The 70970-nt window shown below is 46.5% G+C and overlaps 3 protein-coding genes and 3 long non-coding RNA genes across 7 annotated transcripts; all 6 read right to left on the reverse strand.

Moving 5' to 3' along the window:
• Positions 1-1011: 1011 nt before the first annotated feature.
• On the reverse strand, positions 1012-7576 carry LOC144152373 (uncharacterized). The gene is made up of 3 exons (XR_013319153.1): positions 7506-7576; positions 3928-4037; positions 1012-1140 (listed from the first exon to the last, which is right to left on the reverse strand). It is a non-coding gene; the product is annotated as an uncharacterized LOC144152373 (long non-coding RNA).
• A 3488-nt stretch (positions 7577-11064) lies between these two features.
• Positions 11065-15540, reverse strand: LOC144152227 (uncharacterized). Its single transcript, XR_013319110.1, has 4 exons — positions 15385-15540; positions 12894-12964; positions 11465-11546; positions 11065-11165 (listed from the first exon to the last, which is right to left on the reverse strand). It is a non-coding gene; the product is annotated as an uncharacterized LOC144152227 (long non-coding RNA).
• Positions 15541-21343: 5803 nt separating this feature from the next.
• LOC144153981 (uncharacterized) lies at positions 21344-24868 on the reverse strand. 2 transcript variants are annotated; one of them, XM_077685784.1, is made up of 4 exons: positions 24649-24868; positions 23712-23782; positions 22582-22663; positions 21344-21609 (listed from the first exon to the last, which is right to left on the reverse strand). In XM_077685784.1, the coding sequence occupies exons 1-4, from the start codon at positions 24716-24718 to the stop codon at positions 21443-21445; spliced, it is 390 nt and encodes a 129-aa protein (XP_077541910.1). In that variant the 5' UTR covers positions 24719-24868; the 3' UTR covers positions 21344-21442. The 2 variants fall into 2 exon arrangements, with proteins under 2 accessions (XP_077541910.1, XP_077541911.1); XM_077685785.1 differs by lacking the exon at positions 21344-21609 and adding an exon at positions 22184-22282 and having other exon boundaries at positions 24649-24803.
• A 4040-nt stretch (positions 24869-28908) lies between these two features.
• LOC144153202 (uncharacterized) lies at positions 28909-40718 on the reverse strand. Its single transcript, XM_077684856.1, has 5 exons — positions 40304-40718; positions 36254-36489; positions 30833-30917; positions 29415-29520; positions 28909-28914 (listed from the first exon to the last, which is right to left on the reverse strand). Exons 1-5 carry the CDS (start codon positions 40567-40569, stop codon positions 28909-28911), a joined length of 699 nt encoding a protein of 232 aa, XP_077540982.1. The 5' UTR covers positions 40570-40718.
• A 6481-nt stretch (positions 40719-47199) lies between these two features.
• On the reverse strand, positions 47200-48498 carry LOC144152374 (chitinase-3-like protein 2). Its single transcript, XM_077683642.1, has one exon. The coding sequence runs from the start codon at positions 48496-48498 to the stop codon at positions 47200-47202; it is 1299 nt and encodes a 432-aa protein (XP_077539768.1).
• Positions 48499-60091: 11593 nt separating this feature from the next.
• On the reverse strand, positions 60092-67466 carry LOC144153751 (uncharacterized). The gene is made up of 4 exons (XR_013319366.1): positions 67339-67466; positions 66713-66783; positions 64597-64672; positions 60092-60276 (listed from the first exon to the last, which is right to left on the reverse strand). It is a non-coding gene; the product is annotated as an uncharacterized LOC144153751 (long non-coding RNA).
• Between the last annotated feature and the right edge of the window lie 3504 nt (positions 67467-70970).

Raw genomic sequence — 70970 nt, forward strand, 5'->3', positions numbered from 1 at the left:
GACCTCTATACTGACCGAATTTAGAAAAAGTAAACAGCGAAGAAAGAAATTGCTGCAAATGAGGTCGTCGAGTCACGCGTAAAATCTTGCGGGCGTTGACAGAACTGAGGGAGTGGCCCTCCTACACGCCATCGCCTAAAGTATTTAAGGATCAGTGGAGCATAAAATGATGATGATTATGATGGTTATGAGGTTTAATGCGCTGCACTGGCGATGAGGCGCGCATTAGTGGAGGGCTCCGAATTAATTTTGACCACCTGGGGATCTTTCACGCGAGAATGAATTTAAAGGCTATACTCGGATTTATTTATATTATATTATATTTTCTGCGCACCGTTATGTGTTAGACGAACGTCTAATATTTACATTTTATAAACTTGGAGTAACCCGAAACTGTTGTCAAAAGTGGCTGTTCTCCGGATTCTCCATGACCGCAACCATGTAGCAAGACACCATCTATTCGTTAACTGTAAACAACAAGCAGCCCGAAAAAGACTGAAATAGGCCAAGGTGTTGTTTCCGGCTACAAAACGTGGTCTCTGACTCAACAGACGCTTACTTCTTCGTGAACTTGTGCTGCTGTTGTAACTATTGCGCGCAACTTCACTCTTGCGCTTGAGGGTTCCGTTTCCAAGAAGTAATTCATCTTTGGATATACGGCTAACACACACATTCTGCAAACTATCATGAGGCTACCTGTATTGTGTGTTAATAAGTCTACCGGGTTAACCTCTGCGTTAGTTCCAAGAGCACGCTTCAAAGTGTACTGCCTAGGGCGGGGCATTAACTTGAATTGTTGCTGGAAGGGAAGCAAACGGTGTCTTCGTCTCAATTTTCTCAAAACGTCTAATTCTTGGGTTTATTTTGTTTTATGAATGAAAAAGAGCAGATTTATTGTTACATAGCCTCCCTTTACGCACATGACCGGCTCCGTAATCATGATGCAGAATCTCGCTCCTACATTGCCTAGGGCTGAGTATTTATGGGACTGCACATTTTTTTTTCTTTTGTAGGTGGACACAAGAAAGAGACTTCGTTGGGCCGGAGTGTATACTCACACGAAGGAATTGGCGGGCAGGGAGGTCTGAAACATTGCACGATTTCTTGAACGCAGCGCTGCCCTGGACGACAGTAAACATTCTGCGAAAGCGAATAAAGAGCACAGCACAGCAATAAATGGCCTCATTACAAGTTAAAGTATCATTGAGAACTGCGTGCGCACATTTGGCCCAAGAAAGACTTGACACTTTTGTCGTCAAAGGAAATGGATGGCTTGCTCAGCCTGGTGGAAAGGACGTTCCCATTTCTCAAGCGTGTGCGTGCAATTCTCCTCAATTGTAACGTACGAAATGCGAACTTGGACGTCCAAAATTCTTATTGAGACGTACCATTTGTAGCATACGAGGTGTACTTTCAACCAGCCGTAAATAACGCAGGAAATTAGAAAAGTAGTGCAACACAGATACATTAGCTTCTCTGGTGATATGGCGTTCACCCCCACCCAATACAAAGGGAAGGCATTCTCAATCTGTGAAAGCGTGCGTAGAGTCTCAACGAGATACATGAGGTCTTACGGGGGTGTTTAGTGAAACGCCCGGTGCTCTTCCGAATTTGATTTAAAGCTGTTAATGTTGCCCCCCCCCCCCCCCTTCTAAATGCCACGGCCCTCATGCGGCCAGCCATTTGTGTGCGCCGGCAATAGTTACATCGGGCTCCGCGAGATGGCGGCACTCATCCGTGCAAAGCACACGACGTCTGTTTGACTTTTCAAACTGTCCCCCACCGAACGCGAAGTAATGCATCGACTCCAATGTGAGTGCGATTAATAGCATATCTGTTGACACCATCGTTGAGAATCGGTTTGAAACGGGGCAGACGACGCATGCCGGTGTTTTCTTTTTTGCTTTCGGCGAGGCGCGGGCGCAGCGGCACAAGCCGCGCCATGACTGTGCCGAAGAGGCATGGACATGGCGGTTTCTAGCATTGCCAGGCGAAGAAATTGACAGCTATACTCGAGCACAGCTTGAAAAAGGCAGCAGAAGTGGCCTCTGTGCATTATCACCGCAGCCGGATGTTACTCCGCGCGGCGCAAGTTGGGCGTTACTGGGAATATTTTTAACATGGCGCAAACCGTTTCGGTGATTTTTTGAGCTTAATACGCTTATAAACTACTGCATCGACTACAAAAGAGCTATATAAGAAAAGGAAGGACGATGTCACGCATTCGTAGCAATCTCCTCAAGCTAATTGACAAACGATCTCCATATGAGACCTCTCCGATCGATTAATGTACCTCAGCTAGGAAGAAATTCTCTCGACATCACAGCTTCCATTAGCTAGGCACAACAATGTCAGTACAGCATTTGCCAGCCTAGCGTAGCGAGTGGCAGAGCTATGCGAATGTACTCAATGAGTTCGAAAGCTGTGTTTGTGGGGCTTGCTTCCAGCAAGAACTGGTCGACAACGACGGACAGTCAGCGCAAGATTGTGCAGATCGCTTCTTTGAAAAGGTCCATTCAGGGAGAAATCGGGTTTATTCCTGTTCTCCTGAAATATGTTCTGGGTGAACAAATCGGCTAAAATGAGATGTTACCTGAAAATGAACAACCCTAATTAAGATTATGCCTACAAAACTGAAAGCGCAAAACCAATCATTTTGTATAGCTGCATGTGCTTAGCATTCGCGTCATGAGTTTCAATAATTGTTTGGAGGGCGCCCGGGCTCGACGACACGTGTTTGCATCGTACGGCAACATTCCCCGAATAATGTCTGAGGCTTCATGGTAAGTCTGGCAAGTGCCGTTATGTGTCAAAGCAGAGCACTCTTGTCCGAAAGATAAAATTGTAATTAAAACGGCGAGTGCATATGCCTTTCTCTGAGCTTGTGGCCGAAACACGGCGGGCAGAGAACACATCTTTAAACCTACTAAAGTTAAACCTGGATGTAACAAACTTCTGTGCAAATAATTCGTGGATTTAAGGGTTCCTCAATTCCTCTTTGCCAGACCCATTAACACCCATGTTTTTGCGGCTTCTATGTAACCAAGCTGTCGCTACGGTTAACCTTGATGTAACAAATTTGCTAAGCTAATGAGCCATTTTTCTGCACTTTTTCTGAAAAATCGACGGGAAAAATGCACTAATTTAGCGAATTTTGCCCGCACGGCAAACTACCATCCGTTTGCACGTGTGAGTGCGGTGTCAGTTAGGTGCTTGGCCTGTCTGTCGGCATGTCGTCGGGCGTCTCCACTGCTATCTGTGGCGGAGCCTCATCGGTGATGATTTCTGCTTCCAGAAAACGCGAAGTTTTGTCTTTCCAAGACAAGCTCGCAATTTTATATGCCCTCTCCGCCGACGACAAAGAATAACGTCGCCGCCCGGTACAGTGTCCTATCTAGTACCCTCTCACCAGTTTTGAGGGCGGAAAAGAGCATCAAGATCGCGAAAGGGCGTCCTTTTAGCATTTGGTCCTCGAAACGAATTAAGGCAGCTAAAAATCTCAAAAGGAAAAGGGATACTTAGTTACATTCGTGAATACGGGAGTAAGTTACCTTGGGTCTTTGGAGTGCCGTGTAGTGACTACGTCCGTGGGGAAGAAGCAGTTGGAAAATGCGCAGTTTTTCGCTGTCAAATAAATTCTTGAAGGGTGAGCTCACCGTCACTGATGTCTAGCATTTTGGTTTCGTTTCGGCTTCATGCACGCGAGCCTTAACTCGAAACCCTCACGTACCAAAAAACCTCCACTCAGCGAAAAATAGCGAATTTTTGTAAACTTCATTATATCCAGGTTTAACTGTAGACATACAGCTCGAAAGAAGGTGGAGTCTTTTATACTCAAACCGCTCTGATATGTTAGCGCTCACAAAGTAAATGACGTTAGGCTGACATATTTCCTTCTCCTGTTACCGAAGAGTAATTCATACTCACTCCACAACGTCGCCCACGTCCGGGACGTTGACCGCCGGGACGTCGACCTCCTTGGTTACCTCCACCTGGGTATCCACTTCCAGGAAACCTCTGCGCATCCGCCAGCAGCACTGTGAGAAATTTCGTTTTACCACAGTTTTCTGACAAAACGGGTAAAGCGCGATATTTTGTAGCGTTATCCGAGCCGAGGTATCATTACCGGAACCAGTTAAGTCAAAACAGCGAGGTTTCCGCCATCATTCGGCTCGAAACATATTGTAAAAAAGCTCTGGACGCATCTACACGTGGGCGAGTTGTTAGGCCTTCATTCCAAAAGTACAGCCCCAGGAACGTCGAAGTCTGAAGAGGAGGACACGGCCAGTGTTCATTACCTCTGTGGAGAGAGAGCAATACTTTTATCAATCATTTCTATGGATGAGAGGGGGTAATTCGCAGTTCAGAAGTCCAACCAGCTTTTCCGCGTGTTGTGTCCTCTCCGTCAGCATGACCTGGTCGGCGTTCGCTTCTCCAGATGCGGCATAAGTCGATTGGCAAAGTGCGAGGTACGCAGGCCTTTTTTCTTTCTGTGGCGCCTGTTTGCTTGATATCGCCGACACGGGGTATGCGGGAAAAAAAGCACGGCCTTGAAGCTGTCCTGTGGTCACACACTAGAGAGGTTTGCAGCAAACTTCTAACATCGACGTAAGACGAGAAAAGGCCGGTACAACTAAAAATTGGCGAAGCTTGCACCAAGTATAGCAAGGCTTGAACCACAGCGAAGCTGGAGGAATTCTATGCAAGCACCGAGGGACACACCACCATGCATTGCATTAAGTTTGAAGCAGTTTATTTACATGTTCCGTCGTCGCTTTTCAATGCGTTAGTAGTAGTCATCGTCATATCTATCTATGTAGTCGTCTTACTCGTGCATGAACGGCGGGCACGGGTCGTTTTGTCCGCAAGCTTTCACATTTCTCCCAAAGTTGAACGTGTCAGTCCGCCTTAGAACCGGTGGCAACCGGCTTTGCGAACTGGACGTCTGTAGCGCGAGCTGTCTTGTGCTCCCCCCTTGAGGTGCAGACGCACGTGAACTCTTTTCTTGGTAGGTTTTTGCGAGTGCCACACGCAAGCCTGAACAATTCCGGGCGCTCCTCGTAAAACACGTGCTAACAGGCACGGTAAACTGGGAGAGTAACTAAGACCCGGGGCTTTCTGATGACGCTGCACACATTACGGCCAGCAACAACATCTTCGCTGTTAAAACAGTGAATATGTTCGGTTTTCTGCCTTTCAGGGCAGAATTTCAATCCGCTTTGAGCCACGTCTGGGGTGCCATTAACTTCTCCGCCTTTTAATGGCACCTGACACGCAACTGTCCAACCCCCCTGACTGGGCCTGTGTGCCTTGTAGAGGGGCCAAAGTGACACAGCAAGCTTCACTGTACAATGAATGTCTAGGCTGTAAAAATTTATACGCAGTGTCTAGAGTGCTGTCCGACGGCACTCTAGCTGATCGTTGCAGGCATGGCTAGAGTGCCGTCCGACGACATTCGAATATTTAACACTAGGCTAGCACCGCCCGAAGAGTCGGTCGTTGTAGTGTGGAGTATCCGTCTTAGCTTATTGATTCCTGAGTCGGTGGTTCGACGCCGGCTCTTGCCTCGCTTTTTTTTTTCATTATTTATTTGAAGTGTAATTTTTGCGCCTTAGGTTAGTTTTGGTGTTTTAAATTATTTCTTTGTGTTCGTTACGTTAGCTTATGTTATGTTTAGGTTAGGCTGCCTAGCTTTATGTTATCTAGAGCGATGTACTGGCAAACGCGGCAATTTTGTCATAAAACGCCGGTGGACGTCGATATAGCGGAGTGCTTATAAAACCGTCGAACGGCACTCTAGACACAGCCAAAATTATATCTACAACGTCATCGGAGGCCGAGACTGAGTTGTACACAGGGTGCCAAAAAATGGGGTAAACAACTTATAGCCTTGAAACCTAATACTTTCGCGCTCACGCCGCGGCCATAAAGAAGCACAAGGGTTGCAAGCTGGGCTTGTTGGAGAGACATATTATTGGATGAAACCAGCGCGAACTTGAACAAACACAAAGGAAGTGGTACGCAAAACACAGAAAAGAGCCCGATGCAACTGCAACAAGGACAGCGGCTGTCTTTGTGTTTTACTTCCTATGTCCTTGTTTAGGTTTGCGCTGGTTTTATCCAAGAACAGAAATGAGCTGTTAGCGAAAAGCGTGGATGGAAAGCGTCGCCGAATTTCTTCCGGGCGGGAGATTCAAAATTGCTTGTATGGCTTTCGTATTTTGACAAAAGACCGCTTTTAATACCCGTAAAAATGCATTCCCGTCAAAGCCTTTGCGTCAAACAGTGAAGCCTACCTTAACAAAAACAGCAGCCTTTGTACAACTGCATTTTCCACATTTTGCTGCGAAGGAGCCTGCTTGTTTAAAAAATTGAGTCCTTGCGCGTTCAGCAATACCATGCACTCAGCGACTCTAAAATTTGAAAGCAGCAGCCCAAAACAGAGTCAAACTAAGCTCAGTGACATAGTTGAGCTGAAAATGAAATTGTGTACACAGATTATCATATCATTTTCTAAATACTTCGGCGCACCAAAGTTTTTGTTTTGTTCTGTTTGTTTTTCTTTACAAATATTTTTTGTCTATTTGCTGCTTATTCGCTTCAACCGCAGGTCCGTGGTACATATTTTGTTAGTACTGAATGCTCATACAGCTGCAGCCGTCGTTAGATTATAGGGGGCATGGTTGCCGTAATTTAGCACTTTTGCTGACTACCAGTCACGACACAGGTGCTTTTTTAATTAACATCCATAATCCTGCCATAAAAAGGGCACGTGAGACATGTAATAAATAGTTACACTTGTGTTGAAGCCCGTTTCTTGACGTAGAAGCGCATAATGTTCAAAGATGGCAGGTTCGATATCAAAATGCATGCACAATTTTTTTCCAGCGGAGAGCATCAGCCTAAAAAATATTGTTTCATTTAATTTTTCCAAGCGACAATTATACCACGAATGCAATCGGAGACGACGACAGTTAAGAAGCTTACTTCGTCTCGCCAGCATGTGTTGCTGTCTTATGAAAAACGCTTCGAGATCAAACCGGGCCTGTTTGTTGGTAGCCACCTTGACCCCTGTCAGAATTGCCATGTACCCACCTTACAGGGTGGTGTGGAGAACTAAGCTTGCAGGTACAAACCACAAATCTATGTCGCAAAACTGTATGCAAAGAGTGAACTTGGAGGACAACGACGTCACGAGTTCTGGCCTGTACCTTCCGCAGGTTTGTGCGAACAATTCCAACTTAGATACGTTTGATTTACTACACGAACTTGCAAGAATGTTACTTGATTTAGAGGCCGAGTGTACTGCTTTGAGCAGAGTTAGATTTCCAAATGAAGCCGATGAGTAAGTGCCTCCTTTGAAAGCCGTAATGCTTCTTTGCTACTCCCTGCACCTTACAGATTCATTAAACCACGGAACAAAGCACGGCAAATGTCGTTATCAGAAAACACCAACTGCGAGTCCAGTGGGAGCCGTACCCTAAACGTATCCGCGCAGAACTCACCTGCTGACAGCAGCGCTACCACGAGTATCAAGGCAAACTTCCGCATGGTCGTGCCGTCTGTTCGAAACGACTGGCTAGACGCTACCTTACGAAAGGAGCTTTTACTAAGAGGGCGGGACGATCGGGTGACCCTTTCGCCATCCGGACCACCTCCTTGCCAGGCCAGTCTTTGATAGGCTCGAGAGGAAATGCAAATTTTGAACCGCTGGAAAGTCTGAACTGCTTTGCCCCGAGATAAGGTTCGCCCACGTGGAGGGAGATGCCATGGCGTCGAGCCGGTCGTACGAACGAAAGTTCACAATTTTTTACGGTTCTTCACGTCAGCAAGCACCAAGGTATCATGCACTATGGACACCTCTCACTGCAGGACACTCGAAGATCACGCTGCCTGTTTTAATAAAGTTTATGCAATAGATCGATAGATAAGCTATTTATTTCTCTCTGTACAGTACAAAATACAATACGAGAGGGGAAGGAAGGAAAAAAGCTGCCCTTTGCAGCTTGAGCACCCCTTGCGCCCTACATAAGACAACAGAAGTGATCAGAGACGAAACGACCACATTAATTCAACATTTTAACAGAACAGTAACGGTATACTATAAAAAGAAACAGCTATAGAAAGAGAAAACCTATACAAAGCAAAACTGGTAAACCAAGAAACCGGTACCAAAAGTGCATGTGAATTCTGAATAATGAATAAGCCCGATTACAACAAAGGCTCAAGCATGTACATCACATTCGTTAACGTTTTCTTTGAGATTCTCGTTATGGAAACATTATTTTCCTCCAGTGTGTTTAAAAGTTCTACTAAGGTGTACTATACAGATTGGTAACAATGATTAGTGGGGGCCGAATGCCAATGACCACAAGGCACAATGGCGTACACAGTAAGCTGGTTCATGACGAACAAGCTGAGACATAAACAACATGGTCCTGTTATTGGCGACTACAGCAGCTTTGTGCATTGAAGGTAGTCTGAACACGTAGTGTGAAGTCACCTCAAGAAAATTAAACTCGGCAAAGTATTGCTCTGTATTCGCATTCCATTCTACATTAGCAATACGTCTTATTGCTCGTTTTTGCGCTACACGAAGTTTCAATTTACTTTGCTTAGTTGCTGTTCCGCAATGTGCATGGCAGTACTAATAACTGGCAACATAAATCCATTGTAAATTTATAAATTGATGCGTCTGGGAATGGTGTACGGTGTCGACATATCACGCCATTCATCATATTCATTCTTGTACGTACGCTGTCAATTTGATTGATTGATTGATTGATTGATTGATTGATTGATTGATTGATTGATTGATTGATTGATTGATTGATTGATTGATTGATTGATTGATTGATTGATTGATTGATTGATTGATTGATTGATTGATTGTAGGGTTTAACGCGCCGACGCAGCGCAGGCATTTGAGGCGCGCCGTAGTGGAGGGCTCCGGATTTATTTTGACCACCTCGGGATCTTTAACGTGCGCCGAAATCTCGTACGCACGGGCGTTTTTTAATTTCGCCTCCATCAGAAAAGCGGTCGCCGCGGCCGGGAGTCGAACCCGCGACCTCATGCTCAGCAGCGCAACGCCTTAGCCACTGAGCCACCGCGGCGGGTCGCTGTCAATTTGCATGTCTGGAGTTAGTGTCTCTGAGAATATAATACCCCTACATTTTACACTACGCACGATCTCAATCATGCGCTAACGAGCACAAGTAAAATATTTTCACTCTGAATTTTATTTTATGTTCGAAATGTCACAGCCTTCGTCTTCTTGTTGTTAATCTTGAGACGTTTTTTATTGCACCACTGGCTCAGATATTCTAAAAATGTATTGCCGTATATCGATAATTCAGCTGCTGTAACTCCTGTTACTGGCATTGTAATGTCATCAGCGTAAGTAATCAGATGAACTGAAATAGAGTTATTAAATATATCATTCATGTATAATAACAACAGAGGTCTCAAGGTGGTACCTTATGGTACTCCAGACAAAATTGACTTTGCACGGGCCGAGGTTAAGGCCACCCGTCACTGCTTCTATCAATAAATCAATTATTAAATCAATCAATATATCAGCCAAGAATTTTTTCCACCTAGCTCATGCCCCAATTATTTTATGACACCCCGGAAACTTAAGTCACGCAAATGTTACCTTGTGTATTTAAAGCGCCTTGGCCGGTCAGAAGTGCTGAGAAGAAATCTAGGGAAGAGGAGGGAATTATGCATTTAAATGGAGGTAGCGAAACTCTTGGGACTGAACGCTGCGTAGGCGATAGACGGCATTCGGAGCTTGAGTTTTACAGCTACAACTTCAAACAAAGCTCCCGAAATCTGCGCTAGTGTAGACGCTGATTTTCGTTGCTTGGTCATATCCTGGTATCTGCAGAGTGTTGAGCGATGAACCTTATGTCAGAAGGAACCTTCACGCAAGAAAGATGCAAAAAAATTGATACATTATAGCACATGGCGCCAATATATTGCTGTAGCACAAACAATTTCAGTGATATCAAAAAGGATATTGAAAGATATGCCGCAACATTGATTTAGTATTACTCCACTCTAGTTCCCATCCACTAGTAGTATTATTATGGCATGAAGGATTTCCAATCACTTACATGCAGAAAGCAAAAGCGTGGCTAAAACAAAGGCTGTGTTCTTCATGATTTCCGCGTCCCACCAACGTACAGACAACCAAACACCGGGGAGTGAGCAATTATACATACAGCCGCACGTCCATGGCGGATCCGTTCTCCTGCCCTACACCCTCGCAGCGCCTCAGGTAACACAAGCAAAACATGAATTGCCACCTCCGGAAGGGTGTTCGCGTATTTTACGTGTTACAAAAATGAGACGACGTAAAAGATCACCCCAGAGTCAGCCGAGTTTTCCCAGTATTGGGTTTCGCGCAGGCCTACTTTCTAATGCGTCAGCGCAGGGAGCGTGGCATTGGAAACATCCATTCTCATCCGGGCAACGTTCGGGCGGCACGTGTCCGGGATGAAAAAAGAAACACTCACGAAGCAGTTCACTTGATGCTGCTGTGGCTGGCGCTTCTACCGTTATTTCAGCCAGATTACGAGTCGCTTTGCTTATTCTGACCTTGTTACCTGAGAGGTACTGCCGCAGAACCCAAGTTTGAAACCTTCATGATGGCGGCGATTGGATTCGAAATTATTCTACCACCCTTTGATGGCGCATTCGCTCTACCGAGTTCACCTGTCATGAGGTAGGTTTTTGCGTACAAGTTGCTAGAGCTTGTATTTCTCATCCTACTGTCTAAATAAACACTTTTATCATCGTTCCTGCTTTTTAGGGGCTTTTACGTTCACTCTAAGATTACAAGCCTAGCCTGCTACTAAGGTAATGCAAATCTGTACTCTCATTATGATTCCCACGATGCTCGGGACGGTACCACGTGGGTCGTCTGTGCTTCTGAGGGCTGTCATCTGTATCAGCCTCTGGTATTGACCATCTTAGGACCAACCATGAATATCGTGCACCCAAACTGATGAACTGTGAATAATGATACAAATTGCTGCTCTAACTTAATCACTCCAATTTTTTTGCATTGAGTAGTTTTTATTGAAAAGGAGCAACAAATCGATGGCGCGTAGACTTCCGAACGGAGTGCCATGGCATCAGTATTGTTCTTCAACCACCTGCAAAAAATAACGAAATGCATCAGGCTACCGCCACTGGAACGACAATATAAAAATGATGGGTCCTCTGTGGACTACAGCGCATGCCTATTTCTGTCTGATCCAATTTACATTAATGAAACACTAACCCAGCAACGCTGAAAATTTCAATGTTTGGGCTTATTTTAGGGCATTGGTCGGATGCACACGGCCAGTCTCACTGCCTGAATGTAAGCAGCTATTCGGATATATACTGAAGGTTTGTACGAGGTGATTAGCCGAGAAGTGGGCGGCTCCTTAGGTGTCCATGGCTAACTTACAGATAGGTCGTGATGGGCAAGGAGCTCTGACGCACACGATTCCTGGGTGTATACAGCGCTGTCCACGAGGGCAGAAAGAGCTCTGCAAGCAGACGAGGAAAAATGTCAGCAAACGTGTAACCTGTTTTTTAATCCCAAAACAGAGGTTCCTAAAATTTCACAGGCAGAGATATCGCGCTCCAATATTCTTTTTGCCTCTTTTAATTACTTTACACCACCCAGTGAAAACGTTTCCACTTTTCGTCTTTCCCAATAATCTACGTTTTACCATGTTCACACAAATAGGCAAGCACATTCTTCATACAATAAGCGTGTTCATTAGTACCAGCCCTCCTGATATTTCCACAATAAACATTGCCCAAAACATACCTCGCAAGCTCGCTCACCCCTGGGTTGTTAAAATCACTCTCCGATCGTGGAAGTATGGGCATACCTATTGTTACAGCATTAATGACACACTTCGCTTGAGTATTGCACATGGGTAGGAGTTTCCTGCGCAGGTGTTGAAAAATGTAAGTGTGCCCCAACGTTGGCCTGGAGGCACCGTACCTCGAGGTCATAAACCTGGTTATCACAAAATTGAAGGGGGGGGGGGTCGTAATTACTTTGTTATAACAAGTACTTCATTGCAGCCAATGACCATTTCTACCAACAATTTACAAGCAAGAAAGGATGCGCTGACACCAAAACTATCTGCAGCCCGCGAAAACAGGAAGAACAAGCAAAAAAAGCAAACCAAAGAATCGTTACTTTACTCACGCTAAACGACTCCTTCATGATCATTCGGCAGCATGAGATCTGGCAGCTCACTTAGCAGAGAAAAAGTCATCGATATACTTTTGCCGCTTCGTGTTCATGCAAATGATAGCTTTTTCAGCTGCATCCCCGATTTCGAGTCCGTCCTCGCCGTCATCGTGAGTGCCAAAGAAGCGGTACCACAGATCTGTTGCATCCCGGTAGAGCGGATGGAGGAACATCCAGGCACCCTACCGGGAGCCCGGGAGACGCGCACCCCCTCCCGTGTTGCCAGGCACTTGCAGCCATTTTAGGTAGCGTGCCGTATAGGTAGCGTGAGTTTTAAACTACGGCATCCCAGATGCGACGTAGCCCGTCGCGCGCTATAGACATTGACCTGACGGCTACTAAAATGGTGCGCAAATGCTCGTTGTGGGAAAAAAAGGTTCGTTATACCCATTGCGAGGAAATGTTAGCTTCGTTAAAACGAGGTCTTATATACATGGGCTTCTAAACGAATTTCTAGAGGAACTGCGATTGCTTTGTTATATCCATTGTTATATCCATTGTTATATCCAACGAATCGTTATATTCCGATTCGTTATAACAAGGTTTTACTGTATATTCACCATAACTACTTTCTTGGCCAGCAATTCTGAGCGAACATTTATTTAAGGCAGTATAATGTTCTTACGCCACACCGTTGTCGACCACCGGGAAATCCGCCGAGTCCTCCCTGAAAGCGCTGTGCTTCCGTCAGCAGCACTGAAAGACATATAGCACTTTATCTATAGGTACTGGCGCCAGTTTGTTCGCAAGAGTAATGCTTATAGCAACCAACAAAATTAGTGCTACATTATACGAAGTCCACAGGAAGACGAAGAAACTTCGAATTAACCGAGCGTACAATTAAACAGAAAGGACAATGACAGCATCACCACCAGTACGCAACACGTATCTCTTCTTGATTATGTTCAGAATCTCGACTTTCGTCGCCAGTTCAAGCGTACGACAGGGTCTGCCCTGGTAGTTGAGACCTAGCGCTAAAATCGAAGCCTGAAAAGTCCACCACACACTGCTTACACGGAGCCGTGCGCAACGAAGGTTACGGACTTGAAAACAGAGGGAAGCGTAGGCTTGCGCGAGATTCAGCTGAAGCCTCCTATCGCTTTATCTACACTTTAAAAAACATGGCCAATTTTACGGAGAAAGCTGCTGGTAAAATGTTGCCGGACACATTTCCGTAATTTAGACAACGAAAAGAAGTTTAAGCACGGACATTCCGTAGTACGGAAAGGCCGTAACAAAACAAACACTCCGTTTCAAAAAGCATGTCTTTCCGTAATTGAGGCCTTCAGAAAAGAAAAAAAATACTTCGATGAGGAATTGAACCCGCGACGTTGATCGAATGGGCACGACGCTCGAGACACTGCACCACCGCACGAACGCTGCACTTGTGCAGAACAACCTGTATACTACGTGGTTGCCCACCCTGCGTGTGCCATACATGGGTGTTTACTAGCTGGCTTACAGATTTCCTGGCTGATAAAGTGCGATTTCTTTTATAGAACTTGCGCAGTACGGTTCCGCGAAGCCCCCACAATAGCTGATCGCCATCAACTCCGCTGTTTCGAGAAAGCACTCGCAAAAATGTGTGACTGGTTGCGACTGCGATTTCGCACTGCATGAATAGTGCTTGCTGTGCTTTGGTTTTAAGCTTTAGGCTAAATACTTCGGCCGATATTGATTCCTTAGGAACTAAATTACATTCCGCAACTCTGCTTCTGCACGCAAATGACCTTATATTTTCTACAAGTGTGCCGGTCACACACGCATGTGCAGTTTGCAGGTCCGGGGCAGCGACGTCCCCGGAGCGTCTCGTAAGGACAAGATACAGCGTTCGTGTTGAGCGGTATGGGCCTCATTGTCCTCACTAAGTTTACTACACTTTAGACACTAACGAAACAGAGCCGTATTCATTACGCCACGAATGTTGTCGGGGCGCAGTTTTCGCTTCTCGATCGATTCCCGACGATGGACACGACAATATATTTCTTGCAGTTATTAATAAACTGATCTGTTTCTGTTCTGCATCATACAGAGGAAACGCCCGTATTTCGCAAAGCAGAAAAAGATTCCGTTTGACGTGTAACGGAGAAAGCATTCGTATACTAAGGGACGTAGCGGACTTCCGTTAAATTACGGGTGTTTTCTTTGTTCTGCATCAAACGGAACACGGTTCGATTTTATTACGGCCATCTGGTCCGTAATTTGTCCGTAAAATTACGGATTGTTTTTACAGTGTACTGCGCCCTGCCTTAATTGCGATGGTGCCGACATAGTGCAGAGCACGGCGGTGTTTCCGCGCTTTAAATTTTGAATTTTATGGAGAAATGACGGTCACATCTATGCTTTTTATTCGAAGTAACTTCCAATTAACCGGTTTTATTACCCAAATATCGAGCTATTTCTTCCATTCAATAGCATGTACAACTGGCGGGACCAGAACATCGCTTCAAATTAATTAAAAATTCTAATTAAGCGACTTGTGATTATCAAGAGTCGACCATTACAACGATTGATTGTGTATATTTTAAGGAACTCGATAAATCCTATCGTCTGTAAATTAACACTTCGTCGCTTCGGCCAGGAAGCCAGATTACCAGTTCCTTGGACCACCTATGTCATCCCAGTATTACGTAAAAACGATTGAGACAATTCTTTGGGTGAACGTCCGTGCGAGTGTTTGTATAGGCATTTGGATATTTTAATGCCCATCAGTTTTCTTTTTTCGAACGGTAAACCCTTAAGGAGAGCAAAAACATTTTCTTCTAAGCAGACGTCAACAAGAAAGAATTGGCAAAACAAAACTTGATTTTAATTTGATTATGAGGTATAACGCGAAGACGCTACGCAGGCTATGAGGCACGCCGTAGTGGAGGACTCCGAATTAATTTTGACCGCCTGCGGATCCTTAACGTGCGCCGAATACACGGCGTTTTCGCTTTTAACCTCTAGGCGTTAAACCCACAAATGTTTTTATACATAAACTATTACTATACCGACGTATACATAAAGCGGCAGGGACGCATTAAGGTAATTACCAACACTTCGTGCTGTTTAGCACATTCCAGTTGCGCTAGAGCCCACTGTAAAACATATTTGGACTACCAAAGAGAACGTACCTGCTGATAGAAGAACGACGGCAAATAGGACAGCAGAAGTCTTCATGGTCGAGCTGGTGTCAGCAAGCATGTGCCGACAAAGTACCGACGAGATGACTTTTTATTCCGTGTAGCGGACATGCAAGGGAACGCATCCTGTGTCCGGTCGAGCACCCTTACAAGACGCTGCACACGTTAAAGAAAGCATAAATACCTCATCCGGGAAGGCTGTCTCTCTACTTTTGGCTTCTGCCAACTAAAGGACGCGTGAAGAACCCCACGTCCGACTGGAAATTCTCGAGGGCACACGTCTAAAGGAATCGAGCGGGGACGTGCGTGCGGCATTAATGCCATTCAACGGCCTAGCGGCACGTGTCGGACGTAAACACAGATTCCTCCGTCGCAGATTGCTGTATGTGCGTCCACTGTTATTATCTGCTCGAGCGCACGACGCGGCTTAGTGTTGCCTTCACCAGCGTAATGGAAGCGCTTTTCCCGATTATTTTTTTATTCTGGAGAAAGAAATGTGCCAAAAGCGTACTGGTGTCGAGCGCGCCGAATAAGAAAGAAGTCAACACCGTTTTTTTAGTTTGTTTTATCCGCAGTGCAAACGATGTCGTCCAGTAAAGCTCAAATAGCCAGGTATTTTTAATGCGTAGTATTCTTTGGCTAGTACGCCCCGCCCCCTCCCCCCCCCTTCCCCTTCCAAACCGGGACTGTATAACACCCTTCATTTCCACAAAAATGCAGATATCATGGAAGTTCCACCGGTAATCGCTATAATGGCGTAAATGAAGATAACTGATCGCACAAAATTTTGAAACACTAAAGAAACAAGAAAAATATAAAATAATTAAGAATACTGGCGAACCGTGTAACGCCCTGCAGGTCCACAATAATGCAGATACCGCGAACGTTCCACCTCTAATCGTTATAATAGCGTATATGGAGATAATTTTTCGAACGAAATTACGAAAAATTTAAAAGAAGGAAAAATATAAAATAATTACGATAACTGGTGAACCGTGTAACGTGTAACCCCCTGCATTTCCACAATAATCCAGATTTCGGGAAAGTTCCAAAAGTAATCGTTATAATAACGTAAATGAATATAATAGGTCGACGATATATCGAAAAACTAATTAAATTAGAAAAATATAAAATAATTACGAAAACTGGCCAACCCTGTAACGCTCTGCATTACCACAATAATGCAGATTTCGGGAAAGTTCCAAATCTTATCGTTATAATAACGCAAATGAAGATAATTGGTCGAGCGAATTTTTGAAAAACTAAAAAGTAAGGAACCGTATAACGACCTGCATTTCAACAATAATGCAGCTTTTTTGGAACTCACACCTATCATCGTTATATTAGCGTAAATTAGATAATTCGTACAAAGAAATTTGGAAACACTAGAAAAATAGGAAAAATATAAAATAATCACAGGAAATTGCTAACCGTGTTGATCCCTGCGTTTTTAAAATATTGCAGATTCCCCAAATGTGCCAATTTTAGTTGTGATAACAGCGTAAATGGGTATATTTGGTGGAACGAAATTTTGAAAAAACTGAAAGATTAGAAAAATATAACGGCAATTCGTATAACGCCCTGCATTTCCACGATAATGCAGATTTCGCGAAGGTTCCACTTTGAATCGTTACAATAGCGTAAATGGAGATAATTGGTCGGACAGGATTTAGAAAAACCCAAAACTTCGTCTGTAAAAACTCCAAATCCAGAGAAGCGGCATAAGAATGCTACGCGTTAGTAGATCATTCTCTGAGTTTATGCAGAATTTTTTTTTACTTCCTACTGACTCCCTTTCACCTATTAAAGAGACCGTGCAACACTTTCGATAAACGCTTTCGCTCTTTCCTTCGCGTCTGAAAGCACTGCGAAAGCTACAGTAATTGCCAGCACGTGAGTTGCTCGTCTCACCAGATACGCCTTCCGTTTCTGCTTTGTTTTTGTGGCTGTATTTTTAAAGTTGCTATCGAAAAGCGTTCATTGCTGCAACTGAAGGAAAACCGGCCAACAGCCGCTACATGGCCTCGGTGACGTAATCCGAGCCGTCGAAGAACGTCAAGACCGGGAAAGAGAGAAAAACATTTTGAGCTAGTTTCGAAGCTATCTGATGGTCATAGAGCAATTTTTTCTGGCTGAGGTACTTCGCGACCCTGTAATCTAAGTACGGGATGTGTTGGGTGACTACCTTCTGCAAGCATTTATTAATATTGCAAAAAAAAAGTTGAAAAAAGCGTTGCAGGGTCCCTTTAACTACAGGTTCTCCGTTTATTGCACGCGCGCAACGTTGGAACCGCTTCTGTCTCAACTTAGAGTTCTGTTTTCTTTTTTTGCGTCGCCAAGATTTTTTATGAAAATTTGCTTAAATCGGAACGTGGCGCCTAAGCGCACTCTTTCCACCGTTCGGCGTGTCCGCACTCCAGTTTTACTCCGACAATCCCTGCCGAAATTCACTGATTTTCTCATCCCCAGCTTGAGGTTCCGTTGTTCGCTTTCTTCCTAGCAATAGAGTACGTCCTTCTGACAGCACCTCCTTATCCCACTTCTCTTTGCACTCTGATATCTCCTCCTAAGCGGAAAAAAATGGCGAAATTTCGTCTGCTTTTGTGCACTTGAACCCACCCAAACTGCAAAAAAAAACAATCAGCAGAAATTCAGAGAATTATCTACTAATGCGTAGCATTCTTATGCTGCTTGTTTAGATTGTGAGTTTTTACAGACGCAGTTTTTGGTTTTTCTAAATCCTGTCCGACCAATTATCCCCATTTACGCTATTATAACGATTCGAAGTGGAAAAATCGCAGAAATCCGCATTATTGTGGAAATGCAGGGCTTTATACGGATTGCCTTTGTCCGTAATTGGTGAACATTTTTATTATCTTTCATATCCTTCAAAATTTCGTTCCAACAAATATCTCCATTTACGCTGTTATAACGACTACATTTGGAACTTTTGCGAAATCTGCATTATTGTGGAAATGCAGGGCTCGTCGCGGTTAGCAATTTCTCGTGATTATTTTATACTTCTCTTATTTTTTTAGTGTTTCCAAATTTCTTTGTACCAATTAACTAATTTACGCTAATATAACGATTATAGGTCTAAGTTCCGCAAAATCTGCATTATTGTTGAAATGCAGTTCGTTATACTGTTTTCCATTTACCGTATATTTTCATATTATATTATTTTTCAGTTTTTCAGAATTTCGATCCACCAACTATCTGCATTTACGTTATTATAACGATTACATTTGGAACTTTCCCGAAATCTGCATTATTGTGGAAGTGCAGGGCGATACTCGGTTTGCCAGTTTTCGTAATTATTCTATGTTTCTTATTTTTTAGTGTTTCAATATTTTGTTCGACAATTCATCTCTTTACGCTATTATAACGATTACAGGTGAAACTTTTCAGAGATCTGCATTACTGCGGAAGGGCAGGGCGTTACACGGTTCGCCAGTTCTCGTAATTATTTTATATTTTTCTTATTTTTTTAGTTTTTCAAAATTTCGTTGGACAGTATATCTCAGTTTACGCTATTATAACGATTACAGGTGAAACTTTTGCGATATCTGCATTACCGTGGAAATGTCATGCGTTATACGATTTGACATTGTCCGTAATTACTTTATATATTTTTTTTCAGTTCTTCAAAATTTCGTTCCACTGATTATCTCTATTTACGTTTTTGGAACTTTCCCGGAAACTGCATTATTGGGGAAATGCTGGGCGTTACACGGTTCACCAGTTACCGTAATCATTTTATATTTTTTATTATTCTGGTTTTTCATAATTTCGTTCGACAAATTATATCCATATCCGCAGTTATAACGATTACAGGTTGAACTTTCGCGATACCTGCATTATTGTAGAAATGCCACTCGTTATACGTTTTTTTGACGTCTTCCGTGATTTCTTTATTTTCTTTCTTTTTCAAAATTTCGTTCGACCAATTATTTCTATTTGCGTTATTATAACGATTACATTGGGAACTTTCCCGAAATCTGCACTAATGTGGAAATTCAGGGCGTTACACGGTTCGCTAGTTTTCTTAATTATTTTGCATTTTTTTGTTTTTTGTTTTTTGGGGTTATCGTAATTTAGTCCTACTAATTATCTCCGTTTACGCTATTATAACGATTACAGGTGGAACTTTCGCGAAATGTGATTTATTGTGGAACTGCAGGGTGTTACCCGTTTCGCCATTTTCCGCAATTTTTGTATTTATTTGTTTTTAACTTTTCGAAATTCCCTGCCACCATTCATCTCCATTTACGGTACTATAGCGATTACAGGTGCAACTTCCGCGATATCTGCATTTTTGTGGAAATGCAGGGCGTTACATGGTCCTGGCTGTGTGGGTACTCGGTAAATAATGCTACGCATTAAAATTGGTTGCTTTTTGTTTTAGGCGTGAAGCACCTTAGGACCTCGCTTTGTCCGTGGCTTGTCCCTTGGCATCCGTGTACACAGTTTTGCGCATGCGCGAGGAGCATTGGATTGGATAGGATTGCAATAAATTGAATTGCATCGGATTGGATCGGATTGGAATTGTTATACTGCACACACGCGTTGCCACTCATTTACATGCGCGAGTGCGCAATGCCATGGGTGATTTACGGTAAGAACATTCCCCGGTGCTTCGCCCCACTCGTCATGATTCACTTCGTGGAGATGCGTGAATTTTTTCACTCCCTTTCGGGAAGATACTATCCATTGTAAGATGAGTAGGACGTTACTTTTGTGGAGCTGGCATGTGATGTTTGGAATAACAAAACGGGTTGCGATGGTGACATCAGGACAGCACACTGCTTTTATACGTATCTAGGCGTGGCCGAGCCCTTTCTGTACCCACCTGGCCAAAAAAATGTCTGCTTTCGGTTTCACGCCTCAGTGTTGCCTGTTATGGCTCGACAGGTATGTCGTGGCTTCTGTATACGGCGCGGTATGCATCCGAAGCTGCAACACGGAGACGCCTGAGCACGTCTTCCTGGCATGCAACACTGCCCACAACCTTTGAGACGAAATACAGACATTGTTCTGCCCACGCTGACATACAACCTGGTCGAGGCTCAGGTACTTGAATGCGGAAGCGGAATGTCCCGTCCATCGCGATTGTGTCCTCGTCCTGGCCTCCACTCCGTCTGAAGGACGTGAATAGACGCGGTTGAGTGCGCTGTGAGCCGAAAGCCCGCCTGGCGTCCCTTTATTCACATAGTCAACTGTACGACAAGCACGCTCGAGTCACCCGACTCGCACCAAACATGGCGCTAGGTCCCGGCGGGAGGTGGTCAAGCGGCTATTTCTTTCAAGACAAAGGAGGCCACTCACCCCGACACATTCGCTGCACGCTTTATGAGCAGGCGTTGATGACATACGCCCAAAATACTGTATGCTGCTTGCATGCACCACTTTAATTGGCGCCTTCTCCAAAGCAATGCCCTCCCTTGTCGCGCCAGACTACATGCAATTTATCCCTCAATATTTCCTTCTCCCCAATGCCCCGACTGCGGAGCCCCCGAAACAGTCTCTCACATCATTTGGCAATGCCCCCACAACTCCTTCCCTCTCATCTCTTCTGAGGAGCATTGGGACGCGGCGTTACGCAGCTGGGACCCTCACGTCCAGCAAGTACTTGCTGAACGAGCAGCTCAGGTCACCGGCACCCTCCAAGTGCTCCAAGTCCAACTAGTGCTCAAATAAAGTTTTTCTCTGTCTCTCTTTTGCTTATGATATTTTTTTTAATCTGTCTTCATATTTTGGGTAACGAAACTTGTTGTTTGCGTTATTTCTTGACGTATTTTGTCGTTTATAAAAACCGAAGGCGTCTCCCTACATGTGATCCATTATAGTTCGGCCGAGAGATCCCTTAGGCGCCGCTTGCTAGAGCGATAAGTTGTGAGATACTGCATTTCAAGGGGAGGATCGAGGTTTGGGGGGAACCATTTGAATGAAGTTTTTGGTGGGTGAACTCCGTCGGTGACTAGTTTATTCTTTAATATTTTACTATCGAGGTAGGGCAGGTTGAAGTGTCCTTAGGAGTAAGTACGTGTCTTCAGGCGATCTTTCTTGCTAATTTTTTGTACCGCATTAGGTGCACCGTCGGGGGTGATGTTGACGTGGACGGTGTCTCAGCCGCAAGAGTGCGCAGGAGGGATAATGTTGCACTCTCTTGTGCGGTCAAGTGGGCCGCCTGGTTTCCTGCGGGATAGTTCTCGTGACCTGGAACCCAGTCGAGGCGAACATGCATTAGAAATTAAAATTGTGGACTTGCACGCTGAAACTGCACCCACTCATACGTTAAGGCCCGCCACAGTGTAGGGGATAAATGTTTGTTGTCACCAGTGGTGAATTTCGGCGTAAGAAGCCACCCCCTTGAGCGCCCGAGATAGTAGCACACTCTAGCAAGCTAACTGTAGCTGCAGCCCCTACATTCTTTGCCATACTTCAAAGTACCCCTTCAGTGCAAACACTTAATTTCAACGTTTAGTGCTTCAGCGCTGGGCATACCTGCCTGTTCGAAGTTTTCTTCATTCTTTGCTTTCTCTTTTCTGCCTATTTTCCCTTTCCCACGTGCAGGATAGCAAACTAGGCTCTAGCCAGCTTAACTTTCCTGCCTTCCTTCTACATCCTTCCTTCCTTCCTTCAAGGCACCCCCATTTTATTATCCCACCAAAGAGGTTCCAATCTGTATCCACCTATAATTTAGGCCACCTTAGGTGCACATATGAACATCGGACACGGAGGCGTCGAATCGAAAACATTGATACCAGGTAAGCAACAAAATCACCCCAACTCGCTGCACTCTGTACTTTTTATTGTAATAAAACAATGTATTGGCGGCGCGTAGACTTCACACGGGAATGATATCGCCTCAGTACTGTCCTTCAAACACCTGCAAAAAATAATAACAGAGCGCATCAGGTAGCCGCGAGTGGAAAAACAGTTTACAATGGCGGACACCCCGTTTAGTGCAGTGTATGCGTTTCTTTTGTATGGCACACTAACTGAGCCTAAACTCAGAAACACTGAAAGTTGCAGTTATTGCGCATGCAAGAAAGTATTTGTCTCGTTACATGGCAGGTTTTACACGGTCGACCGACTAGACAATCGTTTGGAGCAATCACGATGTCATGCACTAGAGAGATTGGTTAAGCTCTCGGCATGCTTCACGGGTGTCCACTGCACACTTACAGATGGGGATTGGTGGGCAGGGAGCTCTGATGCACACAACTCGTTCGAGTATACAGCGCTGTCCGGGCCGACAGAAAACTCTCTGCAAAACGGCGGGAAAAAATGTCAACGAGTGAGTAACACTTTTTACCCCAAAACGCAGGTTCTTAAAATTTCACTGGAACACATAGTCAGCTAGAATTGAATTTCCTTCTTTACTCATCACCTTATACGATACAGTTAAAACAGCCCCACGTATTTTTTTAAAACTATATCTGTTTCAGTATATACAGTTGCTAATCCAAAATGGTTCCAAGTACCAGCCCTTTGATTATTATTGGAGCGGGAGTACAACCTGGAGATTCAGTACTGGGCGTGTTTAAGATAACACGACGAAGGATTACGGACAACACAGCGCGCAACTTCGCTCTTTACTGGGTCGTTCAAAATTGGGCTGAGATAATTGCGTGATAAGTTTATATTGTTGCCCGTAGATGCGAGTCTAACCTTCAAATTTTGGGACACCGTTTACCATCAAATGAGCTGTCTAATCTATCGTGTTCAGGTAGAAATATTTTGCGTAGACGTCTAAAAAACCTCTGCAACACTTTTTTTAACTTTATTTGTGTCTTAAATGCTTCCAGAACGTATAGTCAGGAAGCGTATTCGGTACTTTGAACGGCGAGTCACAAAGTATCTCAACGAAAACTTGCTGCTCTACGCCTGTCAGATAACTATAAAAACTTGCTCAACGAATTTTTCTCTCTTTCCCAGACTTTGCATTCTTTGCGCGCTCTATTGAGTCATTTGAGCGGTGATCCAGCTATTATGCTGCAACCTATCAGTTGTAGCAATCAACGCATTCGATAGTCACTTTCGTGAAAATCGCAAGAAAAGCAAGGCAGATACTGGAAGGCGTATCTGCTTGGACGAGCAAACCCCACACTGCCGCTGCGACCTGGCGATAACGGGACTCCCAAGCATGAAGGAAAAAGTGATTTATTTTATTGGCAGTGTTGCACGGCCCCTTTAGGCAGCGTATTCACAGTGTGCCCCAAAGTTGGCATAGAGATCCTACTTTGCATGACTTTTCTTTTTGTATGCCAAAAATTCCAACTATCATATTTTGTAAGACTGTATAATATTCTTACTCCACACCGCCGTCGACCTCCGGGAAATCCGCCGAATCCTCCCGGAAACCGCTGTGCATCTGCCAGCAGCACTGCGAGACATGTATTTCATTATTAGCTTTGGTTCCTGCTTGTGTGTGAATGTATACTGCCACATAAAAAGTATTAGCACATTTGTTTTGCACAGATTTTAGAATAATCAATCACTACATTCCCACTTCGAATCGGTGTTAAATTAACACCTTGGTGCTTGGACATGCACGCCCTTCAACACTTCTTTCACCGCTGTATTACGTTCAGAATTGTTCGGATAGAAGTTAACTTCATTAGTACCCCATCCACGCAAGTCATTAAAGATAGAGTTGACTCATTTTCCGTGCGAATCGGTCCTTCCGGCAACTTTAAATAACTTCGCGGCGCAAATAGGCATTTCAAGCTCACGCTCGTGACGTATATGACGGATAAAGATTCAATCAAAGTCAGCATAACTTCACACAAATCGCGATTTTCAGACGAGACATGAAGACAACCTTACGTCCGTTTACGCAGCTTTTCAATTCATCTTGTCCAAAATAAATTTACAAACGTGCAACGACAAAGCGTAGGAATTTTCAGAAGAGACCATTATTTTTGTTCTCTTTGTTCGCAGCCCTGTTCCCATACCAAAAACATTTAAGTAAAACGTTGTGAAGTTATTAGCTTCTCTCATGTGCAATTGAATCATTTCGTAGTCAAGTATTAACTTTTCGGAGTATGTATACGGTAACTTTACAAGAGCTTCACTCATGTGCAATTGAATCATTTCATAGTCAAGTATTAACTTTTCGGAGTATGTATACGGTAACTTTACAAGAACACAATAGAGTTGTTACGACTATTTTCATACTTTGTTAGCAAGTTCTAGTACAGAGGGACAGAACCCGGCACAAAAACATTCGGATAAGCAGCTAGAACGTACTTGCTGATAGGAGAACGATGGCAAAGATGACTGCAGAGCTCTTCATGGTCGAGTTGGTGGCAGCTAACATGTGTCGACGAAGCGCCGTGGTGATGAGTTTTTATTCCGCGTACCGGACATGAAGGGAACGCGTCCTGTGTCCGGTCGAGCACCCTTACAGAACATTGCACACCTTGAAGAAAATATAAACTAAAACATCCGGGAAGGCCCTGTGCTTCCCTTTAGCTCCTGTAGTATAAGGAAAGTGTGAAGAACCCGACGTGCAACCGGATATTCTCGAGGGCACACGTATAAAAAATATGAAGCGAAGACATGAGGGCAGAAATAGCGACAATCAACGGCCTAGCGGCACGTGTCGGACGTAAACAGCAGCTCCTCGTTCGCACTTTTTTGCATGTGTGCCCGCCATTTCGACCTGCTTGAGGTCATGAAGCGGCTTCGTGTTACCTTTCCCCGCGTAATGGGCGCGGTTTTTCCGAGGATGTATTTCTTGTGGAGACAGAACTATGTCAAGAGCGCCTTTTGAAGACCTCTGTTTCGTTATGTGACAACTATGTCACCAGCACCTTGGGCTTGCCCAATCCGCTGTGAAAATGATGCGGTCCAGTAATGCCAAAATGACCAGGTATTTTATAAAGACTGCAGCTTTTCTGGGGCTACGTAAACACATAGATTTTGTGTGTGTGTGTGTGTGTGTGTGTGTGTGTGTGTGTGTGTGTGTGTGTGTGTGTGTGTGTGTGTGTGTGTGCATGTATGTATGTGTGCGTATGTACGTATGTATGTGTGTATATGTACGTATGTATGTATGTATATAAGTTATGTATGTATGTATAGCATGTATTACAGTAATCTCTCGTTATAACGAAGTCAGCGGGACGACCAAAAATTTCGTCATAAGCAGGGTTTCGATATAAGCGGCAACTCGAGAGAAGCTAGAGCACTTGAGCCTTAATTGCACCACATCTGTGAAGAATCAAAACACAATGTATTCCTTGGAGCAAAACTTTATTAAGGTGCAAAAAAGGCAGCGAGCTTTCGCTGTTTCAAGCTCTTGCTGGGCGCGAGCAAACGTTGCTTTGGCCGTTGCTTTGGCCAAGCATTGCACGACGCTGCGGTCGCCGCACATAAAAGTGGCAGTGGCAGTGGCCACTTTTATAGGGGCGGACGGGCGTCACGGAACGCTACGAGAGTTCCTCCCTAGAAAGCGCCGCAAACGTAGTGGCTCGAATTTGAGGTTGTACTTGTTGAGCCAAAAAACGTTTAACCGCCCATTGTGGATGCACAGCGCAATCATGAAAACCGACCGGTCTTACACTAGGGGCTTTGCATGATTACTGGGCAATTCTTTCCCGGGCTGTGCAGCCGTTAAGTTTGCGGCACAAGAGTTATTTGGCGCTCTGCCGACACTGCTTATTGTACGGTTCGAGTGTCGGTGTTCGCGCACGGCCGCGTCCGCCTCATTTACCAATGGCTAGAAACAAAATTAGTGACCCTACCACGACTTTTTACCGTTTGTCTAAAGCCGGATGGCGCGAATCGAGCATGACCGGCTCGAGAAAATCGCCGAGGAAACACCAGCTTGTGTTGACCCGCCATGTGATAGCCTGGCCCGCGTTGAGTGGCCGCCGCTCGGCGACGCCTCCGCTCGCCACTTCGCTCTAAGCGGGTCAAGTTCTTTATGCTCTTCGAATAATGCGGCCTAACATACATGTGTTTGGGTTGGGATCAGAATAAATTTCGAATAAAGCGATATTTCGAGTAAAGCCAGTTCGTTATAACGAGGGATTACTATATGTATGTAAGTATGTATGTATGTATCTATGTATGTATGTATGTATGCATGTATGTATGTGTGCATCTATGTATGTATGTATGCATGTATGTGCGCATGCGTGTATGTAATTATGTGCGTATGTATGTCATCATCATCATCATCATCACCAGCCTATCTACGCCCACTGCAGGGCAAAGGCCTCTCCCATTATTCTCCAATTACCTCGGTCCTGTGCCAACTGTGACCAATTTATCCCTGCAAACTTCTTGATCTCATCTGCCCATCTAACTTTCTGCCGCCCCCTGCAACGCTTGCCTTCTCTAGGGATCCACTCTGTTACCCTTAACGACCAACGGTTAACTTGCCTTCGCATTACATGCCCTGCCCACGTCCATTTCTTCTTCTTAATCTCTACTGATATGTCCTTAACACGTGTTTGTTCCCTGACCCACTCCGCTCTCTTCTTGTCCCTTAATGTTACACCTATCATTTTCCGCTCCATTGCCCGCTGAGTCGTTCTCAATTTAAGTTGAACCCTCTTAGTGAGCCTCCAAGTTTCTGCCCCGTAGGTGAGTACCGGTAAGATGCAGCTGTCATACACTTTCTTCTTCAGCGACAATGGTAGGCTGCTATTCATTTTCTGAGAATGTCTGCCATATGCACCCCACCCCATTCTGATCCTTCTAATTATCTCTGCCTCATGGTTGGGATCTGGGGTCACAACTTGGCCTAAGTAGATATATTCGCTTACCACTTCCACTGCCTCGCCACCTATCTCAAACCGCTGTACTGTCCCGAGGTTATTGATCATTACTTTAGTTTTCTGCATATTCATTTTCAGGCCCACGGTTCTACTCTGTTCGCCCAGTGCGGAAAGCATGCTTTGCATGTATGTATGTATGTATGTATGTATGTATGTATGTATGTATGTATGTATGTATGTATGTATGTATGTATGTATGTATGTATCTATGTATGTATGTATGTATGTATGTATGTATGTATGTATCTATCTATGTAGGTATATATATATATGTGTGTGTATGTATGTATGTATGCATGTACGTATGTATTCCTGTCTCTGTCTGGCTGGCTGGCTGGCTGGCTGCCTGTCCCTCCGACCGTCCGCCCGTCACTAGATTCAGCCGCCAGGACAAAGTGAAAGATAGCTTGAATACGAAGTACTATATACAGACAGGACTGTTCCGAACTACTGAAACTGCTGGCATGGCTCATACATGGTTAAATTAATCAGCCAAAGAAAACCTCAGGCATATATTTGAGGCGAAATGTACGTACAGAACCGAGAGTACCCGCGTTTCGACATATGGGATACACGTTGGGTTTGTTTTCACGAGAACCAATAAAAAACAACGACTTTAAAAATCGTGCTTAAGACTTGCGAGATAAATTCGAGGAGGAGGAGGAGGAGGAAGAGGAGGAGGAGGAGGAGGAGGAGGAGGAGGAGGAGGAGGAGGAGGAGGAGGAGGAGGAATAAACTTTATTTCAATATTCGAAGATTAAAATTTTCTGTTCCAAGAAGAATAGGAAGAAATGAAGAAAAAGACGCTCGTCGTCCCAGCAGATAGTACACGAACAGTGCGAACGCAGAAAAATTTAATTGGACAGATTTTTGTTGCTGTCATCATGAGCTGAGCGAGAGAGGAGGAAACAGCGTAATTTATGGGGAAGGCAATTACGAGAGGAATGTGGGAGGGCCGGTAGAAGACCATCGTCTTTCGGATTCATTTGCAGCGAAGCAAGCAGGTACGCGACCATTTTTTTTTTCATTACTGGGCTCCCGTCGTACCGTAAGCACGGGTTATTCGTTTAGCAAGACGTTTGTGACGTCACTGCACGAGAGAAACGGGCGAACCGCTAATGCAGCAACCACGGCTGCAACCTAAACGAATTTTTCGCGTCGCCACATTTTATACGATGACGCCATACCCTAGTTGAAACGCGGCGCCCAACTGCAAACTTTTCTGCGTTCATGCGTGCACGGACTACGGTTTTTCTGCCACAATTTGCGCCGAAATTTATTGTCTCCCTCGTTCACAGCTTGATTTTTTGTCTCCACACGCAACGCACCCCACCCAAAAAATGGCTGGGCTTTATATGCTTTTGTGAGTTCGGACTCGCTGATCCTGTAAAAGAATGGGTTGCTCTTTTTTTTCCCCTTACATTTTGGAAGTTACTCTCTGTGTAAAAATAGAGAGTACTTTTACGGAGCTCGTAGCCGATGCACAGAATAATACAATGTATTATGGTGCTGCCGTTCGGACTGCAGGTTTGTGGTTGCTTTTAAAGCGAAAGTGTTAGATATCTGTTTCAAGCTCGCGCGTTGTGAGGCACAGAAAACCGCGATGTGCAAAAAAGGAGTGCGAGCCGGGGATCGCGTGCTGGGAACGGAAAACACCACTATCGGAGGAGGGTTGCAGGAGGGCTCTGACACTTATCTCTCCTCTGCTAGAGACTCACCAGGGTCACTTCTGGGGCAACAACGGACCGCAAGATGTCTCAGGCTCCAAACAACCTCACCTTCGACAACCCCTTCTCCATCTTGACCTAGAGTACTTTTGCTCAAATAAAAGCTTTTACTGTTTCAATGCTTGCTGTTTCATTGTTCTCTATTTTCAGAACAAACTTCAGCGTGATTCATACTAAAAAAGTACGATTTATATTGAGTACGTCTATATGAAGGAAGAAAGAGAAAGCAAACATGTCGAAAGACAAGGAGCGAGTAATCTAGAGAGTCTGGAGAGAGTTGAATAACGCCACAAAGGGAAAACCGCGAAATAAGTAGGAGCCTATGCACACTAAAAAGAGCGCAGGGACGAGGACGGAAGAAGTGACAAACTAGCGCGCTCTAGTTTGTCCCTTCTTCCGTCCTCGTCCCTGCGCTGTTTTTAGTGTGAATAATGCGTACCCAACTAGCCCAATGTCAAGCCGTAGGAGCCTATGATAAATTTAAAAAAAGGACATTTCGCACACACTGCCATTTCTGCGCAATTCTTTTATTCCACGAAGGAACTGGTCGAAATGGCTTTATTTGGTCGAATGAACGCTGTCTTCCTCCGACGTTTTGTGTACGGCGCCTGCGAGAAGGTGAAAAAAGAGATAAAAACAGTTATTGGCAGCCAGAAACAATGTTTGAAAAATGTTTAGACAGTTATCGCTGTTTTACTGACATAGCCCTTCGACGAGTTACGCACATGCCTCGCAAACGGAGTAAGTTTCGAAGGACGATGACGTGTACGGCTTCCAATGAACTGATGTCGAAGTATACGTCTGATTATGATTTGCACGTGCGGTCGACAACTCGTAGCCCATAACAAGTGGGCAGGAATACGCCACTTTAATTGCTCTTCGTTAAGCACCACCCGCAGACAGTCGATAATTTGCCTTCGATGAATAACGAAAGATTAGGAGGGATTGTGAGCAACGCATAATTGGCTTAGGTCATTCCAAATGTATCGATTCTTTGGGGCAGCGCTTTTGGCGGAACAGTGGGGCATCATACCTAAGATATCCCCTTTAATTCAATGAAAGGTCGCAGTTATGGATTAAAACCGGCTTTGCTTGGCCCCACTTCAACACAATCGCTGTTTACCATCACCATGCTACATGCACCCCAGAGGGTACGGCGAATGTTCTCAAGGTTATGTATGCTCAGTTTGGCCCGTTGCCTGTCTGTTTTGGATTTTCAGCGTTCCCTGAAAGGGTGATGTGTGTCCCACTTAAGTTTAGTCCGTCATCATCATCATCGTCGTCGTCGTCATCGTCGTCGTCATCATCCTTATTAGCCTATCTACGCCCACTGCAGGGCAAAAGCCTCTCCCACACATCTCCAATTATCCCTGTCCTGGGCTAACTGCGACCAACTTATTCCCACAACCTTCTTGGTCTCATCTGCCCATCTGACTTTCTGCCGCCCCCTTCCCCGCTTGTCTCCTCTTGGGATCGACTCTGTTACCCTTAATGACCAACGGTTATCTTGCCTTCGCAATACATGCCCTGCCCACGCCCATTTTTTCTTCTACTAATATGCCCTTAACACGCGTTTGTTCCCTGACCCACTCCGCTCTGCTCTTGTCCCTTAATGTTACACCTATCATCTTTCGTTCCATTGCCCACTCAGTCGTCCTCAATTTAAGTTAGTTAAGTCAGTTTAGTCCATACGTACCCATAAATATCCATATACAAATGGAGGTACCGGGCCGCAACTAGATTAAAATCCGAAGCAAAGGAATAATTTTCATCAATCAATCAATCAATCAAAATCAGCAATAACTTCACTTGACGTGAAAATTCACAGCAGTGGTGTGAGGTTCGTTCCTCAAATGTTTTGTTCAATGCCAAGGGTTGCCTGTAATAAGAGTCAGGAACTTGTGGTGTAGTTGCACGTACATCGAGAGATCGTTGGCCGATGCGGAGGTTCGCGGAAGTTGGAAAGTCTCTGAACACAGCGTTGTCCAGGGTGGTAGCTTGGGCTCTGAAAGATGTAAGAACACAAAAGCATTCGTGTGAAACACTGTTCAAGGTGACCCATTCAGCCTTTCCGTCGCGCCCCAATAATGCTACCACTCAAGAGAAGATCTATAGTATAATTATGAGTCCAAAAGAATCGCTCCACTCGCCAAGTTATACTGGTATTACCGCGACTTTAGCTGATGGGCGTATTAATGAAGAGGTGTTTCGTTCGCATATTTGAATGTGGTGTGGGTGGTGATGGACTACTATCAGAACAGAACCTATCCAAGACTGCCTGCTCGCTCCTGCGCCCGCATGCAAGAAAGGTCGTATACAACTGCCCCTTACCCTTCTCCGCCCTCCCCCCACCCTCCCACTACAAAGAGCGCTTGTCAGCCCCCCCTCCCCCCCCCCCCCTTTTTTTTTTTCTGGCCTAACTCCTGATTCTGCATTACCGCGCTGTCTGCGCACTAAAGCCGGCAGACGCGCCCTCCCCTCTCCTCCACGTCTAGCGTTAGCCTGGCTCGTCTGTTCTGAACCCGGTCCTCTGATTTCGGGGGGAAATCGTAGTGCCCCGTTTCGCACAGTCCCGTCTAACAGTGCCACTGCGCTCAATAGCCAGCCGACGCGCCGAAGCGCTTACAGATGGCGCCCTTTTCTCCTCCTATGTCCTCACGTGACCATAGGGGCTCGAGCAGTAGCCAAAAGCCCGGGCGGACCTTGCTGCATGCCCGTGACTATTCGCATAAACAAGATGAAAGAAAGGGGGTGGGTACCGAACAAAACATAATCCTAGCCCTGTTTGTTCTCGGTTCGCCGTCCACCACTACGACGTAGTACGCCTCAACCTTTAGAAACGCGATTCAGATGTTGGCTTCAGTGCCCCTGGGCTATGCGGTGAGTCGTAGTGGAGAGCTAAAGGTATATTTAAAGCACCGGACTTCTTAGGTGTTGACTGAGATCTGCTGGTCACGAACGGTATGCTTTTCTTCTTTTTTTTTTTCCTCCGTCCGCAATACAGCCTCCACGCCAAGAAATGAGAATACCGATCTCGTGAAAAGCGGAGGAGGACCTTGGAAGTCCTTAGTTCTTGGTTTTTCGCTTCCTCGGCTGGTGGTAGGAGAGGCAAATAGGTCCCGTGTAGGAACTTCGTGGCGCCAGCACGCGCGTCCCGAAATTAATTCATTTCTAATACTGTATATGGTAAGATGAAGCGATTTTATCATAGAATATTGTGTACACATATGGTAAGATGAAGCGACTTTATCATATAATATTGTGTACACATATGGTAAGCTGAAGCGACTTGATCATAGAATATTGTGTACACATATGGTAAGATGAAGCGACTTGATCATAGAATATTGTGTACACATATGGTAAGCTGAAGCGACTTGATCATAGAATATTGTGTACAAATATGGTAACATGAAGCGACTTGATCATAGAATATTGTGTACAAATATGGTAAGATGAAGCGACTTTATCACAGAATATTCTGTACACCTGGTTACAAGACGGATTCTTTCTTCACGCCTTTACGTACGTACGTACATGACTGTTTCCGCGTCAGCATCGTCAGCGCCAATAAATATCATCCCCTGGAGCCAGAAATAACTGAAGGTTTTGCATGGAGGGCAGACCTTTCAGGAAAGTTATATAATCACTTCATAAACACAATTCCAATAGAGCCAAGTTTCCCCTTGAATGATAACCCTGGAAGATAACTATTTCTTCACTCGGAGCTTTCCAGAACGGTCTAAAATTGCCGCATTCTTTGTTGTATAGAGTTTATACCTATAAAGTGGCGCGTTCTAGCTTCTGTATCTCTAAGACTTTATACCCTTACAAAAATTTTTATCGCCTTGGTTTTGAAAGTTTATTGAGTTTTGTCAAAAGAAATTAATGATTTCTTTTTAAGTTTCTATTGACTCTGTCTATTGAGTTTCAAAAGTTATTTGGCCACCGCGTTCCTATTGAAATGGGAAGAAGAGGTTCAATAGACTTTTTCTATCGAGTACTTATTGAAACTTGATAGGCTAGATCTATTAAGTTTCTATTAAAGTTCCCTACAGAGTTTAAAATGAATATGCATAAAACTTTTTATTGAGTTTCAAAAGACTTTTTCTATCGAGTACTTATTGAAACTTCGAAAAAAAAAAGTTCCTGCGTTTTTGCAGCCGCCCCTTTCCATAGGGGCGATTTCCAGGCGCGGACTCCCCTTTCAAGGGTCCGCACTCGACCAGGGACTCCTGTACCCCTTAAAGAAACCAGTGGGTGCCCGGCGGTACCAGGATTCGAACCCAGTACATCCCGCATACGAGGCGAGTGCTGTACCTCTGAGCCATCGCTGCGGTTAGAAGTTCCTGCGTTTTTGCAGCCGCCCCTTTCCATAGGAGCGATTTCCCGTGCAAGCCGGGTGAACTTCCCAAGCGTTGTAGTCCCACACAAGGGCCGAGCGCCAGGCCGGGGAGTCGCTTGTGCCTATTTTACCGGTAGGTTCCCGGCGCCACCAAGGCACACAATGCTCATGGCGCCTTCCACAGCCACGGTGGACGCTACACTCGCAACCGCCTGTGGCAGGACATGCCGCCAGACTCTTTCACCCTCGGCAATGGCGCAACGCGGCATGATGGCCGGGGGCCCCGCCAGATGGACAAGGGTCAGGGGCCCCTCGATAGGGTAAAGGCAGCTTTCCAGGCGTGGATTCCCCTCTCAAGGGTCCGCACTCGACCAGGGACGCCTGTACCCATTAAAGAAGCCGGTGGGTGCCCGGCGGTACCAGGATTCGAACCCAGTACCTCCCGCATACGATGCGAGTGCTGTACGTCTGAGCCATCGCTGCGGTCTCGAAATATAATTTCGTGACCGCAGCGAAATATGTTTATATAAATATATTGCGAATATAAATATAATTCGAAAAATAATTTGTAAATTCGTGTAATTAGGCATTATTTACCGGATTTAAGTTTTAATTGGAACACATTAGAGTTCACTTTTTGTTCATGTTGTCTGTCTTCAATTGGTTTTGAAAGCCTGTATATGCAGCGTTCATTTTTTCTCACTTTGCAAGATTTGACGATGCCATATATGTGACAAAAACTGCCGGGCGAAACGAGACCACTGAAAACAACAGCGACGGAGAGTGCTCCCCATTCCGTAACGGGGTAGCTAGATATGATGTGATGGGGGACTACAGCGCACTTCCCTATCATGTTAAACCAACAAGCATAGTCACTTTAGTGCATTTCAGATCTGACATCACCTGTACGTGCAAAACCAGCAGGGAATTAATATCTTTCGCCTTTTTTGCTAGTGCCGTGGCAATCCGTAGGCTCTAGCGGCGGGGCAATTAAAATTGCTTTTCGACATCCATCTCCGGCCCCGCTCTATATAGCTGCCAAAATTCCTGGGAGTGACATCCACGAACCATTGAAATCAATTATATAATTTTTTTAAGATTCCAAATTTGGTGATCGCGGTATATGCATCCTTTAACCTGCATATGTAACGGACATTTTCATTCTCCGTGCACCGCCTCCATCGAAAAAACTTGGATGAAAAACTTCAAAGTGAGCCAACAGAAACTTTCTTGAGTTATCACGTTAAAGCTTCAATAGAATTTCTAGTGAACTTATATTGAGTTAGTTGCTATATTGAAGACCCTACAAAAATTCAAAACAGCTTTCATAGAGTAGACTCCATAGAACTGCTATTGAACGAGTTCAGTAAAATGTGTGTAGAATCTTTATCGAGCCTGAGTAGATTGAGTTTATATAGGGAGGTCTTTTTTTGAAATTCCATAGAGATTTTGTAGATATGAGTAGAGTGAGTTTTTATAGGGAGGACTCTTTAGAAATTCTATAGAGATCTTATAGAGATGAGGTGAGTGAGTTTTTATGGGGAGGACTCTTTTGAATATTTATAGAGATCTTATAGAGATGGAGGGAGGGGGTTTTTATAGGGAGGTCTTTTTTGAAATTCTATAGAGATCATATAGAGATGAGGAGAGTGAGTTTTTATGGGGAGGTCTCTTCTGAAATTCTATAGAGATCTTATAGAGATGGGGAGAGTGAGTTTTTATAGGGAGGTCTTTTTTGAAATTCTTTAGAGATCTTACAGAGATGACTCGTTAGGTCATGAATTTGCCACGAGTTTCTAATGAGTTCCTTTAGACTCTATAAGAACTCTACAAAAGTTTAATAGGATCGCAACATTCATTTTTGTAAGGGTACAACCACCTTAATGAATTTTGCACCGATCGCACCCATACAAAGGTAGTGCCTTCAGCAATAACGACGTGGTAATTTCAAGAAGAAAGGACGTGGAATAATTTTGTGCCAAATTAGTCTCCAAAACAATGCGATGCAACGCGTAAGTGAGCGAATTAATTTCAATATTCAAGCGCCAAGTTCTGAAGGCAGGGCCCCCACCCGGTGGAGGCTGCTCTGCAGCGATAACTTTCCCTGACATAGCCTGAAACGACACGAAGCAGGCGATGCTGCTTGCATAGAGACTTTTCGTATATACTAGAGGGAAAACTGTCGCTGCGATTGCGCGCTACCCTGGACGCCGCCATGGCAGCGAGCAGCGTTACTCGCCTCCTTAACTTGGCTAGCCACATGGCATCTTTTTGCTCTTAAAGCCAAAATGAACAAAAAATGGTAATTTTTTTTATTCGTCTTGCATAAAACTTTTGACTAGTCCCTGACAAATAAATCTTTGCGCACTTCCATTTTTATAATAATTCAAACACTTTAAATGATATTTTACAAAATAAGTGTTTCTTTTTTGCAGCCACAGGCAACTTTTCAGACGGTTCACGAGCCATGCTAAGCACAAGTGGAATGTGCCTACCCGACACATGACGACACGCTCGCTGAAGCGGGGCTCGCCTCGACTCTGGTGCCAGATTTGCCTCTATACTCGGGAACAAGTTAACAACGGCAATAGCTCACTTGCTGTGTCACTCTGCCAAAGTGGCGGACCCGCTTGTCAACGGGCGCGGGAGTTTTGAAAGGAGAATGCTATGAATGCGTGATATTGTCTGCTTTTTCTCGCGTAGCTTGTTTGTCGTCTCCTCAGTCGTTTATAAGCATATTAAGTCCAAAAAATCACGAAAACGGCTCGTGCCATGTTCAAAACATTCCCAGTAGCGCACTACTTGCGCCACGCGGAATAATATCAGGCTGTGGTGATGAGGCACAGCGGTAACTTTCGTTGCCGTTCTTAACTTGTACCGGAGTATGGTATGTATTATTAGTACGAAACTGTATGGCTGCTTAGGCCTAATATCCTTTCGCCACGGATTGTGTCTCCAAGCGGGTTCCGCGTCCTGGAAACGGAATGCATACTTACGCCACACGAGACCCCAACAGCGCGACCCGGCAGTTATCGGCCGTGCGGGAAGAAGCCTCCTCCTCCTCCAGGACGGTGGGGACGGTGGCCGCCACCCGGGTAGCCGCCACCCGGGTAACCGCCACCTGGGCGGCCTCCTCCTGGAAAACCGCCGCCGGGCCGATGGCCGCCGGGCCGATGGCCTCCACCACCCGGGCGGAAACCTCCCGGTCGCCGCTGGGCGTCGGCAAGCAGCACTGCGGAAAAGTCCTCCGTTATCATTTCGTGTTCAGAGCAAATGCTTGTCCCTCAAAGCCTTATTTTCCTCTCAAAAAGAAAGAGCACCAATTGGAATAATTTGACTATAGTCTTTATTGTGTAGTAGTAGTAGTAGTGAAATCTCGATATAACGAACTTCGGGGGACCGCGGAAAATCGCTCGTTATTCTGAAAGGTCGTTGTAGTGAAAATCGCAAAATTTAAGACAACAAATAATATCTCAATGCCTAGAACGACCTACCTGTAGAGCTGTGCATCCTTGAAGTCATTTTTCAGAAGAAATGCACAAGTGATCATGAAACAATGTACGTTTATTTGGCAAATGTTTCTTCTGGTGTGTGCAGCACAAACTTCCTAGCAAGAGGGACTCCAACTCATCCACATTTCTGTGTACTGGCTCAGTGGCCGTGCGGTTTTCCCCGGAAATGTGCGATTTTCGTACACATCTGCAGTCGTCACGGGCTGGTCGCAGTCCTCGAGTGATGCCGCGGCGCCCTCAGAGGCATCGTCATTCATGCCGTCCTCGCTGCCTTCTTCATCCTGAACGCTCATGCTCTGGAGATTGTGCTCGGTGGTAAGCTCCACTGATGTCCGTGAAGATCCAGCAAGCCACCCGAGCAGCGACGGAACGTAGAAAAACTCGAGGTGGGGAGCGAATAGCGCCGCCGCGGCTTTCTGGACGGAGGGGGCCACCAATGCTTCATTTTTTTCCCTTCTCATCACCAATTTTTTTCTCTCTCTCGCATCTGCTCGCGCATTCCGCGGAGCAAGTTGCAAGACGTCCTGTTCTGCGCTGCATTTTGCCGTGTCGTCTGCTGGCATACGGCGCCGGTTGTCGCGATTGTTTAACGGAAATCTAAGAATCCCCGACCTTGAATATACGAGTTCGTAGTACTGAGGCGTTGTTAACATGGCACGGAACTAAATAAAACGATCGTTATTTTGAAAAGTTCGCTATTCTGAAGTACGTAGTAATGAAATAATTTTACTTTAAAACTATAAGCAGTCGGCGTGGGATTTCTTAAATGCTCGTTAATCTGAAAAGTTCGTTAATGTGGTGTTCGTTGTATCGAGATTTGACTGTAGCAGGAGTGGTAAAAAACCTTAATGAGCAGAACAAAGGGTGTGGTTTCTCAGTTCAGGAACCCAAAAAACGACTTGGTGGTTCCTTGGTGGTTCGAAATTAAGGTCCTTAAAGCATGGACGTACAGCCTCGGACAATCAAAGCTGAAATACTTGGCAGACGACCTAAATACAGCTGCGGCTCGGAGAAGCCGCGAGTATCATAAATGTGGTCGTTAGTTCGTATGATTGACCTCGCTATCAGTACAGTTTTGGGCTGCACTGCCAAGTTGCTGGAATATGTTAAGCATTTCAGCTTGGGCTGTACATTTCCCCCGGGTAAAAACGGAGCTAGGGAGCACGTTGTAAATCTAGGGAGCAATTTGTAAGACGTTGTTGTAAATCTTCGGGAAATAAAAGCTGAATAATGTGTGAACGCAGTGTTTTTAAAAGGGATGAATTTCAGGTTTAGGGGCTAAGGCTAGGCTGCGAGTATTGCTCTAGACGGAATTATTTAAAGACGAATTAAATTTTGAGAAATTTGGCCAAAATAACTCAAAATGCGCCGGCGCTTTTTGTATTTCATCATATAAACAGGAATACACCCTAACAACTAGGTATTAATGCTTTTAACCCTTTGCTTTGGGGTTTTTCTGTAAAGCACAATGGGCACTTTGAAGGATCTCCCGTTTATAACAGCAGCCTGGTATTCTACAACACTCTTCCTATTTTGCTGACTGTACTATACTGTTAATTTGGCCCCGGGTCCCTTCATAATGACGCTGTATGCGAATGCGAGGCTCTCAATGCGAGGCACAGTACCAATACGAAGTAAAATAAAACTAGCTGAAAAGAATGCAGAACAAATAACTAGAAAACGCATAGATGCCCACTTGAATTATAACTGATTTTATCTGAAGAAAACTCCGTTACTCTCGGAGCGGAGATTTGGGTTAGTCTAAAGAAGTCAACCTTGCCACAGGGTAAAAATGAACGGAGCACGACGAATTTATCAATGACAGTCGAACACCGCATGCACTTCAACACGTACACCGGAAGTGAGATGGCGTTACATGGTAGTGCACGGGCACTCTTATTGCAAATGGCGGATTCATTGTGGGCTGGCGTGCGGCAATGCGCGAGCGAAGGCTTCTCGAAGCGTCCTTGGTAAATAAACGTAGGGGCGACGGATGCGTCAGTGAACCGGCGATGTTTACGCTGATAATAAAATCGCGTTACATATTGTAGCGGGAAACGAGTTCGCTCGTGTGACAGTGCTTTCCTCCTGGGCAAGAGTGGAGGTTGATTGATTGATTGATTGATTGATTGATTGATTGATTGATTGATTGATTGATTGATTGATTGATTGATTGATTGATTGATTGATTGATTGATTGATTGTAGGCTTTTAACGCGCCGACGCAGCGCAGGCGATGAGGCGCGCCGTAGTGGAGGGCTCCGGATTAATTTTGACCACCTGTGGATCATTAACGTGCTCCGAAATCTCGTACACACGGGTGTTTTTGCTTCTCGTCTCCACCAGAAAAGCGGCCTCCGCGGCCGGGAATCGAACCCGCGACCTCGTGCTCAGCAGCGCAACACCTTAGCCACTGAGCCACCGCGGCGGGTAACAGTGAAGTGGATACGGGAGGGTCCTATCTGCTATCGGGGAGTCCGTACGCATTTACTCTTTCCCGCGCAATACTCAGCTAAATGTAAATTCTGGCAGGAACCTGAAAGTATGAAACACATAATATTCGACTGCCCACAAAACTCAGACGTTCAGGTCCCTGAACCCGTCACCCTCCCCTGAGCAGTGGAAGATACTTCTGTCTACCGGTCGCCTGCTCTTGCGCCCTAACAAAAGCTTCTTGAGTAAGGTTGTTTTCTTCAAATAAAGGTTAGGTGTAACTAAGTAGAATATCCGACCGTGTTTCCTCATTCTTTGTACTGCATCCTATTGCGCCGCTTTTATTTTATTTAAAATCATGAACCATCTCTCTCACCAAGACGTTTAACATCAAGCAGATAGTTTCGCTATTCTTGAAGCTTGTTTCTTAGTCGAAAATGTGGTTATGATCTCGAAAGAACAGGACGGATGTCAACGCAAAACAGCTTTACAGCCTAACATATCCACTTCATAAATTACTTCGTGTTCTATAAACGAGAACTTTGCCGTCCGTGGAAAGTCAGAAACTGCAATATTTTTACAGCAGCCATAGCATTCCCTCGGAGGACACGTTATTCCCTCGTGAGAATCACCGCGATGTCAAACCGGAGTTGTTTGATGGCCCCTGCCCACAGATGCTAAAAACCGACATATGTGCTGTTTTTCACTCCTAAGTGGGAAAATACGAGGCCCATATCGCTGCTTCGACGCCTTCATTGTTAGAGAATGAACCGTTCCGCATAGAGTCATAAGTTCTAGCCTTAATAACGCGGCTTCTGGGTAAGTATTTTCAAACATAACAGGCTGGGGCTAGTCATAACTATGAATTTAACTAGAAACCACGGGGATTTTTTTGCAGGCCTGAGTTTCCAGGGTACAGAGATTTGAGGATGAAGCCCACCAGACACGTCCTTGCATACTTCAGGCCTCATTCGTTATGGCTAATACTTTCCTAAACCTAATTGAACGCGATATGACATGGCAGGTGTCAAATTACAGTCTCAAGCTCGCCACGGAACAAAAATGGCGCCGCCTCTTTTAAATTATTTGTTCAGAACTCACCTGCTGAGAGAAGCACCACGACGAATATCAAGGCGAAGCACCGCATGGTCCTGGTCCTCAGTCCGAAATGACTGGCTTGCAAGGGCGTGAGGCAAGGACCTTTTATTAGGGGCGCCGTCCAGCCGGGCGACCCACCCTCGGTCCTGGACGACCTCCTTGCCCGGGCAGTGTCCGATGGGCCGGAGAGGAAATGCAAATTTTAACCCCTGCAAAGGCGCACCTTTTTTTCTTGCCTTGGGAGGAGGTGAAACCCGTGGAGATTGCATGGCGCCAAGCCGGTTGCGTGAAGAAACTGCTATCGGTGACCGGACGGATGCTGCGAACACCTCGACCTTGAAACGGTCGCTTGCTATGCCAGACTCGTTTCCGCGGCTTATGTGAGCCCCAGGGCGGGTGTTTTGCTCTTGGTTTTCTGTACTGCCGAACTATCCAGAGGCATTCAAGAGAAGACATTTGCACTGAGACAGCATAGCTTCACTGTGGGTGTTTTATTTAGGCGGTAGTGGAAGACGCCGGGTTATGTATGACGGCGAGTTCTGTACTAATGTCACAAGCAAGTGATGCGGATCGGGTGCGCAGCATGAGGTTGGCGGCATCAGTGCAATCTGCGGAGTGGGAAAGCAACTGAAGTCAGATAAGATTTATCCGAGCGTATGTGCGGTTGGTCGGTAACATCAATAACTCGTGCTTTGACGCACGACAGTGGACACGGGAGCTCAGTAGGCGGGTGAGTTTGATGCGGATGGTCAAAAGTAGGACTCTTGCACGCCCTCGCTGCGAGGCTGTTTCGGAAATCTGTTGGTAAAAAGATCATAGTGATTTGTTTCACTCGATCGGCTCCTTGGCTGGCGATCCAGTGCGCGAATTTTCAGAAACTGCGGGTGGCGCCTTTGGAGTTAAAAAATGAAACGCATTACTTTGAAATGCGCGTTGGAGTAAATGGACGTTGGAGGTTTTCTTCAGAAGGTCCGGTTCTGTGCGCCGAAGGACGAAGCTTGTGATTGATTCCCTGACCAGAGTCGATGAATTCAGGTCTTAATATCAATGTGTCGACTACGCGACTCTACCGCCTCGCCCCCAGGATACTCCCCGTGCACACCACCAACAAAGAGGAACGTCTGGGGCGTTTAATGCAGTCCAATACCCTTCCCTGTCCGGGTCGTCTTCATCCCATCCACAAATCACTCTACCCCGCACCAACTATCGCACTGTGTGGTGACAGAAACGCCGCTGCACGCATCATATAAGAATGTCCTACGAATCCTCCTACCTCATCCCCTCCTAAGCACTGGTAGAAGGCATAAAGTTTTAGCAACTTGCCAACAAAAAATTATATTGGGAGAAAACCTTCACTGTCAGTGGCATCCCCAAGCTGCCAGTCACAACAGCAGCGTAAACATAGTGTTTAAAACAGTCAAACTTGGTTATAGCGAACTGTAATATGCACCGCGATTAGTTCGATATAGCCGAACCCGTCTATAGCGAATTTTTTTTGTTACGAGTTCGCAATACGCGAGACCCCCCTGAGGTTTCCACGTCCAAAAGACAACGCATAAATTATACCATTACCTTACACAAAACAATCCATTTATTGCATGCACTAAAGCTGCTTTCCGCCTTAACTGCCTATTTCACAAAAGAGCGGTGATTTTTGTTTTCACTATTGTTTTGGCTGAGACGTCGTTTTCGCCAGTTTAAGTCCGTGTCCTTTAGTATCCAAGTAATATTGGCAGAGCACATCGACTGGCAAAAGCGCTTCATTAACCTTCCTTAAAGCACCGAAGAGACTGAGAATGTCCCTTGTAACATTTTCAGTCTCTTCAGTGCTTTCAGCACCACCAGCTGTCACGACATCAGTGACGCTGTCTGTGCCTGCGGGGCTCACAGTGACGGCAAAGCCGTCGTTGACACTTAGAAAATTCTCAAAGGACACTCCTTTCGGCACAGCATCTGGAACGTTGGCGAGCTCTTCGCGCAGTTCGCCGATGATGCCGTCTTGGTCCGGACTCGCTGACTGGATGTGCTACTTCGGAAATCCCGTGCGTCGGAAACAGTTGCGGAAGGTGTCAGGCGCCACGTCGCTCCATGCGAAGTTCAAGATTTCAATAGTGGCCAATCAGCATCTCAATCGCCGCTCCGAGACCGTGCATTTCGGTGGCAATTGTAGGCGCGCCGAGTTCGATATATCCGATGTGAACTTGGTTATAAGGAATATGCTTCGCATGCATTTTCGTAATTGATCTGCTTTTGTTCGATATATAGCATAATTGGCTCTATCTGGGTTCGTTATAATCGGGTTTGACTGTAAAGTGCGTTTGCTCTTCCTCTCTCTCAACTTTTCTACCCAGCAGTGGCTTCCTCTCCTTGTCACCAGTCTCCGCGGTGTCTGGTTATTTTTCGAAAAGTTGTCCTCTTTTCTTCCCGGCCTTTCCTCCCGTTGCCCTCTGTAACTGTCCTCCAAAGAGTTTTATGACGCTTCATTTATTAGACCAATATAATTGTTAAGTTAGTATTCCCTGTCCACCCATACAAAACACTCGCGTCATATAATGTATCGATGCACTTATACTAAATATCGAATTTTGCAGTGTATGGCGAGCTATAGTTTGATACTCCGGTTACATTTATACAAACCAGGATTTCTGAACTTGCAAAAAGAATTGCTTGTATAATTCCCGAGCTAAACCAGGAGCACAGGCTTCGCCGCGACCCGAAATTGAACCATTGTTGGCCACATGCTTGGCAATAAATTGCGGTAAGTTATATTAAGTGTGCTATATGGCACCATAGCAGCGAATGGGTGGGGAGGGGGGGGGGTATGTTTTATGTGTCTGTTTTGGTTTTCACCCGAAGCCCTGGAGTTGGTCTCAAAAACTTGTGTGCAACTGGTCCGTCGCAGATGACAGTAGTTCCTACCTTTACCACAGATGGATTACTATGCCATTTCCTAGGGTTGTAACTTTTCTTGCAACCCTCAGATTGGGGTCAAGAAGGTTTTACAACCTTAAAGTCAAATACGGGCATCGAGACCGGTAAGCAAGCAACCAAGACAAGGTTGTTGTTTTGCTTCGAATAACTTCACTCTCGAAATTCATGCGTTCAGGCACGCATATTATTTTAACGTTTCGACCGCTGCTGACTGTGTAGTGCACCTCCGGACACGTGCGAAGCTCCTTCGAATCCGTCAAAGAAGAAACTCCGCGCCATTTTAATACGATTGTTCCATTCCCGAAAAGATCGGCCTCGGTTGAGGGCAGCGTTTCGGCGCATTACTTTCACGATTTTGTAGCTCAAGCGTTTTTAGGTGACAAAATTGCATTGCATTTCTGAAAAATTGGCATTGAAGGCGAGAGCTTAATTTTTTGCACTAGGTCACATTTAAAATTTCTGTACATTTCTTTTCTTTCCCGATCCCATCGTATGGTTTAGTAAATTTTTCCCCGCTCCTACGACGACGCCATTGCGCCGGTCGCAGTTTCATTACCCGTCCCCTAGCAGGCCGCCAGACGACGAAAGTCACCGAAGAGCTCTCCACCGAGTCCACATAGTTGTCAGCATCTCCAAACAGGTGTTTTTTTGGGGTGCATTGAAAACCCCACTCACCTCAGATCCAACGGAATCGAATAAGCAGCAGGAAGGGTCTATTCTTTTCTTCCGGATCCGGGATGCGTGGGCTTGAAATTGAAAGTTGGGAACGGCATCAAAAGAAAGAAAGAAAGAAAGAAAGAAAGGAAGAAAGAAAGAAAGAAAGAAAGAAAGAAAGAAAGAAAGAAAGAAAGAAAGAAAAAAAGAGAGAAAGAAAGAAAGAAAGAAAGGAATAAAGAAAAATCAGAGATATAAAGAAAACGAAAAAGGAAGAAATATAACAAAGGGAGATAAAGAGCGAGAAAGAAAGAAAGCAAGAAAGAAAGGAAGAAAGAAAAAAAGAAACTCTTGCGTGTTTCAGCGCCCAAGAGATGCGTGGAAAGTCCGCTGCACGCTTCGCGGAAACACAGGCGCGCGCTGCGGACGCCTGTATTGTGTGGCCCCAGGGGAAACGTTTCCCGGACGTGGCATGCCTGAATTCCGGCGCGAGGCAGACACGCGCGACGAAACAATTGCACAAGCTCGGCCGAGCGGAACACGTATACACCGCTTATCTGCCGACCCTGTGGCGCTCCTGTGTCGCCTTGCCCATGGACCTTCCTTCTGCCCTGTGGTAAACAAACTCAGCTTCCTCTTCTTTTTTTTCCTCCACAGTAATAAACCGTTAGGGATATAAGTTTATTTGTGGGAGTAAGCCCGCTAAGTTGTGGGGTTCTCCGAAGTTTATTCAAAATAGCAGCCGCTGCCGAAGGGCATTATTGCAGGCGTATAATTATAATCACAATAACAAGTAACCACGCAAAAGCGATAACTAGAATTGGAATACAGGTTTGTGTTTTGGACATGTCAAAACATAGTAACAAAGTAACGTGTACAACAGCAACCAATTCTAACAGTAGCATTCTGGAAACACTTTCGGTGTTAATTAAAACATTTGGTGATCGTACAATTTAATTTGGAGCAGGTTCCTGACGTCAATGGCAATGTGCAAAAATGAGTACCCGAATACATTGATAGGGTGCTGGTATTGTGTATTTTTTGTCCGAAGTACATTTTCATGCTGACACGTAATCCAGTGGTTTTAGATATTCCAGTTAATCCACCCCTAGCGTTGTTAAAAGGCTTGAGTCGGCAAATTTTTCTAGATAGCCGCACTTCGAGGGTACTCTGAACGCAAGACTTCAGTAGGTCCTTGCCGACTGGTGGTACTGCAAGTATAAATTTACTTAATGAACAAGAATTCCCGCAAAACAGCACCGCTATGTACATTCATACTCCATATTCAAATGGCATCAGCATATCATCTTTTAAACGCGAAACTGGTTTTGCGAATCTTTCCTGCCATCACGGTGTCACCAGCCTCTGTTTGCTACACATGTTTTTCCGTACCTCCTTCAATCAAGCACCCTACATCATCCCACCGACGCCCATATTTCCCCACTCTGCTCATCAGTGTGGAATCGTCAGCCCACATGCCTGCTGCACCAGGTTTATGACCCTTGGCTAGGGCATTGAGTAAGGGAAGCTAACAAAGACATTTACAACACGTAAATGTGCGAAATATGCCAAAAAGTAAGCGAGAAACATAAGTAACGCAGAAACAAGAACTAAATGTGTATAAATTAGCAGCATGGATCATCACCGAACAACTCAAAAGATGCAGTTCATGGCACACAGCAGTTAGGTTAGGAAAGTATACAATATGTGCAACTGGCATTGGTACAGATCGTGGCATAATAAACATGGAAAGTCGTAACAGCGCTTGCAAAAAGTGCGAAAAGTTCGTTCAGGTACGTCAAAACAAACAAAAATAAAGCACAAAAAATCAGTGGGCAAATGGATTTACAAAAGAATCTTTGCAGACCACTATAAATGCCATATACATACAAGAACGAAGCAGTGAACCAAAAATTTTCACCTGAAATGCAAGACTAATTTGTTGCGGAACAAAACTGGGTTAGTGTCAGATACAAAGTTATCGGGAAGATTATTCCACGGCGTGTGCCTTGAGGCAATGCGGATGCGTTAAACACAGTTTGTTTTACCGTGCATGCGCGAGAAACAAAGCCGGTTGTGTAATCTAGTTGATAAGTAGGAGGGTCGTTCAGTTGAAAGTCCGGCCATTTTAGTGCTATTTCCGTATTTATAAAAGAGGCCTGATTTTTTCCATCGTACAGCCGCGGAGCCTTTGTGTGACATTGCAGCCACCACGTGTCTATCAACATTGCCAGAGAAGATCACTGCGCACTTTTCCGTTTGAAGACCTCTTCTTTGTAACTTTTGTTTCTTACCCCCCCCCCCGTTATTTGATACCCCCAAAACCTACGGTAATAAAGTGAAGCGAAGTGAAGCAAGCGTGAGAGCTCAGGCATTAACCATAATCATAAAAATCGCTCAGCCCAGTCAATTTCAGCGATTGTCCTGCTTCAAATAATTTTTTTCTCCCTCTCTCCTACTGCGACTTGTGGTATGAATTTTGAAATCCGATTGGTGAAGATTGTTAAAAGTACTGTTGCAAAGGACCTCCGCCAGCACGCTCTTTTAAATGGGCAAACAACGCACTCAGCGATACTTGGTGTCGGTAGATATTAAAATTTCTCCTAGAAGGCTTGGCACCGCTTCCTTGCTTGCGGCGAGAAGGGAAGTTTCACGAGTGACTATGAAAAAACCAGAAGTGTTACTGTAACTTGAACTGAACTAGTAACGGGCGAAACTAATTGCGCGAGTAAAAGGGCTCTAACGTTGTGTCCTCATTTTCTTGGTTTTACAAGGCCATTTAACGCCAATAGAAAAGTGTCTTCATTGCCCTTTCAACCTTGTGATGCAGTTAACGTCAATATATTTTCGCAGGGATGCAGAGGGAAAGCTTCCAGCTTAATGTTGTACACTAAATGCTGTATCTTCTATCCGTTTAACAATCTTTAAAATATTACTGCCCTTGTAACTTGTCTACAGTGCGTCTCTAATCTTTCACTGGCTCATTGGGTATCCCATTGCCTTTACAAGGGGAAAATACCCAAGCCCAAACTAGCACGTTACAAGCATGAACAAACATGCCTCAAGAAAGCCGGGGGAAATTTTCAACAGCTTCGTTTACGTCATCAAAGGTTTGACCATGACATCGTAAACAGTCTAGGCGAAACGCCCAAACTGCTTAGAACGGGAAGCTGGAGGAAAATGGAGCTGAGAAAAAATTTCAGAGCCGTAACTTTCGTGCGTTTCGTATTGTCTCTATTCTTGGAATTTGATTTATTTTTCACGACATTAACTAATAATCCAAAGACCCCAGTTACGGGTAGGTAGGCAACTCTCTATACTCTTAGGGGCAAAGTGTCCGTAACCGTCCTGTAGACGTTCAGGCTCTGCACCAAATCGCGCACCTCCTGCAAGAGTGGCCACGACGGTCCATAATCGCCCGCGAAGTCGTCCATGTTCACGTCCCAGACCGCTAGGCCCAATGTCCTGCGCAGGATCGGCCTTTTGGCCCGAAGGCTGACCCGGTCTTCGAACCCGATCCACTGGTCGTGGGAGTGGGCTACCACGCAGCGCGAATAGCCGTGCAGGAACCGCGTCCAACTTCGGTTCACCAGCAGGGTCTCCACTATGTCGTAGTAGCTGGCCATCCCGGTCAGGTTGGTGTGGCCGAACGGCTTTCCCGGCCCCACAGCCAGAACACCTATGCGATTGTTTATGAGACGTGGGTGCTTGAGTGTGAAGGACACTCCGCCCAGGGAAACGCTCAAGAGAGTTTTCAAGAGAAGGACTTGCTCTGAGGTTGCTTCGGCGAGGGCGTCGAGCACGGAGACCAGCCCTGTCTGCCCGTGGTGTCTGGCCCGGAACACGGCCCGTACGGGGCTCTGACACGTAGTCACTGGGAAGGAGCTCGAATCCACAGTCCGGTGCGTGTCCACTATAACCACGTCCAGCCGGTCGAATAGCGACCGGACGTAGTAGCCATGCCGACGCGTCACCACGTTCCACGGCACTACGACGGTCATCCGGAGCTTGTCCTTGTCGAAGTACATGCGCATCGTGTTCACGAGCGTGCTCAGGTTGGTCCTCGAGGACATTGTCGGGTACTTCCAGTATAAGGCGAGCCCGTCCAATCCCCGCTGATGAAGCCACTCAGCTGATTTACGTATGAAGGTCAGCCGGGGCTTCTTGTCCCGAACCATCCACTTAAAGTCGGCGTTGTCGCTTTCTTCGCCGCCGACGCACGCGTACGTCACGACGGAAGACTCGGAGCCCGAGGTCTTTATCTTGGATAGCCTCTGGATGACCTCGTTGTCTTCGGCGGGGTTCCTAACGCGAATCACAGACCGGTTGGCGTCCAGGCCGACTGCGACGAAGACTAGGGCGTCGCAGAGCGACGCCGACACGTTGCTGACGTCGAAGGCGTGTGGCGACCCAGAAGGCCGGCTGCTGTTGACGAAGCAGAAGATGAGCTTGCGGGGCGTATCTTCGGCGAGCCGCTGGTAGGCCACACGTGCTGACCTGTTGGGAATGGCCACGACCTCTTCCCCGTCGTCCCCGAAGGGGCTCGGCAGCGCTGACTTTAAGTGTTGAGCCACGGCCGCCACAATGGCTGCGCATGCGCATGCCACAGTCATGACGGCGAGCACAAAGAAGACCACGAGGCACAAGTTTTGGTGACGACCGCTGCTGACAGCGACTGGACGGGCGGGTTCTGCGGCCGGTAAGAACAGTGTTCCGAGCCCTTCGAAGTGACCCTGCCGGTAGGCGACAGTGGGTTCAGCCATTGGTCTGGTTGTTACGGACGAAGCGCGCTGACCGGTAGTACGAATCCTCGGCGAGCTCCGAATCTTTTTCTTCTTCTTCTTCCACGACCCAGCGAAGCGCGTGAAAGGCCAGCGCGTGCGAGAGATTGGACTGGACTGGAAAGGACTTAATTGAAACATACCCTGCAGTAGGCAGGAGCCGGGTTACGGCTCCGCCTCGACGTGGCCAGGCGTCGCGTCTTCTTCTGCGACCCTACTCGTCACAAGCCCGTTTTACGGAGCGCGTGCCTTTCGAGCGCGGCGAAGACCTGCTGGATGGCCCATGACTGGTCTGTCTTGCTTGTAGATTCGATGGCTCTCTGGAGTTCCTCCGGATACTCTTCGAAGTGCGCGCCGTCTGGGTCGGCGGCACAGTCCCACATGATGTGCCACCGGTTGGCCGGTCCTTTCTTACAAACACTGCACTGATCACTCGGGTACTCGTCCGGGTACATTTGGTGTAAGGAGGCCGGCGACATTGTCGACGCTGTTTGGAGTCTTCTTAGATGTATCGCCTCCTCGCGGCCCAGTTCCCGGTGGGGCGGCGGGTACGCTCGTCTGGCCAGACGTAGGGTCTTCAGTGTTTCTCCGTAGCCCCTGGCTCTGTCTTTGGTTTCCGTCGACCACTCCCACTCGGGACGAGTGCCCACGTTGGGAGCGCGGTGAGTGATAGCGCGCGCTTCCCTGTGGGCCGTCTCGTTGTGGTTCGGCGCGTACGGTGAGCAGTTTCCTGCGTGCGCAGGGATCCATCTGCCCTCCACTCGTCTTCCGTCTCGAACTCCCGATCTTTCTATAATTCTAGCCGCCTTGCCGCTCACTCGACCTCTTTCCAGGTTGCGGACGGCCTCTTGCGAGTCGCTCAGGATTGTGTCGCAACCTCCCTCAGACATCGCCAGGGCTATGGCGATCTCCTCGGCCTCGGTGGCGTTCTCGCACTTCGCGCTCGCCGATTTGGAAACCCGTCCTGTGCGTGCATTCACAGTCACCAACGCGTATCTTCCAATGCTCTGATTCATCTACCTTAACAGCCCATGATGTTTGATTCGGGTTGCAAGCACAAGCGCCGTAATATGCAATGGTCTTTTTAAAAAACTTGTTTTTTCGAAACCTATTTTTTTAAACACAGCCCAGGGCAGATTATTGCTCCTGGGCTACGAATTTCAGCGTTGTGGAAGCCTCCAAACTCTTTTTACTATTGATTTTATGTTAACATCGATAAATTCATTAGTCGCATATGAGATTATCTCGACATGTTGCCTCCAGCCTTTTCCAGAAAATTTACACATGTAGTACTCATTATCCCCCTAAAAACTGCTGTATCGGTGTTTATGATAGGCGTTTAGTTTTCGTAGTCACTTCCCATATCTCCCATGCAAGAACAATATATCAAATGTAGTGGGGTTTATTGCCTGGACGTTATAGAAAGGCCTGAATGTTTTAAAAGTTCAAACGCGTCCAAGCGAGCTCTCGGGTCTAGGGACCGGTCTCGCGCACAGTACTCTCGATGGGGCTGCCTAGCCCAGATTCGACCTCATACCCGCTTATGGTGGATTGTCCCAGATTCAAGCACATACCCATTTTGGGTGAATTTTCCCAGAACCATGCACATACATCGTTTTTGTCTTGAGACACGTACGGCACATACCAATTTAAGGAAGTGCTTGCTGCCCGTAGTACCTTCATTACAAATTATATATATTGAGAGACGACGGTTTGCGTGGCCGTTTATTCCAACGCTCGGGCCAAGGAAAAAGATCAAGCGGTGATGATGATTATTTACAAGTGATGATGATGCCGAGCCCATCGGGGCTAGCACTGATGATAGTGGGTGATTACGAAGAAGTGTCCGTAACATAACGCAAAGTACTGGGAGCGTAGTCACTGGGTCTCACATAATTTCCCCTCCGCGAGCGGAAGCGGCCTCCTGGCCGCGAGTCAGTCGGTGGTACGGCGGTTGAATGGCTTCAGGCGGGATACATGAACGATTTCAGTGCCACGGCGACGGCGGTCTGTAGGCGGAGTTACCGGCGTGATGCGATAATTGACAGGAGAAGTCTCTTCTAAGATTTGGTATGGGCCAAGAAAACGGTGGAGGAACTTCTCGCACAGTCCGGGGACGCGAACGGGTGTCCATAGCAACACTTCATCCCCGGGACTGAACCACACAGAGCGATGCTTCACGTCGTAGCGGGTTTTCCGTTCGTGCTGCCTAATTTCTGTTCGACGTCGCGCGAGGTCTCGACAGTGGGCGAGCCGCGAAACGTACTGCTCATGCGATGGTGCATCAGAGGCGACAGGAGCGTAGAAAAAACTGGATTCAAAAGTAATCGTTGGGGAGCGGCCAAAGACGAGAAAGAACGGTGAATAGCCGGTAGTCTTTTGCTTTGCGGAGTTGTAAGCGAAGGTTACAAAGGGTAAGATAACGTTCCAGTTGCGATGATCAGTACTAATATACATGGAGAGCATGTCCGACAGTGTTCGATGAAAGCGCTCAGTCAGACCATTCGTCTGGGGATGGTAGCTGGACGTTGTTTTGTGGGCCGTGTTCGAAGCACGCAGAAGCTCTTCAACAACGGTTGAGAGAAAAACCCTGCCGCGGTCGCTCAGAAGGACGCGTGGAGCTCCATGGCGCAAAATAATGTTGTGCAGGATGAAGTCTGCCACTTCTGCGGCGGTGCCAGAGCGAATAGGCGCAGTTTCGGCGTACCTAGTCAAATGATCTACAGCCGTAACTATCCATCGGTACCCAGATTGGGTCGCAGGTAGCGGCCCATACAAGTCAATGCCCACGGTCTCAAAGGGAGCCGAAGGACACGGAAGAGGCTGCAGTAGTCCGGTCGGCGGAGTAGTCGAACGTTTGCGGTGCTGGCAAGAGGCGCACGAGCCGACGTACTTGGCCACAGCTGCAGAGAGGCCAGGCCAAAAGTAGCGGCTACGTATTCGCTCGCATGTTTTTGCGACGCCAAGGTGCCCAGCGGTTGCTGCATCGTGATATTCTTCGAGGATACGACGTCGAAGTGGACCAGGTACTACAGGGACCCATTTGTTGCCATTGGGATGGTAATTTTGGCGGTAAAGGACACCATGGAGGAGTTGAAACTTGGCGAGTTGACGACGTGCACGGCTGGTCGGAGGCGGCACACGGCCGTCGAGGTAGTCCATGATGGGGCGGCAGTATGCGTCTGCTCGCTGTAGCGAGGGCAAGTCACCGTGTCCAGCAGAGCTAGGGAAAGTGATGGGTGCCAAAGGGACATCGTGGTCGAGGCTTTCCTGGAGAGCAGTCGACGGAGAAGACACTGGGCAACGAGACAGAGCGTCTGCGTCCGCATGCTTCTTTCCGGACTTATACGTCACGGAAAAATCATATTGTTGGAGGCGGAGAACCCAGCGACCAAGGCGCCCAGACAAGTTTTTCATGGAAGATAACCAGCATAGTGCATGGTGATCTGTGACCACTGTAAAGTGACGGCCATGGAGGTAAGGCCGGAATTTTTGAACAGCCCAAACGATGGCAAGGCATTCCTGTTCTGTAATGGAGTAATTCTTCTCGGCGGGTGTCAACGAACGACTAGCATAGGAAACGACCCTCTCCCGGAGTTGAGCATCACTTTGAAGGAGAACAGCGCCGATTCCGTGGCCACTTGCGTCTGTGTGGAGGATAGCGGGCTTGCTTTCATCAAAGTGGCAGAGTACCGGGCTAGACGTTAAGGCGGCTTTCAATGCCTCAAAGGCTTGTTGGCACTCATTCGACCAAACGTAAGCTACGCCGGACTGTAGGAGCTGGTTGAGGGGGGCCGCAATGGTGGCAAAGTTCCGGACAAAGCGACGGAAATACGAGGCCAACCCGAGAAAACTGCGCAGATCTTTTTGTTGGCATGGACGCGGAAATCCGACAACAGCAGCGATTTTGTCGGGGTCGGGTCGTATCCCGTCCTTGCTAACGACATGGCCGAGTACCTTGATATTTTTGGTCGCAAAACGACATTTTTTTTAGTTGAGCTGTAGTCCAGCATTGGAGATGCACGTAAGCACTTCGTCCAAGCGTTGGAGATGCTCAGCAAATGTCGAGGAAAAGACAACCACGTCGTCAAGATAGCAGAAACAGGTCTTCCATTTTAGTCATCTGAGCACTGAGAGAGAGAACAAGACTTTATTGAGAATATCCGGCGTGCGGGTGCGGATCAGGCCACGCAGGGCTTCTCCGCACCCTATCTAGCTCGTGGCTATGTAGACCTCGAGGGTGGGCCTGCGTCGCGACGTCGGCTACTAGGTGAGTCCGCTCCCGCGGGAGGGTCCCCCGTTCGCTCTTGCCGGGCCAGGGCGTCCTCGAGCCGCTGGATGGCGAGCAGCTGCGCCGCAGAGTCGGGCGAGCTGATGTAGTCCACAATGTCTGGCGGTAGTGAGTCCGGCTCGGCACCGTCTTGCTGCACTTCACAGCCCCACATGATGTGGGCTAGAGTTGCTGGTTCACGCGCACAAACACTGCACTGCACTTGCACATAGTATCCGGGGCACACGTGTCGGGCGAGGGCCGGCGTGAGCACCGTGCGGGTCTGTAGTTGTCGGAGAAGGACGCCTTCGCGTCTGCCCAGCCTCGGGTGAGGCGGAGGCAGCGCTCGGCGCCCCTCTCGGTACCACGACAGGATGTCGCCGTACGTGGTCAGCGGTTCCGCTTGGAGGCCGACGTCTCCCGCGGTCGAGGCGCAGGGGGGCGCCGCACGGTGCGCGAGCTCGCGTGCGACGGCGTCTGCTGTCTCGTTGCGGTTGGCCGCTCCTCCGGCGATGGGTCCGACGTGTGCCGGGAACCATCTGATGTTGGTTGTGGTCGACTTGCGCGTGGGGAGCAGGCGGGCTGCCGTTTCCCCGATGCTGCTTCTGGCGAAGTTGGTGATGGCCGAGCGGGAGTCGCTCAGGATGGTTGTGGTGTCGGGGTCGCTTCGTAGCGCCAGTGCGATGGCAGCCTCTTCTGCTTGCTCGGCGCCGAGGGAGCGGAAGCTGCAGGCGTTCAGGATGCTTCCGTCCGTGGCGCGGATCACTACGGCCACGAAGGTGAGGGGTCTGTCCGAGAGTTGGGCGACGTCCACGTATACCGCCGTGTTGTCTGTAGCGTACGTCCCCGCGAGTGCGCGGGCTCTGGTTCGCCTTCGCTCTTTGTTGCGGTCCGGGTGGACGTTGCGCGGGAGCGGTGCGACGACCAGTTGTCTGGCAATGTCGTTGGGTATCTTCCTGTGTTCGTGGATGTCTTCCGAGAGCGGCTCCGTCCGTAGCGGGCGGAGGCCGGCCCGTTGCAGGATGAGTCCATCATCCGCTCAAAAGTTGCCGGGGCATTGCACAAGCCGAACGGCATGACATTAAATTCATATAGGCCGTCGGGAGTAGCAAACGCCGTCTTTTCCTTGTCGGACTCGTGCATCGGTATCTGCCAGTAACCAGAACGCAAGTCAAGGCTCGAAAAGTACTCGGCTCCTTGAAGGCAGTCCAGGGCGTCGTCGATCCGGGGCATAGGATACACATCCTTTTGGGTAATTTTGTTGAGGGCCCGATAATCTACACAAAAACGCACGGAACCATCCTTTTTCTCCACCAGGACGACTGGGGAAGACCAAGGACTGGATGAGGGCCGAATAACGTTACGCTGCAGCATATCGTTCACGTTCTCCTCAATTACTTCCCGTTCTGATGGGGAGACTCGGTACGGGCGGCGGTGGACAATAGTTGATCCATCAGTTTTGATGCGATGCGTAGCTGCAGGGGTGCGAGGAAGGAACTTTGAATGGGTGTCGAACGAGGCACGGTGCTTGTGTAAAAGTTCCAGTACTGAGGATTTCTGGGATGGGGTAAGGTCCGGACCGATGGTGACCGCAAGAGACGGCGTAGAGGAAACGGTCGTGGAAGGCCCACTGCCTGTGGAAAGAGTACCAGACGGAAGGATGGACACGTCGTCGGCAGAAACAGAAGCAATCGCACAGCCTTGCGGGAGCAGAACCGCTTCGGAGGTCGTATTACACACAGGGATAAAGGCGCGCCCTCGGGAAAATCGTACCAGACAAGCGGCTACTGCAAGACCTCGTGAAAGGAGGCGGCCGCACGGAATGGCCAGTACATCGCCGTCAACGATTTTGTCAGCGGAAACTGAAAGAATGTGCTCTTGGCGGGCGGGCACAACGTGATCGGTACGTAGCACCAGACGAGGCGTACTTGTTTCCGGGACAGCTGAGTGATGAACGTCTGTGATGCTAATAGCAGGAGTGCGGCAACAAATAACAGCGGAAGTCGACGAAAGAAAGTCCCAACCAAGAATAAGCTTATAGGGGCACTCCGAGATCACCGCACACTGAATGTGATGACACAGCCCGTCGATAGAAACGCGTACCGTGCAGAATGCAGAAGGTTGGATGGACGTGTCATTCGCACCACGTAATAAATGGCCACTGTATGGGGTTTTTACCTTTCGTAGTCTCTTACAAAAGTCAGCTCGAATAATAGAAATACTTGCTCCAGTGTCCACCAAAGCTCCGATATCGTTACCTTCAACTGATACTAACAACAAGTTCGATGGGTGTTCTGGAGGAGTTGCTAATTTACCGATAGATGCAGTTTCCCCTCCAAAAACTGCATGACTTAGTTTTCCGAGAGGTGGGTGGGGTCATGCACGACAGGGCGAAGCGGAGACACAGATCGTCGAAATGGTGATGGGGAACGACGTCGCGACGCACGAGAATTGGTCGGGGGACTCGGAAGTGGCAGGAGGAGAGGACCGCCGTGGCGGAGATGGGTAACCCCTCTGGCGGTAGTCGTAACGAAGGTTTGGTCGGTCACGTTCGTACGTGTCGTAGCCACGTCGCTCATCAATTAAACGCCTCCTACAGAACCGCGAAATGTGCCCGCGAATTCCGCAGTAGAAACACACCGGCCGGTTGAAAGAGGGCTGAGGGCGCTGCGGTCGCCATGCTGGATAGTAAGGCTGCGGCCCAGGGACCGGGTTGACCGCTGCCACATAGCCAGGAACTGGTTGGGCGGGGACGCCTGCCACGGACAGAGGCGGCCTGCCAGCCACTTCGGAATAGGATGGCGTGACTGGAGGAGGGGTAAGATCTGCGGGAAGTCTTCCGTGAGTACACGCGGCAAGCTCCTCTCTAATGATCTCTCGCAGGTTAGGTGTAGACGAGTAGGGACTGGTAGAAGAGACGTGCACAGAGGTGCGGCCGTCAAGACGGCCGTCACAGTGACGGCCGTCACAGAGGTGCGGCCGTCAAGGTGCGGCCGTCAACGGCCACGCAAACCGTCGTCTCTCAAGTGGTGGAGCGTGCGTCTTGGTCCCTCGTCCTCCATCTCTGAGTGTACCCCGCACCTCCACCACTTGAGAGACGACGGTTTGCGTGGCCGTTTATTCCAACGCTCGGGCCAAGGAAAAAGATCAAGCGGTGATGATGATTATTTACAAGTGATGATGATGCCGAGCCCATCGGGGCTAGCACTGATGATAGTGGGTGATTACGAAGAAGCGTCCGTAACATAACGCAAAGTACTGGGAGCGTAGTCACTGGGTCTCACAATATATATATATATATATATATATATATATATATATATATATATATATATATATATATATATCAAAGTTGCAGTCGTTATTGCCAGTGCTGTTTGGCTTTTTTTTAACAGTGTTTTATAGTGCCGAATGAGGTATGATTGCCTTTTTTTTATGCACGAATAAATAATTGAAAATTCAAGTCGAGAAAAAATGCGCCGTTTTTTCTCGACTTGAATTTTCAATTATTTATTCGTGCATAAAAAAAGGCAATCATACCTCATTCGGCACTATAAAACACTGGTAAAAAAAAGCCAAACAGCACTGGCAATAACGACTGCAACTTTGATGTGTCCTTACGGAATCCCTCGTCCCGTACGTCTGTGTTCTATATATATATATATATATATATATATATATATATATATATATACAGAAAGATATGTCGGCAGTCTACAACGCCAAAGGAGGCATAGGGGTGTGGTTAGGCTCTTTTTTTTTTACTACGGTTAATGAAGTTAATATTTTTTAAATATACGGCCCTCAAGCGTCAGATACACTTCTAGTAAATATAAATAGCCCAGAAAGTGAAGGAGAATACAGTCGCCCAGATAGCCGAATTGGTAAGGCATTCGAGATCTAATCGAAAGGCGTCGGTTCGGTCCCCACTCTGGGCGCGTGTTTTTCTTTCTTTCTCTCTTCCGTATATTTAAAAAAATATTAACTTCATTAACCGTAGTAAAAAAGAAAAAAAAAGAGCCTAACCCCCCCCCTATGCCTCCTTTGGCGTTGTAGACTGCCGCCATATCTTTCTGTATTTCCCCAACGAGCCCCTCATTTCCTTACTATGTATATATATATATAAAAGTTCCTGCGTTTTTGCAGCGGCCCTTTTCATAGGGGCGTTTTCCCGTGCAAGCCGGGGGAACTTCCCAAGCGTTGTAGTCCCACACAAGGGCCGAGCGCCAGGCCGGGGAGTCGCTTGTACCTATTTTACCGGTAGGTGCCCGGCGCCACCAAGGAACACGAATTCACATGGTGCCTTCCACAGCCACGATGGACGCTCAACTCGCAACCGCCTGTGGCAGGACAAGCCGCCAGACTCTTTCACACCCGACAATGGCGCAACGCGGCATGATGGCCGGGGGCCCCGCCAGATGGACAAGGGTCAGGCGCCCCTCGATAGGGTAAAGGCAGCTTTCCAGACGTGGATTCCCCTTTCAAGGGTCCGCACTCGACCAGGAACGCCGGTACCCATTTAAGAAACCGGTGGGTGTCCGGCGGCACCAGGATATATATATATATATATATATATATATATATATATATATATATATATATATATATATATATATATACAGGGTGTCCCAGCTATCATGCACCAAGATTTAAAAAAAGAGTAAAGGTGTAACTCGAAAGAAACCAGGTGCATAATGTTTGCAGTACTGTGAAAAAGCGGAGAGTAATTTTTTCGTTAATGAGACTTAATTAACTAATTGTAATTAATTATCTAACTCGAGAAATACTGTCCTAATCACTAAAGTGTCAATGAGGCACTTGTAGGTAACCACGAGGGTAATCTAACTGCGGTATTTTCGGCGATGAACTAATTGCGTACACATTTATTATGACTGATAAAGGAAACCCGCGAAATATGAAAAATACCACGTGACGGCGCCTCCGCGCGCACCGTAAAGCAACGCCCTCAAACAGGCTGCCTCTGAGTTAGCCAGAATGAAATAAACAAAAGAAAGAAAGGAGAAATCGCGACCGAGTTTGTTCCTTATCTGCACACGCGTCTCGCGAATCTTGCTGCTGCTGCTCCTTCCATGCATGCTATTATCAAGGTGATGCGCTGTCTCTTCGGGCGGGTAACACGGGAATCAGTTGCTTTCAATCAGCTTTGTTTGGGGACGCTGCTTTACAATGCGCGCGTAAGCGTCGTCACGTGGTATTTTCATATTTCGCGGGTTTCCTTTATCAGTCAGAATAAATGAGTACATAATTAGTTCGTCACTGAAAATAGCGCAATTAGATGCCCCTCGTGGTTACCTACAAGTGCCTCATTGACACTTTAGTGATTTGGACAGTATTTCTCGAGTTAGATAATTAATTACAATTAATTAATTAAGTCTCATTAACGAAAAAATTACTCTCCGCTTCTTCACAGTACTGCAAACATTATCCACTAGGTTTTCTTCGAGTTACGCAATTTCTCTTTTTTTAAACCTTGGTGCATGATAGCTGGGACCCTGTATATATATATATATATATATATATATATATATATATATATATATATATATATATATATATATATATATATATATATATATATATATATATATATATATATATATATATTATGAGCATTTTTTCCGCATTCCAGATGTCACCAAAAGACTTGTGTCCGAGTTGTTGTCATTCCCGCTTCGGAACTCCCTAGATTCTACCGCCAGTACTGGCTGGCGTGTTTTATTTTTCCGGTCTGTACACAAAGAACGGGCAAGGGTCAAGGATGCGCGAATATTTGAATGTGTGTTGGATACTGCTAAAGTCGTTTTACGCCTAAGGGTGTGCTAAGTCTCCAACCTAGGACACTCGAGTGCGCTGTCGAAACTTCCTGCCCCTTCGAACGGCCCGGGACACAGAGCCGAGCAGAGTGCGGAGGTGATATGCATCTCTTGTATTTCTTTCCTGAACGAAAGCTCCGGGCGTGGGGCGGCCCCATGCACTCGCCATTCTGAAAGACACTGTTTCGGTTGACCAATTGTCCGCATGCCTTGTCAAGGCTATAGATCCGATACTTGAAGCAACCAAAACATGCGAGAGCGCTCTTTCCCGTGTTGACATCCCCTTGTTCCATACCACGTAGCAAGCCTAAGAAACAAACTGCATTGTGCGCTTCACGTACTTCGTTCAGTCCACGTGCGCATACACGTGCCATGTGACTCAGCTGTTGCAAGAAGCAAGTTTCGAATTCGCGCCAACTGCTGTAGTTTCTTGAGTTGGTGCAAGGAAACAAACCTTTACAGTCAAAGCTCATTCATTCGAACTCGAAGGGGACCATAAAATTGTTTGAACTAAATGGAGTTCGAATTAGCGGGCGGGCGCTAGAATGAATGAACATCACGCCACACTGCATGCACGGGCAGAAAATAAAGAAGCCACCTCTGGACTCGTTATCGCGAATCAGATGCGACTAGACTTTTTTGCACGTGATTTCGTAAATAATGTGCATGGAGCTCGAACAGCGAACTAAATTATTGGATCAGTCAGTCATACGCCAGATGTAGGCACCGCCATGCATTTATGTGAGCAGCGAGCCGTAATGTCGAAATAATGACGCTGTTTATGCTAGAAAACACGTTTGTTTACATGGCAGTGTCTAGTAAGTTCGATTTGGTTCGGATTTGGAACAGATTGTAATCTCTCTGCGTCGACTTCTTCTACGAGGAGCGATGGAAACCAGGGATCTAAGTTCCAATAACCGTTCTGGATACCGACGCGTTCGAATTATCGGGAGTTTTCGCCCATTGAAATGTACAGAGCTGCGCGGGGACCAGGACGACAGTTCGAATTAACTGTAAGTTCGAAGTAACCGAGTTCGAATTAATGAGCTTTTAATATTTGTTTTTTAGGTTCAAATGTCTGTTCAACGCAACATAAGCTTCTTCCGAGAGCACACTTTGGTATCACAAGAGAGATCCTTCTAACTTTAAACACTTTTCTCATTTCTGGTGTTGCAATAGCATTTTTAGCGTTTAATTTGCACGAAGAATAAATAGAAAGTGTCCATCAGATAAGGCTGAGAAAAAAGGGCGATCCATTGGAAAGAAGCCCTGAGATCCGTTTCTGATTGTAAGAAGAAACACAGCACAAAACCTGTCCAGCAGCATGCTCTTTACTTCAAGCCTGTGTCGTAATTTCATTTCACGGTGTGCATTCAACTCTGCACAGCCATTTGAGAGGACAAATAGTTGTATATTCCTGTTCTCTATTCAGACTTTTCCCGCAAAGCGGATGTTTTTTTTTTTTTTTCTTGCCTTCTTGTTTCGATGATTACCAAAAAGGTGCGCCTGAAAAAGGAGAAATTTTCAAATTAATTCGTGCTTTCTGCAAATAAATTAAATCAAGGAAAGCTGTGTTAATTATTAATATAACACGATAAATAACGCCAAAAATGACCCCGAATGAATAAAAAAAAATGGGGCAACCTAATAAATGGTTATTCCTCCTCCTCCTTTGCTACTGGGAGGCGAAGACCGAAGAAACCGTGGAGCTGGTGGTCTTAACTTGCTTTAATTTGGCTTTTCTTACGTCTTACCCCTTCTTAAAGAGAAAGGTGGGTAAAGATCGAAGCTTTTTTTCATGCAAACTGATGTAAATCAAAGTCCACAATCCACACCACTAAGTCCGAAATACAAACTGCCAAAGTCCAGTTCAACTCATCCAAAGTCCAAAGCCAACGCCCGCTTTACGAACACAAAGAAAATGCTGTGCGCCCCGAATGCAATGCTAGCGCATCGGGTAGACGCAGGTTTAATAACGCGATGGACCCAGGTTCGATTCCGACCCCGGGAAGCGTTTTGTAGGTGCGGAGCCCCTTAGGGGCTGGAACTGTTGGCGTCTCCTGTCGTCGTCGCCGTCGTAGTAATCATCGTTCGTCTTATGCATTCACGGTACTAAAACACCGGGATAGTCTTTTACGCCTCGCGCTAGAACGTAACGCGTACTAAAAAAACACCGGCACACTCGTTAACGCCTCGCGCTGGAGCGCTTCGTAATGCGTACTAAAATAACTCCGGGACACTCGTTAACGCCTCGCGCTAGAGAGCTTCGTGCTTCAGAGACAAAGCTGTACACCTGCACCCCCCCCCCAACAGTTTCATCTCCGTTGGCAAAAACGCCAAGGCGCCAAGAATACACTGATACACTGCATGCTTCGCCCCTCCCCAGGTTCCATGTTAGTTGAGATGGCCCGGGAGTTAGTCGTGAGGCGTGCACTCCCAACACCCGCTCGTGGGCTCCTTGCCTGCTCGCTACTTACCCTCACACTTCATGGCCTAGCATTTTCCCCCTCTCCACTTCGTCGAGTAGAACTTCCGGTTGACGATCCGCGCAGACACAAGAAAGCTTAGACAGCTCCGTGGTTAAAATTCAAATTTGAGTTCTTTAACGCGCCGAAGCTACACTGCTATTATAGGACGGAGGCGTGCCGTAGTGGACGGCTCTCGATGGATTTTAACCACCCGGGGATCCTTAACGGGCGCCGAAATTTCGACACACAATTGTTTTAGCCTCCACCTAAAAAGTGGGGGCCGCGGCCGGGAATCGAACCGGTCTCGTTGGAGAGCTCAGCAGAAAAACGCCTTAACCCCTAAGCCGCCTCGGCGGGTCCCAACGAAAATATATGAGCAGTGACATCACCGTTTGTCGAATGAATCCTTTCATTTATTTTATTTTTATTAAGAATTCTAATACTTCTACATTATGCGACATGCCACGTAAGTACCATTGTATCTATGTCGTCCTGTAAAATTCTAGACGAGAATGGAGCTTCGAAGCACGTTTTTTAACACAATTGAAGATCCCGTAAACTTGTAGTCGATTAACACACGATAGTTATCGAACTTCACGCAGATTGGTTATGTCTTCCACGTACTTTAACCTTTATCTGAAGGGTGCTTTAATATGCGCTAAATATAATTCTAAGTCTCACGGTTGAAGTTCGAAAAATTCCACTCAGTGGTATACTTCTAAAATCAGACTCAAACTACTTACCATACAAACTAAAATCAAACGCAAACTACGGTCTCAGATACTACGCATTCTAACTGGCTACTCTATATATCTAATTAAAAATGCGTTGCTACTAAAAGGATATAAATTAAAACAGCACGAATACAAAAGGAAAAAGCGTCCTCAACGATGCTTTCGCTTCAGCTTTCGCGGTCAGTTTTGTTTCCACTTTGTTCCCTTCCAATTTCTAGCTAAGTCCCTGCCCACCCCTTCCCCATTCCTCTCTCCAGAAGCAACTCCCATTCTGTAATTTGTTTCGGTTGTGTCATAGCAGTTTAAAGCATTCGCATGCGCATACACAAAATTTTTTTCGTTCCGTTGAGTTTAAAAGAGCAATCCTTACAATTGCTGACAAAAACAAAAACAATACCAAGTACTCGTTCTTTAAAATGCCCCTTTTGTCTTGGCTATTCATGCCTACGCTGCGTTTACATTGCCGCGAACCATGCATTGGATTTGTGAACCTCATCGGCGACCCTCACTTTACTGTGAGGTTCGCCGATCAACCCAAGGGTTACACTGCGGGCTGAAGTCATCGTGGCAGCAAGAAATGCATAAATGGGTAAAGGTTAACTGCATTGACTTCGCTGGAACTATTCGTGTGTTATATTCCCAGTGCCTTAACAATCCACGCGACATTTTCGCGAGAAAACGAAACAAAACACAATAAAGGAGTACCGCATTTTTCAGACGTATCATTCGTACATAAGTCGATGCAGCCATTTCTGGCGAAATTGCGAAGAGAATGGAATTGAATAAAATTTATTGAGATAGGGATAGCCACATGGCCGTAGTTAGGGAAGGGGAAGACGAAAAGGGAAGGGGAAGAGAAATTTCCACCCGATGAAAAGTCGACTCTGGTATACATTCCAAGAACCAAAACCCCTGTGGGCCTGCTTCTCCTCAATGCACGCAGGTACCAGCCACAGCGTCGGATTGGAAAGGCAGGCCAACCGTAAGAACCTGCATACGACTGACTGGAAAAACGGGGTCCACGCTTTTAGATCGCTCGATGGAAGCGAGGCGTTGAACGTGTCGTTGTCACTGCCCGCACACCAACTTTCGGAGTCAAATTTTGCGCCACTTCTTGTTACCGTATTTTCGCGCGTATAACCTGCTCCTGCATATAATCCGCCCCACACTTTAAGCCCGACGGAAAAGGAAAAAAATCCTCGCGTATTTCCGGCACCTTGGATACAGGAAAGGCTTCACCAAAGCTACTGCTCAAGCAACACATCGCATACTATGTTGGCAGAAAAGGCGTATATTTAGCAAGTAGAATGCACTGACTGCAAGGCGAAAGTCACAATTCACTCAGTGTCACTGCTCTCGCTATAGCTATCACTTGAGCCGCAGTCCTCACTGTTGTACGCAAGGTCATCTTCGGTTCCATCCATGTTATTTGTGATGCAGCATTTTTTTAAAGCTTTTAGTGTTAGTCAGTTAGGCTTAGCCAGTGTTACTGCGTAGAAACTTCTTGGCACAACGCACATTGCCGTGAAGCTGCACTAAAGGAAGAAAAACCCGCGTGTTATTCGCACCCCTACTTTGCCGCTGAAATTTTTGCATTTTCGGTGCAGGTCATACGCGCGAAAATACGGCATTTGTAGTATCCGTTCCCACGGTTACGGTGATTGGGCCAACAAGTGCGTTGAGTGGGGTAAGACCCGCGGAATGTAGGGGTGACAACCGTAAATGCGAGAGGTCATAATTTTATTAAAGGCGCTCGCACGAGCGTGCCTACTTCCCAGCGGGCCTACAGAATGTCGTGCCCCTTACCATTGTGCCAGTGTGCCAGTGGGCCGGAGGTTCTTCTAAGTGTTCCCTACTTTTCCAAAGGGTTCTTTCGAAGTATTGAGAATGTTTGAGTGGGCTGACATTTTTCTTGAATTACTGCAACATGTTGCTGCAATTCTGTATGTATATAAATCCCTGATCATCGCTCGTCGATTGGCTCAGTTTTCGGTAAACGCGGGGTGCCCAGATACGCGTAACGAAACAGCCTGGCGTGCCGTCAAACAGTGTTACCGTAACATGTCAGCTAAACGATTCAATAAATGGTCCTAAGCTATTCGTATACTTTCGTGAAATCACGAAAATTTTAAAAGAACAATCCTTACAGCCTTGGGTGGCGCTGCACACAGAAATCTGAAAAATTTGACAAGCCCCGAAAAATTTGTTCCCAGCGACACGTTTGTGCAAATAAGTAAAGAAGATTTCTGAAAAACTCGATGTAAAGCTTAGTGCTTCTTAAGTTCGCTTTTCTGCTACCATTTCTGCAGTGAAGCTCACTTCGGAAGAAATATTGAGGCCTTGCGTGTTTCGCGACATGGACAGTCACCATCACTAAACCAGCCGTACACAATTCAGTAACCTTCCCCGATAAGAAGTGATGTTCAGATAGTTTTTTTTTTAATGATGTGTACATAGTTCCAAAATTTAAAGGAAAAAAAGAGGTAAACTTGTCATCGCGTAAACAACATATCATGAATCTCTTTATTGCTTATATGTTTTCAACGTTCCAAATGGCATCTGAAAGCACGCAATAGATCCCTAAAGAGCTTTTTTTATAAACGAGGCGGAATTTCGGTACTCACAGAAACTCGCAGTCACGCAAGGAAATCGGAAGCACCCAACGAACACGCAGCGTGTCCCGAACGGACACCATATTCCCTGCAACAAGGAATAGAATTATTCGCCAGAAGCTCCTCGCAGGACTTCTCAAAGAAGTGCCATTAACAGCCTTCCAACTTTTTTTTTTTACAAAAGGATGGCAGAGTGCACGAGAAATTCGTCAACTTATCGACTGACATTATTCCCATTGTAGCAAATTTAAAGTTCAAACATCAACGCATAGAAGCCCATAACTGACCATTTTTGTCCCTCTTCGAAATTGATTCGCAATAGATGGGCTGCAGTCACAGGTTAAGGATGGGGAACTGGCAAATACACCAACCAAGGGCTTATATTTGCCTCTTCCTCAAGTTTAACCCAATCAGACAGAGTTCTATCGAAGATGTTTACATACAGGACGATACAATCTGTACCTTTATTATATTTCATCAGACCTTACCCTCGCACTGACCCCCTACGAAGTAAATGTCAATGCAAGAATTTCTTTTGATCTCGTTTTCAACATCTTCCTCCATTCTCTGCCCTAATTAATACTTTCTGCACGCCCATAGCGAAGGGGACGTTTTAATTGACTCTTTCCCCCTCCCCCTTCAAAGCATGTACATTCGCTCTCATTCGTCTTCACTTCAAAGAGTCATTAGACAACGCGTCGGGAAAGAACGAAAAGAGAATGTATTATAACCCACACATCAGGGCGCAGCGACTCGTGGTAACCGCGCTGCCCTACAAACAGAATTATCCAGTCAATTTTCATGCAACATGGTCATACCTGTAAAGCCTCTTCAGCGGAGCTAAAGAAGCACGGAATTCAGGGTACTGAGTTTTTGGAGCACTTTCACTTTTTCCATTTATACGTCAGGAATATCAGAATTGGTATGCAATAATTTTCGCCATAACAAAACTACGGAATTTCCGGCACGGAGATCTGGGAGTACTTACGCTTCTTGCAGTTTACTTTTATGTCGGGAATGTTGCAAAAGATATTTAACAATTTTCCCATTGAAATATCTCGTAAAATAAAAATAAGCATCTGCATGCTTGAACATGAGTAAAGCAGCTCAGCGCGAGCATTGAGACTGAGATCAGCAACAAAATGGCAAAAAAGAGCGACAAAGTGCAGCGGGAAGGGGGACTGCTCAACACCAAAACAATTTATGACAAAGAAACAAGGTTTACTCGGGACAAGATTGATTGTAGGGTTTAACGCGCCGACGCAACGCAGGCGATGAGGCGCGCCGTAGTGGAGGGCTCCGGATTAATTTTGACCACCTGGGGATCTTTAACGTGCGCCGAAATCTCGCACACACGGGCGTTTTTGCTTTTCGCCTCCATCAGAAAAGCGGCCGCCGCGGCCGGGAATCGAACCCGCGACCTCGTGCTCAACAGCGCAACGCCTTAGCCACTGAGCCACCGCGGCGGGTACTCGGGACAAAAAGTCGACAAATAATAGCAACAGCAACCGCAAACGATCTTACATGACCCTTCGCAAAACCTTAAGCTTTCCCCCTCCGTCTCTCCTCGAAATCATTATCGTTTGAAAAAATCAACATCAACATTGCATCAACAGTGGTTTGTATCCCCAGCCAAGATGTAGCTTTGTAGCTACTGTGATCGGCTGGTGAAGCGTTTTCAAAGTTGCGCTCAAAGTTGACTTTACTCTCAACTCTTTTTGTTTGTGGTAATTTGTGAAGAAGTTCCTATCTAGAGCCCACAGAGCAAGAGGTTCTGTGTAGAACATGCAGAGCAGGCACAAAGACGTACAATTCGAACTATAATTACGGGCCAGAGTTGTATATTTAGCTTAGTTGTAGGACGTTTGCGTTGAAATCATTATAGTTATGGTAGAAACCAGAGTTCTGGATCAACGCAAGTGTATTTCGTTTTCATGGCACTTTACAAAATGCAATGAAGTGTTACGATCTGTCGAACGGAATAATTACGGGTATACCCTTTAACATTCAACAAGTCACCTTTAACCTCGAGTTTCCTACTGTATTAGGCACAAATAATAAAAGGCCCCTTGCCAAAGTCGCCAAATACATGGTGCTGGGAATTATTCAAGTAATTGGAAGTACTCACGTTGCAGAATTGTCTGGTCCACCATGGAAAAAATCCTCCAACGAACTGACTTTGGCCGGCAACTATGAGTCCTGCAAAGAAGCGCTAGCAGTTTGGTAGCGGTGGTTCCGCGTGACTACAAAGGAGGCCGCGCACGGTACCATTAAATATGAGCATTCGCAGTGTGTCAATAAAACAGAAGTGTAATCAAAGTACAGTTTTGAAATTCCAAGTTCAGCCTCCTTATTCCAATAATGTTTCTTTACTGGTCCAGCGTAGCAGTACAATATCTCCTCGGGCCAGTTCAAGCGACCGTTATTTCCCGCGCAAATTGAAACAAAGGGGCTATTTAATCTAACGCTTGAAATGTCTGTATCTGTGTACTACTGATGTCCACTTGTAATCTTATTCGCGCGGACCGGCTTTCAATGCCTATGCCAAGTACCGGGCATTTGAGTTTCTTTTTCTTGATTTCTGATAAACATTTTGCAAAGCAGGCTTAGTCTCTAATTCCGGCTCCTCGCGTCTTGGTGATGTACGTAAGCACGAAAATATCCAGACATGTTCCGTGCGGGCCCCGAATGCAGTCTTTAAAAGCAGAATAAACAGTTACATCACCGTTTCGGAACGTTCAATGTGAACCTTACCAGCTACAAACAGCACAGCAGCAAAAATCCGAGGGGCTCGTCTACACATCACGACTGCCGTTGTCCGGGCACTGGTGTGTTTTCTTGTGGAATGGGCTTGTGGGTGTCGTTGCTTCGGCAACCGCACATTTCCTTCATAGCCAATGAGGAGCATACAAGCTTGGTGGCCGTTTGCCAGTGGAAAATAATTGGGGGAGTTCATCGTAACCGGTTGAATAGGCAGTCTCCATCTTACCGCCCCTGATTGGCTCCGAAACCCTTCCGGAAGTTTAGTATGTCTTGTTCTGCAGGTAAGGGCCCATCTTGTTTCGGTAATGATTCTACGAATATTGAAACGGTTCACGCTCAGTTGGCTGCGCTGTCATTTTATTTTTGCGCTGCTTTGGTTCTGGGCTCCCCTGTCGCAGCCCTTCGCCACCATAATTGTTGTGCACGCCAATGCTTGTTGCTGTTATTACAGCAAAAGATTGCGTCACTCGTGACGTCTTCTTGATTTGTAATTTTTGTCTTTGTAAAGCTCTGGTTCTTATTACAAACATGTATCGATCCGAAAAATCACTGTGCGCGAACTCTATAAGTTATCGAAAGGAATTTTACACGTGACGTCGCCTCCATTATTTTCTCTCCAGATGAGCGACCGCGGCTGTACGTGTCCTCCGAGCTTACGATGGACTATTGCAGGCCTGCGGCCTTGCTATCAAACCCGTCTGATGCAGACTTACCACCCTACTGGCATTAATGCGAAACCGACGGGACGTAAAAAAACCGCATAATCCGCTTCTTCAATCATTTTGTCTTAACTCTGGCATTGTTCGAATAAAGGTTTAATTACCAAAAGTGCAGCGAGCAATAATTTATTCTTCGCGTTGTCACTCTTCTTTGTCCCACCTTATTCTCTCGTACTAGCTGGAGGTGAGCATCGCGTTTCTCGCCAATGTTGTGGGTTTTGACCTTCCCGACACGTTTTGTTAGGGAAATTTAGGCCCACATCTCTCTTTTGTCTGAGGACAACCTAACGTTTGGAGCGTCGAAGGAAATGCCTACACGTGTTTTAGTACAGTGCGCAACACCCTTCTCTATAACACTGAGTTCGATTTCAACTAGTTACCTCTCAAAGCTGTGGACTCAAACTTGTCACAAAAAATATTCAGGTCAAAATACATGGGTAAGACTTCAAAATTACACAATAGTTTTCTTCAAATGCTTTTCGGCCGAGGCAAGATAAGGCTATAAGTACGAAACCTGTGTTATAGACAAGTGTGTTGCCCTCTGTACATGCAATATATTCTGTATCGCATGCTATGCTATAACTCTGCATGCTATATCGTATGTATACCATAACTGCGGCAATGACCTTACCTAAATGGGATACGGAAAAACCACCTATTTCTTTCATTTCATTCGACAGTTCATGCGGAAAATGCAGCAGGAGCAGCAGCAGCAGTGAGTAAGGGGACGGCTCCCCGCCCCCCCCCCCCCCCCCCCCCTTCCGCCGTCCCTCCCTTCCCCCGCGTAGGACAGTGCAATCAGCGTCTCTCTTTACTTCTGTGCAAATGACTTCTACAGACGACAGCCTTCTCCTCCCGCCCCATGCCGCGTAACTCCCTCTCCTTCGTCGCCCTCTCACCCCTCACGCTCTTCGTCTTCTCTCTCGCTCCTCTGAAGAGAGCTACAATACAGGCATTCACATTAAAGCGATGGTTAAGCTTGTGAAACGATCTCCGCACGGACCATGTGTTCTTGCAGAGTTTTAAATGACATTTGTGTAAGTGTTCGAAACCTTGTTAGCATCTGAACGTGGGTTAAAACGGAGTTTTAAAGATTCAAATTATAGCAGAAAAAAACGTAGCAAAGCTAAACGGAGACTATAGAAAAAATTCTCATTTATCGGCAGTAATATTAGGTTCGCAGCGGACTAGGCACAAGTAGAAGACGCAAAAACAAAGTTGACGCCTTTTGGTGCGTGTTTCGTCTTGCGCTCCGGCACCTGCCTTTCCTTCCCAACAGAGGATAAGAGAACACCCCGCTACATAGGTCACTCCTTACATTCCCACGCGGCGAGCAGATTTCGACGCAACTCTTCCCACATCAAAAGGAACCTACCTTCGCTTTCAGCCTGAGCGAAGCAAGGACAGCCGGTCGAAGTCAAGAAATGCCGGACTAGGGATGCTTTTCATGGGGCCAGGCCCACAACATCAGCGTCTGCTCGACGAATAAAAATGACTCCAATCCACGCTGTGAAGATGGTTAGAAAGCAAAGCGTTAAACGACACCCACAACAATTGCCCATGCGACGTCACTTGAATTCACACACGTGGCTCCATGCACTAAGAGTGAAACCAGAGATTCTGCCAGCCGTTACCTGGAGTTCGCAGGGGCGGCGTCCTGAACGCAGCAGTAGGGTCGGCCACGGCCGGGCTAGAGCGGCGGACGCCGCGGCTGTAGCCCGGCCGTGAGTCGGGAGAAAAAAAGCGGAGAGGAGCGTTTTTCGAAGGGTGCGACAGCGGAACCTAGCCATCCTGATTTGGTAGCTTGGGGCTACACCACCGCGTGACACACGCGCAGACACCGAAACAATTCGACATGTGAGCTTAGGGATTCACATTTATGACGATGAAAACTAGCTAGTTTAGTAAGTTTGAGAATTGCGAGAAAGGTGAGGGAACTTTTATAATCGGTATTTATCAGAACCAGTTGCTACTTTCGCCTTTTGTAATACCTCTTAAAACACAACCGAATAGGTATTCGCCAATTTAGAAAACGGAGTCCCATTCGTGCAAGCAGTGCGCAAAAGGTAGCATTTCTCAAGCGGCCAGATATCTGTATGTGGTTTGTACATTTTGTTTTCCCGCCCTGCAAACCAATCCTTAACGTATGTTTGCCGTGCGACCACTTAATTCTGTCGGGCGCCGGTTACCCTGGGTGTGCTGTCGAACAAGTTAATCAAGCCGTGCGAAGGCAGTGCGCAATGGACGCGAAGCTGCGCCAAAACAGACCCAATTAAAAGAACCGTCGCTAAAGCAGACGACAAAGCCGTACCGCCGACGCCGACGCTGGCGAGCAGGAACTTCCGAAAGGGAAACTCTGGGTAAATTCGCCGTGGCATCCGTGAGAGAAACCCTCCGTCCCCCCCTCCCCCCTCCGCCGCCGCCTCCGCCGCGTTGGGAGTTTGTTGTCCCGCAAGCCACGAAAGAACTGTTCGCCGGTAGAGCTGCAAAGCTTTGATTTAATATTTACTCTCTCTCTCTCTCTCTCTCTCTCTCTCTCTCTCTCTCTCTCTCTCTCTCTCTCTCTCTCTCTCTCTCTCTCTCTCTCTCTCTCAAAGCACTCATGCAGAGCTTCCAGCAGTACACCCGGACGATTAACACGCTGTCTGCCTGCACAGCCCGCTACTCCACGGAGCGTAGGAGCATGAGATGGCTTCGAAAGCCTGTCATTTTTTACGTAAAGTTGGGTTTGCGCATCTGCCTTCATCAGAGGGAGCTCCACAAAAATAGTTTCATTTTCGATGCATGGATGAACGAATGAATAAAATCTATAGCGAACAATGCGAGCAGCTGTTATGGCCCCGGCCCCTGTGGAAGTAATCCCTAGACCGGGCCTGTGGCTGGCTGCGCGGACCCTCGTCACAC

Source organism: Haemaphysalis longicornis, unplaced genomic scaffold (assembly GCF_048455015.1).
Source record: "Haemaphysalis longicornis isolate Haplotype H1 unplaced genomic scaffold, Haemaphysalis longicornis Haplotype H1 scaffold_9, whole genome shotgun sequence".
NCBI classification, from domain to species: domain Eukaryota; kingdom Metazoa; phylum Arthropoda; class Arachnida; order Ixodida; family Ixodidae; genus Haemaphysalis; species Haemaphysalis longicornis.

Coding starts and splice junctions, on each gene's coding strand:
- LOC144153981 (XM_077685784.1), bottom strand. CDS start 24,718: ATGTTAGCTGCCACCAACTCGACCATGAAGAGCTCTGCAGTCATCTTT. Junction 23,783..24,648: donor CATCGTTCTCCTATCAGCAA/GTACGTTCTAGC, acceptor CATGTCTCGCAG/TGCTGCTGGCAGATGCACAG. Junction 21,610..22,581: donor CTGCCCACCAATCCCCATCT/GTAAGTGTGCAG, acceptor ACTGGGTTCCAG/GTCACGAGAACTATCCCGCA.
- LOC144153202 (XM_077684856.1), bottom strand. CDS start 40,569: ATGCAATCTCCACGGGTTTCACCTCCTCCCAAGGCAAGAAAAAAAGGT. Junction 36,490..40,303: donor CGTGGTGCTTCTCTCAGCAG/GTGAGTTCTGAA, acceptor ACTTTTCCGCAG/TGCTGCTTGCCGACGCCCAG. Junction 29,521..30,832: donor TCGGCCAACGATCTCTCGAT/GTACGTGCAACT, acceptor ACCTTCTCGCAG/GCGCCGTACACAAAACGTCG.
- LOC144152374 (XM_077683642.1), bottom strand. CDS start 48,498: ATGACTGTGGCATGCGCATGCGCAGCCATTGTGGCGGCCGTGGCTCAA.